This window comes from Natator depressus, chromosome 15 (genome assembly GCF_965152275.1).
Source record: "Natator depressus isolate rNatDep1 chromosome 15, rNatDep2.hap1, whole genome shotgun sequence".
Classification (NCBI taxonomy): domain Eukaryota; kingdom Metazoa; phylum Chordata; order Testudines; family Cheloniidae; genus Natator; species Natator depressus.
The window spans coordinates 13,762,843-13,834,593 of record NC_134248.1 but is presented as its reverse complement, the minus strand read 5'-3'; the positions used below and the strand labels follow the sequence as shown (position 1 = coordinate 13,834,593).

The 71,751-nt window shown below is 50.1% G+C and overlaps 1 protein-coding gene across 1 annotated transcript; it reads right to left on the bottom strand.

The window, feature by feature from the left end:
* Positions 1 to 40,382: 40,382 nt before the first annotated feature.
* Positions 40,383 to 44,507, bottom strand: LOC141999176 (vacuolar protein sorting-associated protein 29-like). The gene is made up of 4 exons (XM_074972324.1): positions 44,396 to 44,507; positions 43,327 to 43,518; positions 41,652 to 41,887; positions 40,383 to 40,900 (listed from the first exon to the last, which is right to left on the bottom strand). The coding sequence occupies exons 1-4, from the start codon at positions 44,396 to 44,398 to the stop codon at positions 40,783 to 40,785; spliced, it is 549 nt and encodes a 182-aa protein (XP_074828425.1). The 5' UTR covers positions 44,399 to 44,507; the 3' UTR covers positions 40,383 to 40,782.
* Positions 44,508 to 71,751: the final 27,244 nt, after the last annotated feature.

Genomic DNA, 71,751 nt, shown 5'->3' with positions numbered 1-71,751 from the left:
CGAGCCTAGGCTGAGCTGCTGCATCCGCCCTGGCGCTGCAGTCACTGTGTGCGGTGCTGAGACTTCTGGGGCACGTCCCCTGGGCCTTTGCGCTGCTCTGTTCCCTCTTTCCCAGTGCATTGTGGGAGAATTTGTCTGTCCTTTCTGGGCACAGGGGTGGACGTGGTGTGAACACGGCAAAGCATTCAGGGAAACCCCTCCCGGCTGGGCCCAGACAGAGAGGGTCAAGTGGCGTTGGGAGACACACAGGAGAGGGTGGGAAAGGAGCCTGGGAAATCGTTGCAGACCTAGATTGAGGGCAGCAGGGAGTCGGCTCGGAGACAGGTGTCGGAGCTGGAGCTAGTGTCACTGGCAAAACCAAATGGGGGATGGGAGACAGGTCTGGATGTGTCGGCTGCAGCAGAACTGGGCAGGAGCAGGTCAGCCCGGACACAAAGCCCCGGTGGGATCCACTGGGTTAGAGGGGGCTGGTGATGGAGTTAAAAGAGAGGAGTAATGGGGTCGGAGTCTCAGGAAGAGGACACCAGTTCTGTATCTGCACTTTGCATCGACTCAAGGTGAGTCACGTCGGAGTCAGGGTGGCCAAAGCAGAGGATGTCACAGGAATCAGGGCGACAGCGGATCAGGGCCAGGTCCCATATTTTAGCCACTGCCCCATGTCTCATGTACCATGTGTTGGTTAAGAACAGGAGGAGATTCCATGTTTCCAAAATGAAACTGGCTCTTCACTCAGAGAACTGGTTACAGAGACGCTGCAGCTGCTGCTGACATTCCAATCATGTGCACACAGACTGGCCTCCCGGTGCCTCATCCAAACTCTTCCTCCTGCAGCCTGAGCCCCCTGCCACCAGCTTCCCTGCAGGTTGCTCCAAGACAGGCAGGAATTGTCTCATTGTTTCTATGCTGCAGAGGAAGAGGTGGCGAGATGTGATGAGGCTGAATGAGCAGAGGAGCAGGGGTGGTGGTGGGGAGGCAGGAGACCAAGATGACCCCCACATGGTCACTGGCACTGGAGAAGGAAGGAAATGGAGAGGGCTGAAGAGTTACAATGAGAAGTTTGGGCTTGGCTGTGCATAGCTGGAGCTGGCAATGAGCCGCCTGAGCCAAGAGTCAGAGACAGCCACGTGCATGGTGCTGGCTGGAGGGGGACGAGTCACGCATGGGGAGGGAGATTTGTGAGTCCCGAGCACAGAAATGATGTGTGAGGCAATGGAGGGGGGGTCGCAAACCCAGGGAATAGGGAACAGGGGAGGGGGAAGAGGCAGGAACAAGGCCAGAGCCCTGTGGAGTCCCCCAGACAAAGGGAAGGGGGGAGGAGACAATTGCTGAGGGAGCAGAGAGAAATGGGAGGAGAACTAGTCCTCTGTGTCTACACTAATGTTCCTCGGGAAATCTCCTGCCGTTACACCCCACGGGTGCGAGATAGTAATGGGAGCCCTAGTGTAGACAGTGTTTTACCCCCGTGTCACCTAACCCTGCTCAGAGCAGGGGACAGAGCTGTGGGGGAGGGCAGTCGTGTCAGGCCAGGCTAGAGGACGGGGGTCAGGGAGGAGGGGGAGCTTTGGGACACAGCCACCAACACTCCTGCTTTGGCTAGGACAGCCCCAGCCTCTCCCGCAGCAGGACACTGACTCCGCAGCCAGCAGATGAACTTTTCTATTGAGGTTCTTATGCCGCACCCATCCCTGCGGTACCTGAGCACCGAGACTGGCCCACGGGGAACTAGACATGGCCACGGGCCTGTGGCTTGCTGGACTGCAGGGGCCGGGAGGAGCAGGGCCATGGAGGCACTAATGAACTTCTGGAGGGGACCGAGGAAGCTGCCAAGCAGCTGGGATGGGGCCAGGGAGGAGGTTCTAGGGAGGAGGGATTTTGATATCATCTATTATCTGATACACCCTGTGTCTGGACACTTCATCCAGCCCCGGCAACTGGAATGGACGAAGGGATTTCCTACGTTCCCTCTAACTTCCAGGCCTTTCAGGGTGTTGTCCAGCTCGTGGGATAACACGGGGGAACTATGTTCGGGGAGACGTGTCTCTTTACCCAAGGAGTTTGTGGCCGTCTGCTCCCCGTGGGAACCAGGCAGTGGTGGGTCTGTAACCCGGGGATCTAGAAAGCTGGAAAAGCTGCTCCTTGTAGAGACCAGGCAGCTGCCATCTCCCCCAGACAGAGTGACTGGGGAGTGGGTGGAGCAGCGCCCCCCTGCTGACAGATAGAGGCTGAAATTCCTTAGAAGGAGCCATCAGGGTCCCGTGTCCTGCAGGTAGAAACCAAACTGAGCAGCCAGTGCAGAGCCCAGGCTGGAGGAGAAGAGAGGGGAAGAGACGGGAGGTTTTTGTCTCAGTTCCCTGTCTGCCCAGATCACTGTGATACCTACTACCACTGCTACCCGTATATATGAAACAGTAATAGTCAGCCTCATCCTCTGCCTGGACACTGGTGATGGTCAGGGCAGCATTGTTACCGGATATGGACCCCGAGAACCGGGCAGGGATCCCGGAGGGTCGGCTGTTAGTGCTGTATATAAGCAGCTTCGGAGCAGAGCCAGGTTTCTGCTGGTACCAGGCTGGATAGTTGCTGGTGGTGACGGCTCCAGTGCTCAGGCTGCAGGACAGAGTGACAGCCCCTCCTGGGACCACCGACATCGAGGGCTCCTGAGTCACCACGGGCTGCGAACTGACCCCTGAAATCAACATTACAAACACACTCAGCACTAGGACTCTGGATCCTCACAGACAAACCTCCTCCCCTGCAAGTGTCCTTCATATTTTGGTCACTAAATGAAACAATTCCCTCACCTGAGCAGTACGTGAGCAGCGCAAGGAGCAGAGGGGCCCAGGCCATGGTGGGAATCCAGACGAGCTCGGCTTCCTGAGGCAAACGGGTCTCTGATGGAACCCTCCAAAATCTCTCTTAAACCCCCAGCGCTGTAGAGCGGCCCCTTCATGCAAATCTGCTCCCTCTACATTGGCTGCGGGTTTTTTAATCCTGAGTTTTAACAAATACAAAGACACTCACATTTCAAATTTAACTTCCAGTTTTGGCTTCATTTTAAATAAGATTTTTTTGTTAAAAAAATAGTACCTCCCTATAAATTTGTATATTTTCAACTATTATTACAGTATATAATTGAAACAGATTTTGCTAGTATCCTTTATTATAACAGGTCCTTACTTTAACATACTCCTTAAATAATATTTAACACAACCAGATGGTGCCAAATTCTGACAGACTGACAAGTTCTCTCTAACTGCCCGTGAAGGGAGGTAGACCTGGGAGAAATGTTTATTTTTAGTTTTGGGGAATCACAGTTTGACGAGCTGCGCATGTAGCAGAGTAAATCTGGTCACTACTTTAACCAATTAATTTCTTAGTCCGTAGGCAGCAGTTGCAACTATCTGCACAGATGCAAACGTAAATATCACATGGTGCCAAACACTCTGTAGTGACTGTTATATGGGTTACCCCAGGGATTGAACAGGAGCACTGTGGAGCTGAAGCAGGAGCCAAAGGACTAAGGGGCAGTTTTTTAAAGGTGCCTACTTACGTCTTTAGGAGTCTAAATCCCTTTACAAATCAGGTCCTAAGTCCTGTGCTTGGTATCTATGCTGTGTTCTGGACAGATGGGGAAGCGTGATCCCCACTGAATGGAGGGTGATGCTACAACACGTCCCCTGTGGCCTCTTGTCCCTGGCTTTTCTAGCTTCTCCCCTGTCCTCCTTGCTCCTCACAGTGAGAGAGAAACAAACTTGGATCATTCCCGCCGAGTCAGACTCACTGGGACAAACCCAGCGGGCGGGCGGAAGGGGATGTCAGTTCCATGTGGGTACTGCTGGGGTTGCTCAGCTCTGCATTTGGCCTTTACTCTGTGAACGGCCGTTACGGGGCTGCTGGGAGGAGTCGTTAGCGTCACTTTAGCGCAGCACGTCTGACGTGTGGAGAACAATGGACAAGCTTTGCATTGCTGGGCACACAGATATTTTCTCTCAAAGGCACGTTGAGAGGGGTCACTGCCGCCACCACTGCCGTGCAGCCGGGTCAGCTTCCCCCACGCTGCCCCTAGAGCTTGGACATGCACCCTGGAAACACCCCCAGAACTAACTCATTTCCCTCCTTCCACCCTTCTTCCAGCTCAATTTTGCCATGATGCCTGCAAACAAATTGGCAGCAGTGAGGCTTTGGGTGTGCTGGGTCCCTTCCCATCCCGCTGCCAGGATTCTCTCATTCCTGCCTTCTGCCACCCACAGCCCAGTCTGTCGCCCCCTGTTGTCCCTTGTCTCGTACTGAGATTGTTTGCTCCTTAGCAGGGACTGTCTTTGCGTTCTGTGTTTGTACAGCGCCCAGCACAACGGAGACCTCAGCCATGACCTGTCCTCCCAGGGGCTACAGTAATACAGACACGTAACAATCACAGTGATGCAGCCACCTCTGAAGGACATTCCTGGGCAACATTTTGCAGAGGTGTTCAGCATTAAATGGAATGTCTGTTAAATTACATGGAATGAAAAAAACACTTTGGAAAGAAATACCCAGCAATTCCGTTGAGAAGTGGTTCGTGAATCTACAAAGTAAATCAGTACATTTGGGTGCCTCGGACCTCCTGTCTCTCCTCCTCCCCCACCACTCAATCTGAATGAGGGGTCTGAAAGGACGCAGCTGTTCAAACGCCACAGTCTGTGCACCAGACTCTTAAGGAACAAATGTGTATTGAACAGTTACTTTATTCTGGGATAAACAGTTCATGATACAAGTGCAGGGAGACAGCGCCTCCCGGTGCCCAGTCATAACTGAATCATTGATTTCTCTTCAATCTCTGGAGTTTAAGGAGAGATTCATTCCAGGTCCCAGCTACACACAGCCCAGTTTGCCATTTGTGATTGGGGCTGCATGTTATTGTGTCCCTCCAACTCACCTCCTGGACTCTACCTAATAAGATGTAGGCTAACAGACCCCAAACACAATAACTGACAGGGACAATCTCGAAAGGGACGAGTCCAGTTGCTGATTTGCTCAGATTTGTATCAGGTCTCTATCAAGCCAACCTGGCATTTTTTCTATAAGTTGCCATGGGTGTGGATTCCTTGTTTCCCCAGCCCCTCACCAGCAGTGGGATGTTGATTGTAGCCTCCCCCGGCTAGGGAAGAGAGAGACCCTTAATTTGTTAACAGTTAGGGGTGGAAGGTCCCGGGACGGTTGGGGTTTGTTCTGAATTCAGTGCTGCAGGCTGCCGGCTGGGAGAACAAAACCCAGGGCGATGAGTCCCCTGAGCAGCCACGGGGCCCAGAGGAAGGGAGGGCGGTTCCATGGCGGACGGGCGGGTGGTTTGTGAAGTGTGACGCACGGGGGCTGGGAGGAGTGTGACACTGGAGGTGGATTTCAGGGCAGTTCTTGGGACCCACCAGGTGCTAGAATCTACAAGACCTAGTAGCTGATGCTCGGCGCCTGTCTCTGTGCCGTGGTCCACCTGGCTCCCATCTACTGTCCCAGGAAAAAGGTTGGTGTCTCACAGTGCTCCAGCCACCCCAGCAGGGGGCGACAATTACACGCTATTTCCCGACAGAGAGTGACCAGCAGGACCTGCTCCTCAGCCATCAGACTCCTCTGGGTTCGCTCTGGGTGACAGGGGAGTTCCCTTTTCATGGCCATTTCACTTACACCAGTGGTGGTGTTATTAGAGTCACCAGATGGGCCTGTCTCAGCGAGTGGTACAAGTTCTCTTGAACGGACTGTGAGATCTTGGCACGGTCCTTTTGTAGCAGCTGATCAAATACCAGAAACAATCTGTAAACTTCTTAGTCTCCCTAGAGCAAGACAGAAGAGCTCAGCATTACTACACAGAGAGACATTTTATAAGAGATATACATGGGCAAGGATTACGTCACCCACCCCTGCAGTGCAGCCACCTCTGCAGAACATTCCTGGGCAACTTTTGGTTGCACAAACTGACATTAAATGTACGTGTTAAAAAAATCTTTATAATTCAGTGTCCAGCAGCTACACCAGACTGGTTATTTATAAATCTACAACCTAACTCAGTGCATCTGGGTTCTTTCAATGTTCTATCTCACCCCGACCCCGCCCAATCTGTCTGCACCAGGGATTGGAAAGGAAGCAGCTGTTTGAACACCACAGTCTGGTGCACACACAGGTGAAGATAAATATGTATCAGTTACTTAATTCCCGCGTAGAGAGTTCACAGTGCAAATGCCAGGAGACGTCGCCCTCTGGTGCCCAGTCGTAACTGATCCCCGTCACTGAGCTGCAGAAGAGTAGATGGGGAAAATCCAAGTACCTCCCAAATCTCATTTGTATTTTCTTTCCATCTCTGGAGTTTAAGGAGCGATTCACTGTCGTTCCCAGTTACAGACAGCTCAGTTTGTCTTATGAATGAGGCTCTGTGTTAATATGTCCCTTTAACTCCCCTCCTGTGCTCCTATTTCACATGTAGAGAGAGCCGGGACTTGGGAAGACCCGGTGACTTGTCACATATGCGGACAGCAGGACTGAGGAGAGAAAGTGTGTGGGTGGGGGGTAGGGTGGGAGTGTCTTTACTCCCACCATGTTGATCTCAATGTGGTTTGTGTGTGTTGTGTAGCTTGATCAGTTTGCAGGCTTGGCCTCTCCCCCGGGGCTGTTTTTATCAGGCCCAGGGGCTGTTCTTTTCCTGCCCTGGCTTTGTTTGTGTGAAACACCTGAGCTCTAGGACCTAACACCCCGCTGTTCGGGCTCTGAATCTCGCTGGATTGGCACTGAAGAGTGAACTAGCATTGAAGGGACCGGACTCCCTCCTCTCAGGGCATCTACTTGGGAATGAGACGATGAGTGTTTTCTTTGGGATTATAACTGAATCTAGGTACCACAGTGAGGCTCCATAATCCTCGTCCCATGGACAATGAATGGCAAAATGCCCATTGGGTCAAGGGACCCAAGATTTGGCCTTAAATGTGCAGACCCTGATAATCCTTCGTCGTGCCCCTCACTGACGACTGGAAGGTGCCTACTTAAAGCCCAGCACATCTGCGCAGAGGAGCCTCACACCCAGACACACACAGACTGGAGCCATGCACAGGACGGGCTGCTGGAACACAAGGGTTTGGTCGAAGTTCTCCACCTGGCTGCATCACTGTGCAGCATCAGCAGCCCCACTCTATGTGCCACAGTAATAATCGGCCTCATCATCTGCTTGGACATCGGTGAGGGTTTGATGGTTGTATTAGCCGCATCTTTGGAACCGGAGAAGCGACTGGGGACCGCAGAACCCTGGTGCTTGGCAGCATTGGATTTGTACCACAGAAGATATTTTGGAGTATTTCCAATTTTCTGCTGGTGCCAGGTGGCATGTGTAATCATGTATCCACTGCGGATGGTGCAGGAGAGTTGAACTGTGTTTCCTAGGGACATGGACATCGAGGGCGGCTGCGTTAGTGTAAACTGGGAGAGTGATCCTGGGAACAAATAGAAAATTCTTTATTAACATATTTCTTCAGGAATATGGAGAAAGTCAGAGACAGGTGAAATTTAAATTAAAGCAGGGAACAAAAACCCTGTCCTCACCTGAGCAGCAAGTGAGCAGCGGGAGGAGCAGAGTGGCCCAGGCCATGGTGGATCCAGATGCGCTCGGCTTCCTGAGGCAAATGGGTCTCTGGCTGGAACTCTCCGATTCTCTCTTAAACCCAGGGGTGAGAGTAAGTCTAGGGACGTACCGGTACGGGGCTGGGGTGGGGCCGGCTCTGGCCCCCGGAAGGGGTGGGGCCTCGGTCATAAGGGGCGGGGCTGGGGGAGGTCAGAGCCAGCCCCGGCCCACCCTGTACCGGCAAGTGCCTCCTTCTCCCTCCACGGGGTAACAGCCGCAGCCAGGGGCTCTGGCAGCAGTTTAAAGGGCCCAAGGCGGTAACGGCGGCCGAGCCCTGGCCCCTTTAAATTGTCCCCGGAGCCGCGCTGTCGCTTTCCCAGGGCTCCGGCAGCAGGGCTCCGGGGACGGGGCTCCGGCCGCCACTACCGCCCCGTGCCCTTTAAATCGTCCCCGGAGCCTGCCGGAGCCCTAGGGAAGGGCCCAGGGCTCGGCCGCCGCTAGCGCCCCAGGCCCTTTAAATCACCGCCCCAGCCCTGCCACCGCTACCCCAGGGCTCCGGCAGCCGGGGTCTGACAGCAATTTAAAGGGCCAGGGGCTCCAGCCGCTGCTCGGAGCCGCAGCCCTTTAAATTGCACCTGCAGAAGCCGATCCACCCTGGTACAGCGCACCGGCTCTTGCCGGTACGCTGCACCGGGACGTACCGGCTTACTTTCACCTCTGCTTAAACCCCCAGAGGTGGAGATCGGCCCCTGCATGCAAGTCTGCTCCCTGGCTGCTGCTGGCACCTCCCTCGCGCTATGCAAGGGGCAGAGGCACAGGGAGACCCTCTGTATAAATCACCCTCTGTCCAGAAGCAGGGGAGGACTGAGGGCAGCGGGGAGTCAGCTCGGACACAGGTGTCGGAGCTGGGGCTAGTTTCACTGGCAAAACCAAAGTGGGGATGGGAGACAGGTCTAGACGTGTCGGCTGCAGCAGACCTGGGCAGGAGCAGGTCAGCCCAGACACAAAGCCCCCGTGGGAGCCACTGGGTCAGAGGGGCTGGTGATGGCGTTAGAAGAGAGGAGTGATGGGGTTGTAGTCTCAGGAAGTGGAGACGAGTTCAGTATCTGCACTTTGCATCGACTCAAGGTGAGTGACGTCGGAGTCAGGGTGGCCAAAGCAGAGGATGTCACAGGAATCAGGGCGACAGCGGATCAGGGCCAGGTCCCATGTACCGTGTGTTGGGTAAGAACAGGAGGGGACTTCATGTTTCCAAAATTAAACTGGCTCTTCACTCACAGAACTCTTTACAGAGACGCTGCAGCTGCTGCTGACATTCCAATCATGTGCACACAGACTGGCCTTCCGGTGCCTCCTCCAAACTCTTCCTCCTGCAGCCTGAGCTCCCCCCTCCAGCTTCCCTGCAGGTTGCTCCAGGACAAGCAGAAAACGTCTGATTGTCTCAATGCTGCAGAGGAAGAGGTGGCGAGATGTGATGAGGTTGAATGAGCGGAGGAGCAGGAGGTGGTGGTGATGGGGGGCAGGAGTCCAAGATGACCCCCACGTGATCGCTGGCATTGGAGAAGGCACGAAATTGAGGGGACTGAAGAGTTACAGTGAGAAGTTTGGGCTTGGCTGTGCGTAGCTGGAGCTGGCAATGAGCCACCGGAGTCAAGAGTTAGAGACAGCCACGTGCATGGTGCTGGCTGGAGGGGAACGAGTCACACGTGGAGAGGGAGATTTGTGAGTCCTGAGTACAGAAATGATATGTGAGGCAATGCGGGGGGGGGGGTCGCAAACCCAGGGAATTGGGTGGGAAGGAAGAGGCAGGGATGAGGCCAGAGCCCTGTGGAGTCCCCCAGAGAGGAGGAGAGGGGAGGAGACATCGCTGAGGTAGCAGAGAGAAATGGGGGGAGATCTAGTCCCCCGTGTCTACACTATTGTTCCTCGGGAAATCTCCTGCCGTTACACCCCCTGCGTACAAGCAGTAATGGGAGCCTGTAATGATGCTGGTTTTGCTGGGACCCAACTGAAAGTGCCAATTCAGGACAAATTGCTTAAAGCAGGGCAGTTGCAGCCCAGGGCTGGGGTTTCTTTGCACACCAAGGCAAACCAAAGCAGCCAAACAGAGAAGACTTCAGTTTTGCCCTCCTGGCTAACCACAATCATACAAGCAATTCCCTTAGACACTCCAGTTTCCCAGTATCACCACCAGTGCCCCTTGTTATGGGGACACATGGTTATGAAAACCAATACCCCGGTAAAAGAAAAAAGGGTTCTCTCGATCCCAAAGGACCAAGCCCCAGACCCAGGTCAATGTACAAATCAGATCTTACCCACCAATCACACTGTTGCCAATCCTTTCGACTCTAAAATCTAAAGGTTTATTCACAAAAGGAAAAAGAGATAGATGAGAGCAAGAGTTGGTTAAATGGAACCAATGACATACAGTAATGGTCAAGTTCTTGCTTCAGGCTTGTCGCAGTGATGGCACCAACTGCAGGTTCAAATCAAGTCTCTGGAGAACGTCCCCAGCTGGGGTGGGTCACTCAGTCCTTTGTTCAAAGCTTCAGTGTAGCAAAGTCCCTCCAGCGGAATGAAGCAGGATTGAAGACAGGATGGATGTGAGACATCAGCCTTTTATAGTCTTTTCCTGGTGTAAGAACCCCGCTTTGTTCTTACTGGGGAAAATTACAGCAAAATGGACTTTGGAGTCACATGGGCAAGTCCCTGCGTACTTTGCTGAGTCACAAGGCGTATCTGTCTTCTCTCAATGGGTCAGTTGTAGATCTGATGGTCCTTAATGGGCCATCAAGCAGGCTAGGCAGAGCTGACACCAACTTGTCTGGGGTGTCACCCAGAAGCACAGCATAAGTTTGAAATACAGACAGTATAGAGCCAATATTTATAACTTTAACTACAAAAATGATACACACGTATAGACAGCATAATCCTAACCAGCAAACCATAACCTCCCCCTAGACCCCTTACAGGACAACCTTTATACAATATTTGCTGCAAATATATAAGCGTGGTTGCAACAGTGATCTATACAGTTACAGATTATGTCAATAACGTCACAGAGCCCGAGTGTAGACAGTGTATTACCCCCATGGTACGTAAGCCTGCTCAGAGCAGGGGGCAGGGCAGTGGGGGAGGGCAGTCGTGTCAGGCCAGGCTCTAGAGAACGGGGGTCAGGGAGGAAGGGGAGCTTTGGGACAAAGCCACCAACACTCCTGCTTTGGCTAGGACAGCCCCGGCCTCTCCCGCAGCAGGACACTGACTCTGAGGCCAGCAGATGAACTTTTCTATTGAGGTTCTTATGCCGCACCCATCCCTGCGGTACCTGAGCCCCGAGACTGGCCCACAGGGAACTAGACATGGCCACGGGCCTGTGGCTTCCTGGACTGCAGGGGCCGGGAGGAGCAGGGCCATGCAGGCGCTAATGAACTTCTGGAGGGGACCGAGGAAGCTGCCAAGCAGCTGGGATGGGGCCAGGGAGGAGGTCCTAGGGAGGAGGGATTTTGATATCATCTATTATCTGATACACCCTGTGTCTGGACTCTTCATCCAGCCCTGGCAACTGGAACGGACGAAGGGATCGGAGAGGTCTTTCCTACGTTTCCTCTAACTTCCAGGCCATTCAGGGTGTTGTCCAGCTCGTGGGATAACACGGGGGAACTATGTTCGGGGAGACGTGTCTCTTTACCCAAGGAGCTTGTGGCCGTCTGCTCCCCGTGGGAACCAGGCAGTGGTGGGTCTGTAACCCGGGGATCTAGAAAGCTGGAAAAGTTGCTCCTTGTAAAGAGACGGAGTTGAAAGCATAAGAGGTGCTGCTATCTCCCCAAGAGAGAGTGACTGGGGAGTGGGTGGAGCAGCGCCCCCTTCTGACAGCAAGTGGCTGAAATTCCAAAGAAGAAGCCATCAGGGTCTCATGTATTGAAGAGAGGAAGCAAACTGTGCAGACAGTGCAGAGCCCAGGCTGGAGGGGATGAAGAGAGGGGAGGTTTTTGTCTCAGTTCTCCATCTGGCTGGATCACTGTGATTCGTACTACTAGCCCACACAGCACAGTAATAGTCAGCCTCGTCCTCTGCCTGGACACCGGTGATGGTCAGGGCAGCCTTGTTACCGGATATGGACCCTGAAAACCGGGCAGGGATCCCGGAGGGTCGGCTGTTAGTGCTGTATATAAGCAGCTTCGGAGCAGAGCCAGGTTTCTGCTGGTACCAGGAGGGATAGTTGCTGCTGGTGACGGCTCCAGTGCTCAGGCTGCAGGACAGAGTGACAGCCCCTCCTGGGGCCACCGACATCGAGGGCTCCTGAGTCACCACGGGCTGCGAACTGACCCCTGAAATCAACAATACAAACACATTCAGCACAAGGACTCTGGATCCTCACAAACAAACCTCCTCCCCTGCAAGTGTCCTTCATATTTTGGTCACTAAATGAAACAATCCCCTCACCGGAGCAGTAAGTGAGCAGCGCGAGGAGCAGAGGGGCCCAGGCCATGGTGGATCCAGATGAGCTCGGCTTCCTGAGGCAAACGGGTCTCTGATGGGACCCTCCAAAACCTCTTTTAAACCCCCAGCGCTGTAGAGCGGCCCCTTCATGCAAATCTGCTCCCTGTACATTGGCTGCGGGTTTTTTAATCCTGAGTTTTAACAAATACAAAGACGCTCACATTTCAAATTTAACTTCCAGTTTTGGCTTCATTTTAAATAAGATTTATAGGGAAAAAAATGTACCTCCCTATAAATTTGTATATTTTCAACTATTATTACAGGATCAAATTGAAACAGATTTTGGTAGTATCACTGATTATAATGGGTCCTTACTTTAACATACTCCTTAAATAATGTTTAACACAACCAGGTGGTGCTATCTCACAGACTGACAAGTTCTCTCTAACTGCCTGTGCAGGGAGCTAGATCTGGGAGAAATGTTTGTTTTTAGTGGTGGGGAATCACAGTTTGACGAGCTGCGCATGTAGCAGAGTAAATCTGGTCACTACTTTGTCTCTCTGACCAATTAATTTCTTAGTCCGTAGGCAGCAGTTGCTACTATCTGCACAGATGCAAACGTAAATATCACATGGTGCCAAACACTCTGTAGTGACTGTTATATGGGTTACCCCAGGGATTGAACAGGAGCACTGTGGAGCTGAAGCAGGAGCCTCTATATCCTGAGCCAAAGGACTAAGGGGCAGTTTTTTTAAGGTGCCTACTTACGTCTTTAGGACTCTAAATCCCTTTACAAATCAGGTCCTAAGTCTTCTGCTTGGTATCTGCACTATGTTCTGGACAGACGGGGAAGCGTGATCCCCACTGAATGGAGGGTGATGCTACAACACGTCCCTGTGGCCTCTTGTCCCTGGCTTTTCTAGCTTCTCCCCTGTCTTCCTTCCTCCTCACAGTGAGAGAGAAACAAACTTGGATCATTCCTGCCGAGTCAGACTCACTGGGACAAACCCAGCAGGCGGGTGGAAGGGGATGTCAGTTCCATGTGGGTACAGCTGGGGGTGCTCAGCTCTGAATTTGGCTTTACTCTGTGAACGGCCGTTACGGGGCTGCTGGGAGGAGTCGTTAGCGTCACGTTAGCGCAGCACGTCTGACGTGTGGAGAACAATGGACGAGCTTTGCATCGCTGGGCACACAGATATTTTCTATCACATGCACATGGGGAGGGGTCACTGCCCCCACCACTGCCGTGCAGCCAGGCCAGCTTCCCCCACGCTGCCCCTAAAGCGTGGACGCACCCCCTGGAAACACCCCCAGAACTAACTCATTCCCCTCCTTCCACCCTCCTTCCAGCTCTTCTTCACCATGATGCCTGCAAACAAATTGCCAGCAGTGAGGCCGTGGGTGTGCTGGGTCCCTTCCCATCCCGCTGCCAGGATTCTCTCATTGCTGCCTTCTGCCACCCACAGCCCAGTCTGTCGCCCCCTGTTGTTCCTTGTCTCATACTGAGATTGTTCGCTCCTTAGCAGGGACTGTCTTTATGTTCTTTGTTTGTACAGCGCCCAACACAACGGAGACCTGGGCCATGACCTGTCCTCCCAGGGGCTACAGTAATACAGACAAGTAACAATCACAGTGATGCAGCCACCTCTGAAGGACATTCCTGGGCAACATTTTGCAGAGGTGTTCAGCATTAAATGGAATGTCTGTTAAATTACATGGAATGAAAAACACACTTTGGAAAGAAATACCCAGCAATTCCGTTGAGAAGTGGTTCATGAATCTACAAAGTAAATCAGTACATTTGGGTGCCTCGGACCTCCTGTCTCGCAGCCTCCCCCACCACTTGGTCTGAATGAGGGGTCTGAAAGGACGCAGCTGTTCAAACGCCTTGGTCTGTGCACCAGACTCTTAAGGAACAAATGTGTATTGAACAGTTACTTTATTCTGGGATAAACAGTTCATGATACAAGTGCAGGGAGACAGCGCCTCCCGGTGCCCAGTCAGAACTGAATCATGTCACCCCTCTGCAGAACAGTAGTTGGGGAAAATCCAGGTGCATCTCAAATCACATTTTGTTCTCTCCAGGCTCTGGTGCCCAGAGTTATACCTGCACGACATCGCCTGGGGAAATCCAGCTGCTTCTCACATCCCATTGATTTCTCTTCAATCTCTGGAGTTTAAGGAGAGAATCATTCCAGGTCCCAGCTACACACAGCCCAGTTTGCCATTTGTGATTGGGGCTGCGTGTTATTGTGTCCCTACAACTCACCTCCTGGACTCTACATAATATTATGTCGGCTAACAGACCCCAAACACAATAACTGACAGGGACAATCTCGAAAGGAACGAGTCCAGTTACTGATTTGCTCAGGTTTCTATCAGGTCTCTATCAAGCCAGCCTGGCATTTTTTCTATAAGTTGCCAGGGGTGTGGATTCCTTGTTTCCCCAGCCCCTCAGCAGCAGTGGGACATTGATTGTAGCCTCCCCCAGTTAGGGAAGAGAGAGAACCTTAATTTGTTAACAGTTAGGGGTGGAAGGTCCCGGGACGGTTGGGGTTTGTTCTGAATTCAGTGCTGCAGGCTGCCGGCTGGGAGAACAAAACCCAGGGCGATGAGTCTGCTGAGCACAAGCGGGGCCCAGCGGAAGGGAGGGAGGTTCCATGGCGGACGGGCGGGTGGTTTGTGAAGTGTGACGCACGGGGGCTGGGAGGAGTGTGACACTGGAGGTGGATTTCAGGGCAGTTCTTGGGACCCACCAGGTGCTAGAATCTACAAGACCTAGTAGCTGATGCTCGGCGCCTGTCTCTGTGCCGTGGTCCACCTGGCTCCCATCTACTGTCCCAGGAAAAAGGTTGGTGTCTCACAGTGCTCCAGCCACCCCAGCAGGGGGCGACAATTACACGCTATTTCCCGACAGAGACTGACCAGCAGAACCTGCTCCTCAGCCATCAGACTCCTTTGGGTTCGCTCTGGGTGACAGGGGAGTTCCCTTTTCACGACCATTTCACTTACACCAGTGGTGGTGTTATTAGAGTCACCAGATGGGCCTGTCTCAGCGAGTGGTACAAGTTCTGATGAACTGACTGTGAGATCTTGGTATGGTCCTTTTTTAGCAGCTGATCGTATACCAGAAGCAATCTGTTCCCTTCTTAGTCTCCCTAGAGCAAGACAGAAGAGCTCAGCATTGCTACACAGAGAGACATTTTATAAGAGATATACATGGGCAAGGATTACGTCACCCACCCTGCAGTGCAGCCACCTCTGCAGAACATTCCTGGGCAACTTTTGGTTGCACAAACTGACATTAAACGTACGTGTTAAAAAAATCTTTATAATTCAGTGTCCAGCAGCTACACCAGACTGGTTATTTATAAATCTACAACCTAACTCAATGCATCTGGTTCTTTCAATGTTCTATCTCACCCCGACCCCGCCCAATCTGTCTGCACCAGGGATTGGAAAGGAAGCAGCTTTTTGAACACCACAGTCCGGTGCACACACAGGTGAAGATAAATATGTATCACTTACTTAATTCCAGTGTAGACAGTTCACAGTGCAAATGCCGGGAGACGTCGCCCTCTGGTGCCCAGTCACTGAGCTGCAGAAGAGTAGAGGGGAAAATCCAAGTACCTCCCAAATCTGATTTGTATTTTCTTTTCGTCTCTGGAGTTTAAGGAGCGATTCACTGTCATTCCCAGCTCAGACAGCTCAGTTTGTCTTATGAATGAGGCTCTGTGTTTATACGTCCCTTCAACTCCCCTCCTGTGCTGCTATTTCACATGCAGAGGAGCCCGGACTTGGGAAGACCTGGTGACTTGTCACATACGTGGACAGCAGGACTGGGGAGTGCAAGTGCTGGGGGGGTCTTTACAACTCCGTTGCTCTCAATGTGGCTTCTGTGTGTTTTGCAGCGTGATCAGTTTGCAGGCTCGGCCTTAGGTCATGGGGCTGTTCTTATCAGGGCCAGGGGCTGTTCTTTTCCTGCCCTGACTTAGTTTGTGTGAAACTAAGTTAGGTCCTGGGCTCTGGGACCTAACACCCAGGTGTTCAGACTCTGAATCTCGCTGGGTTGGCACTGAAGTGTGAGCTGGTAATTAAGGGACGGGACTCACTCCTCTGACAGCATGTACTTCGGAACGGGACACTGGAGTGTTTTCTTTGGGGTTATTACCTCGATCTGGGTAGCACAGTGAGGTTCCATAAAGTGACTCATCCTCATCCCATGGACAATAAATGGCAACATTCCCATTGGGTCAAGAACCCAAGATTTGGCCTTAAATGTCCAGACCCTGATAATCCTTCGTAGTGCCCCTCACTGATGACTGGAATGTGCCTAGTTAAACCCCAACACATCAGCAAGGAAGATCGTTGCACCCAGACACACATACATTGGAGTCATGAGCCATACAGGCTGATCGAACGCAAGGGTTTTGTCTAAGTTTCCCATCTGGTCGCATCCCTGTGCAGCATCCCACTCCGTGTGCCACAGTAATAATCAGCCTCATTGTCCTCTTGGACATCAATGACGGTTTGGTTGATGGTTGTATTAGCCACACCTTTAGACCCAGAGAAGCGACAGGGGACCCCAGTGCCCTGGTGCTTGGCGACATTGGATTTGTACCACAGAAGATATTTTGGAGTATTTCCAATTTTCGGCTGGTGCCAGGTGGCATGTGTAATCAGATACCCACTGCTGAGGGTGCAGGAGAGTTGAACAGTGCAGCTAGTTCCCGCTCAAGTCGCTGCCAACAATCCTTTTTGTACCAGGTCTGGTCTTGGCCGAATCAGTACTCGCTTTGGTTTTGCAGCCTCCTCTATCATTGTCTATCATGAGGCTTTCACCTGCCCCAGCGCTTGGTTTGCAGCCTGTAACTGTGTTTCCAGGGCCTGTAGTTGACTTAGCATCTCTTCCTCAACTCTCTGGAGCCACTGCCCCGGGCTGTCCAGACCACACACCTCAGAATTCCCCTGGGCCCCTGGCCCAAGAGCCCGTGTCCAAGTGAGGATCGTCCTATGGTCAGCTCGTCCAAACAGTACCCGTCTTGTAACAGGGCTGGGACACGAGGCCAATCTCTGCCGACAATTACAGGCCAGGGGAGGTCTCTTACTAGGCTGACCCTCAGCTTGTTCATCTCAGCTTATATTTCTATGTCTTGTTCCATTGCTGGGTACACTCCTGTTTCACTATGTGCATACGAAATGTGCACCAGCAACTGGCAATCTAGTCTGACAGATGGGAGTCTGCGCCCGCGAACTAGCACCTGTCCACACCAGGAGTCGATCAGTCCTCTCATTTCATGGCCAGCCGTGTTAGCAGTGGAGTGTGCCCCCTACTGAGGGACCATCCCAAGCCACAGACCTGGCTGTGGTAGTAATGCAAATACCCGCACTCCATGAGTGGACATTCCTTTCTTAGCTGACCTGTTTGGCCACACTGGAAACATACCACTGTGTTCTCCTGATTGATTCCTGGGTTTGTCCCATGATAACTCAGGTGCTGCTACCTCCTCCGGTCTGTTAGGTACCAGATTGTCTCAGAATTTGTCTCCCCAGATGTCCCCCTCACCATGCTATGGTCGGGGTCTCTGTCACCTTGCTTCCCTCAGAACAGTCCCCTTGAGCTAAACCTTTGGTCGGGTGGTTCAGCCTTATCAGCTTCCATGTAGGCCTCCACCCTCGCCACGGCCTCATCAGTAGAAGTTGGTCAAAACCTCCAGACCCAACTTTGGGCTCCAGTAGGCAAGACCCATAGGAATGGTTCTAAGATTACAAGGTCCACCGCCTTTGTGACGGGTTTCCCCCCAGGTACCACCTAGAACTGGGGTGCAGCTAAGCCCTCTGTCTCACCAGTCTAGGTACCCTTTCACACTGTCACAGTGTGATCAGCTGCAAAGCCCTCCAAGCTTGCACTCACACCAGCCTCCACAGGCAGGGACCACACACAGGTGTATTCATGAATATCCTGGCCAGCCACTGCATGAACCAGCACAGAGCGGCTCCAGCCAAAATACCCTCAGCTCCGCAGCCTAAGACCCCAGAGCTGTCAAAAACCCGACCAGTATGAATTTATTACAATTACCCAGTTCGCCCCTCCCTCCATGTGAATAGGAATATGCACAAAACCTTTAACTGAGCTGAAATTTTTCCCAAACACTTCCCTCAAACCACACTGTTTTAGAAGTAAAATATAAAATAGATGTATTAACTACAATAGATACATTTTAAGTGATTACAAGTGATAGCAAACCAACCAAAGTAGATTATCTAGCAAATAAACAAAATCCCAATCTAAGTTTTATCGACCAGATAGGATTTGTATCAAGCAGTGTCTCACTGATAATATAAACAGTCCCTCAGGTTTCCTTCTTCCCTGCATGGGACCCCCCTTCCCCATTTCAATCTTTGTTCCTAAGGTGTTTCCAGGTGCTTTGTTGTGGGAAGAGAGAGTCCAGTCATGATGTCACTTCCCCTTTTTATATCTTCTTCCAACTTGCTGGAAATTTCTTTTGCTGTGACCTGGGTCAAACAGTCCCCCTTGTATAGTTGTGATGTCTCCGAGAGGTTTCTCTTGTACCCAGTTCCTTCAGTAAACCTTGTGAGTGTGCATATTTCCTCAATAGGCCATCAATATTGTTTGGCCTCCTTAGTGTTGTACCTGAAAGGCTGCCTGTGGGTGTTCCCAGCCTCACAACATGTTTCAGTAGCACATACACAGCAAAACTTCATAACTTCACATACAATGATAGCTGTGGGGGCAACTTTCTATTTGCAGAAAACCAAACACCCTTACCCCACCCACTGACTGGCCCCGTCTCTAAGGGCCTGCCCCCAGCTAACTCCATCCCCCATCCCGCCATCACTCACTCTCACCCACCGTCATTCACTCGCTCATTTTTGGGCTGGGGCAGGGGCTTGTGTTGTGAGAGGGGGGTGAGAGCTCCGGCTGGGGGTGTGGGCTCAGGGGTGGGGCTGGGGTTTGGAGTACAGGAGGGGGCTCAGGGCTGGGGCAGGGGCATGGGAGGGGGTATGGGGAGTGGGCTCCGGATGGCAATTACCTCAGGCAGCTCCTGGGAAGCAGGGACATCTCCCTCTGGCTCCTAGACAGAGGGGCAACCACGTGGCTCTGTGTGCTGCCCATGCCTGCAGGCACTGCCCCCTCAACTCACATTGGCCAATGGGAGCTGTTGAGCTGGTGCTGGGGGCGGGAGCAGCACACAGAGTCCCTCTGGCCATCCCTCTGCCCAGAAGCTGCATGGAGCCAGGTAGGTAGCCTGCCTACGCTGCCAACTGGACATTTAATGGCTCGATCAGTGGTGCTGACCAGAGCCACCATGGTCCCTGTTCGACTGGGCGTTCCTGTCGAAAACCGGTCTCCTCGCAACCCTATTGATAGCACATAAAACTTAACAGGATATTCATGTTCAACAGATTAAGACGTTTAGAATGATGCCTCACTTGGCATACTTTATACAAAACACATGATAATTATATCACCATGGTGAATGTGGGGGTGCCAGGGTGTTGCTTTGGGGCACAGAGAGTCACAGCCTTGTCTAAAGAGTTTGTGTCAGGTTCCAGCCATCGTGTTACCAGAGCTCAGAAATATTGTGCTGGCCAGTGGCTTGCTGGATGGCAGGGGCCAGGAGGAGCAGGGCCATGCAGGCACTAATGAACTTCTGGAGGGGACCGGGGAAACTGCAAAGCAGCTGGGATGGGGCCAGAGAGGAGGTTCTAGGGAGGAGGGATTCTGATATCATCTATTATCTACTACACCCTGTATCTGGACACTTCATCCAGCACTTTCAACTGCAGTTGACTAAGGGATCTGATCGGTCTTTCTTATGTTTCCCCTAACTTGCAGGTCATTCAGGGTGTTGTCCAGTTGGTGGGGTAACACAGGAAAACTCTGTTAGGGGAGATGTGTCTCTTTACCCAAGGAGCATGTGGCCGTCTGCTCCCAGTTGGAACCAGGCTGTGATGGGTCTGTAACCCAGGGATCTATAAGACAGGAAAACTGCTCCCTTTGCACAGACCCAGCAAAGAACATGAGTGGCGGCCATCTCCCCCAGACAGAGTGAGTGGGGAGTGGGTGGAGCAGCACCCCCTGCTGACAGTAAGAGGCTGAAATTCCTAAGAAGGAGCAATCAGGGTCTCATGTACTGCAGGTAGAAACCAAACTGTGCAGCCAGTGCAGAGCCCAGGCTGGAGGAGATGATGGGGGGAAGAGAGGGGAGGTTTTTGTCTCAGTTCCCCATTTGGCTGGATCACTGTGATTCGTGCTACCAGTCCATACAATACAGTAATAGTCAGCCTCATCCTCTGCCTGGACACCAGTGATGGTCAGGGCAGCGTTGTTACCGGATATGGACCCCGAGAACCGGGCAGGGATCCCGGAGGGTCTGCTATTGGTGTTGTATATAAGTTTCCGAGGAACAGTGCCAGGTTTCTGCTGGAACCAGGCTGGATAGTTGCTGGTGGTGATGGCTCCAGTGCTCAGGCTGCAGGACAGAGTGACAGCCCCTCCTGGGGCCACCGACATCGAGGGCTCCTGAGTCACCACGGGCTGTGAACTGACCCCTGAAATCAACATTACAAACACACTCAGTACAATGACTCCGGATCCTCACAGACAAACCTCCTCCCCTGCAAGTGTCCTTCATATTTTTGTCACTGAAGCAAACAATCCCCTCACCTGAGCAGTAAGTGAGCAGCGCGAGGAGCAGAAGGGCCCAAGCCATGGTGGGGAATCCAGATGAGCTTGGCTTCCTGAGGCAAACGGGTCTCTGGCTGGGACCCTCCAATTCTCTCTTAAACGCCCAGAGCCCGACAGTGGCCCCTTCATGCAAATCCGCTCCCTGTTCATTGGCTGCAGGTTCTCTGAAAATCTAACTCCTGACTTTTAAGAAGTACAGAGATGTTCACACATCAAATTTAGCCTCAAATTTCGGCTTTTTTTTTAATAAGATTTTTTATTTAAAAAAAAAGTAATTCCCCATCAAATTTTACATTCAAATTGAAACCAGTTTTTGCTAGTATTATGTATTATAAGGGGTCCTTACTTTAACCTACTCCTCGAATAACATTTAACACAAGCAGACGATGCCAAATTCTGGCAGACTGACAAGTTCTCTCTAACTGCCTGTGTGGGGAGCTGGATCGAGGAGAAATGTTTATTTTTAGTGGTGTGGAATCACTGTTTGACAAGCTGCGCATGTAGCAGAGTAAATCCGGTCTCTTCTTTGTCTTTCTGACCAATTAATTTCTTAGTTGCAGCTGCTGCCTACAGACTATCTGCATGGATCCAAACATAAATATCACATGGTGCCAAACACTCTGTAATGACCGTCAGCTAGGTTATCCCCAGAATGGAACAGAAGAATTCCAGAGCTGAAGCAGGAGCCTCTATATCCTGAGCCAAAGGACTAAGGGGCAGATTTTTAAAGGTGCCGAGCTACATCTTTATGCACCTAAATCCCATTACAAACCAGGTCCTAAGTCCTCTGCTTGGTATCTGCATTATGTTCTGGACAGATGGGGACGTGTGATCCACACTGAATGGAGGGTGATGCTACACCACTACCGTGTGGCCTCTTGTCCCTGGCTTTTCTAGCTACTCCCCTGTCCCCCTTGCCCCTCACAGTGAGAGAGAAACAAACTTGGATCATTCCTGCCGAGTCAGACTCACTGGGACAAATCCAGCGGGCGGGCGGAAGGGGATGTCAGTTCCATGTGGGTACAGCTGGGGGTGCTCAGCTCTGAATTTGGCTTTACTCTGTGAACGGCCGTTACGGGGCTGCTGGGAGGAGTCGTTAGCGTCACGTTAGCGCAGCACGTCTGACGTGTGGAGAACAATGGACGAGCTTTGCATCGCTGGGCACACAGATATTTTCTATCACATGCACATGGGGAGGGGTCACTGCCCCCACCACTGCCGTGCAGCCGGGCCAGCTTCCCCCACGCTGCCCCTAAAGCGTGGACTCGCACCCTGGAAACACCCGCAGAACTAACTCATTCCCCTCCTTCCACCCTCCTTCCAGCTCTTCTTTGCCATGATGCCTACAAACAAATTGGTAGCAGTGAGGCCGTGGGTGTGCTGGGTCCCTTCCCATCCCGCTGCCAGGATTCTCTCATTGCTGCCTTCTGCCACCCACAGCCCAGTCTGTCGCCCCCTGTTGTCCCTTGTCTCATACTGAGATTGTTCCCTCCTTAGCCAGGACCGTCTTTGTGTTCTGTGTTTGTACAGCGCCCAGCACAACGGAGACCTGGGCCATGACCTGTCCTCCCAGGGGCTACAGTAATACAGACAAGTAACAATCACAGTAATGCAGCCACCTCTGAAGGACATTCCTGGGCAACATTTTGCAGAGGTGTTCAGCATTAAATGGAATGTCTGTTAAATTACATGGAATGAAAAACATACTTTGGAAAGAAATACCCAGCAATTCCATTGAGAAGTAGTTCATAATTCTGCAACCTAAATCAGTACATTTGGGTGCCTCGAACTTCCTGTCTCTTCCTCCCCCACCACTCGGTGTGAATGAGGGATCTGAGAGGACACAGCTGTTCAAACATCACAGTCTGTGCATCAGACTCTTGAAGACAAATGTGTGTTATATCCTTACTTTATTCCCCAGAAACTATTCAGAACACAAGTGCAGCGTGACAGCGCCCCCTGGTGCCCAGTCAGAACTGAACCACATGCAGAAGCATAGATGGGGAAAATCCAGGTGTATCTCAAATCCCATTTTATCCCCTCCAGTCTCTGGAGTTTAAGGAGAGATTCATTCCAGTTCCCAGCTCCATGCAGCCCAGCTTTGGCCTTATGAATGTGGCTGCCTTCAGCCTCCCTGTGAGTTCTAATATTTTACATCAAGGGACTTCAAAGGCCCTGGCACCCCCTGTAACTCATCAGACAAATACAAGGCTGGGTCTGGAAGGGGAAGGGGATGTGCAGAGGAAGGTTCTTTCTACTCAGTGGGTCTCGGTGAGGCTTTGGTCTCCGTTAACACAGGCTCACACCTGGCTCATGCTTTCCTAACATGGCCTGGATCTTGTTATTTCAAAAAGAAACTGAACCACGTTTCCTTCATGTGTGAAAGGCTCTTCTCAGCCCCAGACACCACTTGCTGGCCTTCCTCTGCCTTTGATATTTATAAGGGGCTTTTTCCCATGGGATCTAAGGCAATCTGAACTCTGGCCTGTATGGTTCATACCCCCACACTTAGGAGCTCTGTATTGGCTGAGGGATGAAGTTAACCCCCTGGTGCCTTGTTTAATTTGCTCATTCAACAGGCTCACCCTTTCCTAATGGGCCAACTCTTCACATTCTGATGGACTGGTTGTGTCCAGACTTGTCCGGGTTTATGTGTGTATATAAATCCAGTCGTTACACTGAGAAGTGGTTCATAAATCTACAACATAAGTCAATACATCTGCGTTCCGTCAACCCTCTGTCTCATCCCTCCCCCAGACAGTGTGTCTGCAGGAGGGGTTTGAACAGATGCAGCTCTCTGAACACCACAGCCTGCTGCACACACCCTTGAAGGTAAATGTGTATTACACACTGACTGTATTTCACTACCAACAGTTCACAAGTGCAGGGAGACAGCACTCTCTTGTGTCCGGAGTCATAGCTGCACCATGTTGCTACACTGCCCTACAGCACCTGGGGAAAATCCAGCTGCTTCTCACATCCTACTGAATTCTCTCCAATCTCTGGAGTTTGAGAGATTCATTACAGGGCCCAGATACACACAGCCCAGTTTGCCATTTGTGAGTGTGGCGGTGTGCTATTTTGTCCCTACAACTCACCTCCTGGGCCAATATTTACAGGTAGGAATAGCTAGGACTTGGGAACCCCTGTGATTCCTCAGATACACGTACAACAGGACTGGGGCGAGTGGTGAGGTCTTTACGAATCAGTTACTCTCAGTGAGGATTCTGTGTTTTGTTTCACCAGGTCACTTTGCAGGCTCAGCCTTTCCTACCAGGGCTGTTTGTATAGTGGCCAGGTCCGTCCCTTTCCTACCCTGACTCTGCCTGTGTGTGAAACGCCTGAATTCTGGGATCTAACACCCAGCTGTGCAGGCTCTGAGTTTCACTGGGTTTTCACTGAAGAATGAGCTGGTATTTAATAGACTCAAACTATCTCCTCTCACAGCATGTATCTGGGAACTGGATTTAGGAATGTTTCCTTTAGGATTATAACTGAATCTCATTGCTGCAGGAACACTGCATTGCAGGGCTCAAATCCTGGTCCCATTGAAAGAAATGATAAAACCACTGTTCAGTTCAGTGGGACAAAGACTTATGTATTATAGATACTCATGGATATTATGCTTTAAAGCCTGTGGTGTTTAAACCAGATATGGCAGGAGCAGTTGATAAATAGGGTTTCTCCAAAGGAAAGAGGCCAACACCTCAAACCAGGTGTGGCCAGATTCAAGGGTCTATCCATTTGTATCAAACCTCTATCAGATTTGCAGGAGGAGACACTTTGCATTGTAAAAGTCACTAGTGGTAGGGTGTGGGGGAGGCAACATGCAGCCTACACCAGATGGCGCGGTGTCCATACCCAGCAGGGAACAGGAACTTTATCTGGGATATATGTCAGAAGGATACATTCAAAGGTTTATTGGACAATACAGAGAGGGGAAGCAAATGCCTCAGTTATCCTTCCCCTGAGGAGACAAGGAAAACCAGCGCCTTGGCTCCATTGGGATCCTAGCTGAGAGCTAGCCAGCTATTGCTTGGGAAGGGAAGACTGGTGAGGAAATTACTTTGAACGAAGACAGGGGCTTATTAAGTGAGGTCTAAGCCATGAGAAAGTATTTTTACATTTGTTTGTAACCCTTTTTGCCTTTATTCCTTCTACTTTGCATTTGTTTAATAAACTTGGTTACTTTTACTATAAAACAATTCAGGGCTGCATTTGAAGGGAAGAGTGTATTTATCCCAGTTAAATTAATAAGCTGGGATGTACTGACTCTTTAAAAGAGCACCAAACTTGATATCTTCTGTGAACGTACAGTGGCAGGAGCTCTGCATTGCAGAGAAAGATCTCTGAGGAGGTCCGGGGCTGCCATTCACTGTCTGTTATCTGCTGGATGAGGTTTGGGCTGGGAGAGCCGTGAGGAGTTTGCTGGTGAGGAAGACAGACTGGGGTGGCAGGTAGATGCACAGTCTAATCTCCAGCAGAGCTCGCTCTTGGCTAACACAGTGGCTTACAGCTCTGGGTGTCCCCAGCAGCCTGTTACACAGGGTTCGTGAGTATGAGAAGGAAAAGTTACTCCGCTGTTATATCCTGGTGAGAGCCCAATAAACACAGAGATTCTTCTTCAGTGAAACTGAAAAGAACTGTCTGACTAGCTCAAAAAAAGCCCAGTCTCCTTGCTGTCAAAGGCCTTCTCCCCCTTCCAGACTAGCCATGCACAGTGGGGGTATTTCAGCTTCTGCTTGTCTTGCCTTAGAAGCTATTTGTCAGACTCCAGCCCTTGCACAGAAAAGTGCAGCAGGAATTCCACACCCTAGTGCTGAGGCACCACCTAGCACCTGGGCTCCCAGGGAAGTTCTTGGGAAACTTTCATTTGCTCCTCCTTTAGAATCCCTGTCAAATACAGTAGCCCCAGGGCCACAATTCTCTCCTTTACCCCCCCCCCCCCCCCGGGAACCTGTCATCAGGCCAGGCTACTCCCCAAACTCCAAAGCAGGGCTGCCACACCCAGCCCTTGGCAAGGAGGGTTATTTTCCATAGCAGAAGTTAGCAAACAAACAGTCTTTTAACTCATCCTTTAGCCTAGGGCCACCCCTCCCAGGGTCTCTGGCTCTCTTGTTCCGAGCAGCTTCCTCATTTCAGTCAGTTCTGCTCCCTTCCAGGAGCAGCCGCCCCAGGGCTGCTTCTCTGAGCCCTTGCCCCAGGGGCCCACCACAGGCACTAGCTCTTCTCCACAGTGACTTTCCCTCCCCCCAGCACAGCCTGGCTCAGCTCATTACCCGTTATCAGCCCTTAATAGGCCCAGCTGTAGCCCAGCCATCTAACTGGCTGGGTTGGCCCCACCTGCTCTGCTCCAGGGCGCTGGGCTGAGTCTACCCACAGGGACCAGCTACCCTGGACAGAGCCCGAATGAAGTCTCCTGAGAGAAGAATTTGGCCTGGCTGGTAGTTGTTTCAGTGGAGGATGGTGACTGATTGCCCTGACGGAGGAATGTAGCTGGAGCCCTGGAGTGTCTCTTTCCCCTCACACAAATAGATGCTCAATGTGTGTGGGGAGCTCCTGGATCTGGAGAGAAGCCCCTGGAGCTGAGCAGGAGGCATCCCGGGTTTCCATTATAATTATTATGATGCCATGTATTAATAAGGCCTTCCACTGTTTGACTGGGGGCCTTTTACAAAGGTTGGCGTGACACCAAATAGCAACTTCCCTACAACGAAGAGCATATACTTCATGACCCCCCCTTAGCACCTGATCCAATTGCCCCGAGGGGACCAGAAAAGAGGAACAGTCTATACTCCTGGGGCCTGACTTTCCAAAAGCTGAAACTTGAACTCGGCCTGCATTTTTGCCCTTGTATTTGTGCACCTGCTTTGCATGCGTAATTCCCAACGCTGCACACACACATCCCTGCTATGGAAGGAGATGGATAGTCAGGCCCCAGTCTAGTCATTTGTGTGCACAGATACCGATTCATGTACAACTGCAGTGACTGTGTGGACAAGCGCACCCAACAAACACACATAAGAGCAGAGACTATGTTGTGCTCCAGACTGGTCCAATTCCACCAGGTGCAGAGCACTCTCCATTCCTGATGCCTGCAGTGGGAGCTGAGAGTGCTGTGCACCTCCCACGAGCTGGTCAGCCCCCAGCAGGATCAGGGCCTCAGTGTCCAGGCTCAGACTTATTCCTGGAGGACCTAATTGCAGAGTCAAAGTCCCACCCCAGACAATGTCCAGCCCCCACTGAGCAGAAGCACCCCCAGCCCATTGCAGGGGCCATGGCGATGGAGCAATGAGAGTAAAACAACTAATTTGGGAAATATGTTTAAAGCATGAGGACCTGAGAAATACATTGCACATTTAAACTGGAGAGAGAGGGGAGTTTAATTCTCTTTGTTTTCTTGCAGAGAATTAGGCCCATTTTTCATTATGGGATTCACACCTTGGATGTTAAAAATCTTCTCTGTACTGGGCACATACCCCTCTCCCAATGACTAACTGCACTGGAGAATTGCCAGTGATCTCACTAACAGTATTACACAAACAGCACTGCTGGGCGGGGTAGGATATGCACGTGCGAGTGCTCTCTGTGCATGACGAGCAAGCGAATACCTTCATGGTCAAACCTGCCATGCATGCAGGAGCAAAACTTCCTCCTCTGCACATTCGCCTGCTTCTGTTCGTAGAAGATGCACAGAGAGCACCGAACCGCCCTGCACTGATCTAATTCCATCACACACCAGGGACCTGCTCATCAGTACCAGCCACACACAGTATAATGGGCAGACATTGCCTCCTAGAGCCCAGAACCAAAAAGGACATACCTTATTAGACGCAGTGTTGCTGTCGCCATGTTGGACCCAGGCTATTAGAGAGTCAAGGTGGGCGAGGTAATATCTTTTATTGGACCAACTTCTGTAGGGGAGGGAGACAAGCTTTTGAGCTTACACAGGACTGAAGAAGAGGTATGTGTGGCTTAAAAGCTCGTCTCTTGTTATATTATCGCTGGATGTTTTTCTAAAAGATTGGCTCTAGGAATTAGTGTGGGGAAGTTCTATGGCCTGAGTTCTACAGGAGCCCATACGAGATGGTTCCTTCTGGACTTAGAATCTACGAGCCTTGGCTTTGCCTCTGTTGCCTCTTTGCCAGTGGGAGGGACAATAAATTGAGCTCACGTCCCCACCTGAGTAATTATTATTACTATTGTTTATCATCTGAATTGGTGCCCTAGTCAGAGCCCAGGCCCCAATTGTCCTAGGCACTGTACAAATACAGGACGAAAAGACACACACACACGCCGCCCCAAAGAGCATACAGACTAGTTTGAGTACAGCCACTGAGCAATCCCTGTGAAAAATCCTAGCCACTCGGGACTTGTGCTTCCCTCCTCTCTGCATTGCAGTGACCTGGCATTATCAATAGGAGAATTAGGGGATTGCAGCCCTGGTGCAGCCCTCCCCTTGTTCCTGCTCCCGCCACGGAATCAGGATCCCAGTTGCACGGGCAATTCAGATTGCTGGTAAAGGTTCTTTGGAAATCAAAACCACAAGCTCACTTAGCCCTCTTTGCTGTGACCAAATTAATCTCTGCACTCCCACCACCATTTCAAATGGCCAACGCTGACCCCTCCCAGCATGCCCCCTACATGGCATTGATTTCACCGGTGATGTGATCACTGCTCCTGACCGGCTAAGGATGGCACACACAGCCTGTTAGATTTCTGACCTGGTCTCCCCCACCCCGGGCCACTTGTTTGTCTCATCCCACCTGCTGTGTGTTGGCTTTTAGACCGCAAGCTTTTTGGAGCACGGGCTGTCATTTACTCTCTGTTCATGCAACACCTGGCCCAATGGAGCCCCAAGCTGCTTGGCCACGAGGCCACAGTATAGAAGTTAAATGATAATTAGTACCCAGCCTGACTGCACTGTGGCAGGGAGTCACTGAAGTGTATTAGCTCCTGACCATGCACACTGATTGCACGGAGTGACAGACCCCAGGGGTTTTGCCGGAACTTGGTGTCACAATAAACTGAGCATTCCTCAGTGCGGGCAGGGCATGCTGAGGAATCCGGCTTTCCGCTGGGTTTTTCCAACGCCATCCCCTCCCTGAGCTGCTTGAGGGAGTGGAAAGATGCAGCTGGCTGAGTGATGTGGTCTGTACAGAAACCTCATACATATGTGTGTGTGACAATTCCCAGCACTGGACAGGAGAGCAAAGCCCACCAATGATGGGATTAACCCCTGGGCCATGAATTGTGTCCCAAAGCCTGTGCTAGTTAGAACAGTTTGGCTATGCCGGCTGCTATTCAGTGCCTGGCAGGGAGACTGAGCACCACCCATTGCGGGAATGAAGCTTCGCAGAGTGCATGGAGCCCTCCGTGTCACTAGGACGTCATTTATTCTTGATAAGAATGAGCCTCAGGAAAGGACATTCTGCAATTGTATATATTCAGAATAAACCACCAAGTGAAGATAGCTGTTTGCTCTTATCCAGTTCACTGGAGCACCTTTCTCCTAGCGCTTTATCTTGATGCTAGAATAAACCAGCTTTGTTGCAACATCCATTGCAATAGCTGTGATAGACAGGGCCAGCCAGTCACTCCTGGCTGAAGGAATTTTGAGAATACAGCTTAATATGCCTCTGTGATGAGGTGAAACCCCCTCAGGGGCTGGAAAGGGATTAATAGTCAATGAATTATGGCACAGGTGCAACAGATGTACCTAATTAGTTACTTCTCTGCCAGAGGGCTGGGGGTGCACCAGGTAATAACTTATGGGACACCAGGGCCTGATAGAAAGGAGAGAGAGCAGTCTGGAGCCACCGAGGGCAAAGGGGCTTCAGCACAGGGGCCTGAGCCAGAGTCCACAGGAGAGCAGCGACCTCAGGGAGGCAGCCTGAGGGGCCAGCGCTCTACACCAGAGCTGGGCGAGACGAGAAAGGAGATTGGAGGGCTGATCGCTGAGACTTTGGGACAGGCACTGGAGACAAAGATGTCTGCAACATTGGGCCCTGACACATGGGGGCACTCACGAGACACGGGGCACCATTTCCAGCACCAAGCTTGAAAAATAACCAGGGATCGCTAAATCTTCCAGGACAGGGAGGAGCTTAGGAAAATGACAAGCACAGTCTAGATCAGCGGCTCTCAAACTGCGGTGCCTGGAATGCTCACTGGTGGTGAGAGGAGCGCTGGCTGGCCACATGGTGCTGACTCCTCCTCCTGATTTCTAGGTGTTAAATTGCATCAAAATTGCTATAAATACATTCAGTTCTTTTGCATTTCCATGTCAACCATCATCATGTGGTTGCCACAGGGACACTATTGATCACAAATCGGAGGGGAGGTGATCATCACAATCATGAATGGGAGGCAAAATATCCCACAAGACAATCTCTCCATTCAGATGTGGTCCCCCCGTGACAAAGTTGGAGAACCTTTGTCTAGATTACAGCAAACAAGGAGCCCTCAGAACTGAAGTGTGAAACCTGCAGGACACAAAGAATGCTCTGGGAATGGACTTCTGTATTCTGGCTTGCAGTTCTTGCTGGAATGCCTCCCATGCCCCTAACAGCCTCATTTGACAATATACATCCCTCAAGCCGCCTTTGAAAAGGCATCTGCCAGTATATTTCTGCAGTGTCACAAGCTTCACAGCTGGCAGCCAAAAGTTTCCAGATGTTCTTAGATTTATCAGTGATTTCAACCAATTAAATGATTATGGCAAGCCGGTGATGAGACTAACAGTGTGTGTAACGCAGTGTGATTAAAATGATGGGTGCAAAATAGCATGGCTGGGAAATAGGAGAACAGCACTTAAGAACAACACTTTTTACTGTTCCAGCCAGACCTCACAAAAGTCCTTCCCAGACATAATGATTCCAGGGTTCACCCTCTGTTAAACACCTACCATCACCTACTATCACGATGTCAATCTTTGCCAGCCACTGGCCTGCTCTGATTCACACAGTTGCTCCTCACTTCATCAAAATGTCTACAACTGGGTAATGGACAAGAGCTTTTCAAAGACATTTCTCCCACATGGAACCTTTTCTTGGATTCACTTCTGGGAGTCGCAGGGGGTGGTCTCTTCGCCAGCTCCGGTCACAGGTTCACTTCAACCCAATCTCTGAGTTATTGATAACGATGCACATTAATTCGAGCTTGTAATTTCAGCTTTGTGACTCCCATCAACCACTCCCATTCAGCAGAGCCGGACGATTCATTCATGACAAATTTTGCTTCCTATTTAGCTCCTTGTTCTGGCTGAGAACGGTTCAAGGCACCGGTTTTTTTGAATGTTTCCGTTCATCAAAATTTTGCTGAATAATCTGAATGAATCATTTTGAAAATATCTCTTTGGAGGAATAGTTTGACTCCGCCTCCCTCTTAGACCAAACTCCCTATCCAGTGGACTCACAACAGGATGCACGATGAAGAAGGGCAGTGGAGGTTTTTGTCTCAGTTCCCCATATGACTTTATCATGGTGGGACACTCCCCCACTGCCATACCACATGGCACAATAATAATCAGCCTCATCCTCTGCTTGGATATTGGTGATGGTTAAATAACCAACATTGCCAGAGCAGGAACCAGTGAACCGGTCTGGGATCCCATCACCTCTGCTGCTGGTTCCGGACAGCACAAAGCGAGGGGCTTGGCCAGATCTCTGTTGGTACCAATACAGATTGTAACTGCTAAGGCTGTACCCACTGCTCATGGCACATGACAGTTTGGTTGTTTGTCCTGGCGACACAGACTCTGAGGAGGGCTGAGTCAGCACCGGCTGTGAACTGGAACCTAAACAAGAATAAAAACAGGATTATATAAATGACGAGTATCCCCACATCCCATTATCTGTTACGAAGTCTCATGGTAGGGATGTTCAAAGGACGGCAAGAAATTTGGCTGCACAAGCCAAGATTAATCCCCAGGAATGTTTTGAAAATCTCAGACCACTGATCTGCTGCTTTTACATTTCAACAGCAGAAATGGTCCAAAAAACCATTTGATTGGTCTGAATTTACAACAAAATAATCACAGTCCTTGGTCAAAGTTTTGGGACAAGTCAACCCTCCCTGCTGACCTGAGCAGTAAGTGAGCAGCGTGAGGAGCAGAGGGGCCCAGGCCATGGTGGGGAATCCAGACGAGCTCGGCTTCCTGAGGTAAACAGGGTCTGTGGCCGAGACCCTCCGATTCTCTCTTAAACCCCCAGCGCTGGAGAATGGCCCCTTCATGCAAATCTGCCCCCTGCACACTGGCTGCAGTCCCCCTGAGAAACGCAAAAACTCTTAAATGGGAGCTCAGCTCTCGGGGGCACTCAAACCCAGAGAGGACAGAAAGGGGAATCATTTGTTTTTCCTGATGGAAACCTGCGGAAGTATCCTAGCTACCACACAGGAAAGGGCAGCATGAATTCTGCTGTACTGGGGAGAATAAATAACTTCCCTGCACAGGACTTTCTTGTGGCGCTAGGAAGGTTTCATGTCTTCCTCTCCTGTAGTCCCTAGACTATGCAGTCTCCTTACAATATAAGGCTATAATATACAGCTGCAGCTGGAAGCAGTGGCTAAATTCAGCACTTGATTACCCACATGGAAGGCCACTGAACCATGGCTGTAAGCAAGAGCAGAATTTGGACCATTGTTACCAGTTTGAAGTGGACGACATGCACTAATCCAGGCAATAAACAAGCCCTTTAAAGGGCCCCTGCTTTTTATAATGAGAGGCTAAATGGTTGGGGTTTGGAAGCCTGCGGACAGTGGGAAGTGTGGACAGAGAGATGCATCTTCTGTTGTACTCCACATGGGCCTGATTCAGCAAGGCACTGCCTGCCCTTCACTTCCAGGGCCTGCAGTGGGAGCTGCGAGCTTTGGCACCTCCCAGGAGCTGCTCAGCCGCCTGCAGGATCAGGCGCTCACTGGCCAGGTTCAGATGTGTTCCTGGCAGAACCAAATTCCAGAGGCACAGTTCCATCCCTGCCAATGCCCTGACCCCAGGGAGCTGACGTGCTCCGGTCGATGGCAGGGGTGGTGGTGAGGGGAACACAACATAGAAAGCACAACTTTAGAAAATATGTAAAGAATGAGAACCTGAAAAATAGGCTGCACACTCAGACTGGACACAAGGAGAAGTTTAATTCTCTCAGGGCCCCTGGGGTGAATTAGGCTCATTTTTCATTATGGGTTTCACACCCTGGATCCTAACTACCCTTTCTAAGCTGGGAAAGTGTTTATACCCCTCCCCATCAGCTAACTGCATTGGAGAATTGCTAGAGATTTCACTAACAGTGTCCTATGCACATCACTATTGGGCAAGGAAAGATCTCGGGGTGTGTATATTCTCTGTGCATAATGCACAGAGTGGCCTGGAGCTAATGAACCTTATCAAAGCTACCACGTGCACAGGAGACAAATGCCTTGCTCTGCACGATTGCCTCCTTCCGTGCATCCCAGAAATTCAGAGCCGTAACAAGGATCCCTGGCGTGGCGGCAATATACCGGACGACTTGATTTTCTGTCTCCCGTGCCAGAATCTTGGTCCAGGTGGCAAGGTCAATACCTGGCCACATGACAAAGGTCGGTATTTACTGATCCCAGTGGGTGTTCTTCCACGTTCCTAATAATAATAGTAATAACCACAGATCAATGCTCTCCGCTGTCTGAGCTTTGCATCACAGGCCCCTTGTTCTCATAGCAATTGCTTCTGCAGTGGCCCGTTCAGTCACTGAGGTGGATTTTTCGTAGCATTGCCCGCCTCATGCTGTGTGAGATCACGTCATGCTGTCATACAGATTCACACCATCCACAGCAACGTCATCTCAACAGGCCCAATATGATTTTATGTTTTCCTGTTGGCCATTGAGCAACACTGGCTCCAATGTTAACATGCCTAGGGATTTCTATAAGGCTTCCCGGTTTGGGGCTCTTTCCATGGGTACAGTTGCCTCGGGTCCAGCTGAACTGGGTATGCATCCATCATAACTGATCTCATTCAGTGCACTCTGGCATTTGTTTGTGTTTGATTGAAAATTTATTTCTTTGGCTTGCTACCTAACATTGCACAGCCTCCCATTATGGTGCTGATTACTTTCTGTCGTGCTGGCACACATACTCAGAATGCCTGCTACACACCATACAGGGCGCTGACACCTGCCCCAGGAAGTTAAAACCAGAACAAGTCACACGGTGTAGGTTACAGTTCATTGTATACGGCTGGCGTTTCCAAAGGAGCCTAAGTAGGGCAGCTCGAAAACTTTCTATTGATGGAAAATGGGGTTTTCAAATAAACAAAACTTTTCACAGGCAGTGTCTTCTTTCCTCAAAACAACGATGATTATTTTGGTTGGAAAAAAGAAAATTTGCGGCTGAAACTGGAAATTTGGGGGGATTTTGACAAAAAGTTGAAATGGTCAGTGGAAAAAATTCCATGTTCTGACCAGCTGTAAGTCTAAAGAAGTTAGGATTCCAAGTCATGGAGAATTTCAGTGGGGTTGGGTGGCAAACTCCCTTAGACAGCTTTGAATATCCCGGCCTAAACGTTGACATTTGGGTGGGGAGGCAGGGTAAAGGGGGGCAGGAGAAAGGCTGTGAACTGATATTCATTAATTTGCAAACTAACCATTTGCATGGAACCTGATGAGAGATCTGGGAAGTGGGGTTGTGGGAACTGACAGATTACTCCTCTTTGTCATTGATGGGCCTCTGGGACCCAGGTGGTTTGCGAGATCCAGAGTCTTCACATAGAAAGGAACAAACATCCAGGGGCAATATCAAACCAGGAAAATCAAAGCAGAGAAGATGCCATGAACTATATTGGCGGAACTGACACCACAAAGATATTAATTCTCCATTGGAGAGGTGAACGAGACCTCATGTGTGTAATTCATAACTTGCCTTTCCCGGTTACTGAACACTGAGTGGGGAGAGCTGTCCACAAAACCCTTCAGAGCAAGTGCAGGGAGGAAACAGGCAACAGCTGTTTGTCCTTCTGCAGAGGGTGGAGGGGGAGCAGGAAGAGAAGTTCCCTGTTAAATAGCGAGGAGGAAGTGGAATTCTCAGTGAACAATCAGCTGATCTGTTGGAAGCAGAAACCCAGGTGTAACTGGGATATTGGGATAAATTATGTACAGCTACTAATATAACCCCTTCCTCCACTTCAGCTCAATTCTTTGCTGGAGTACAGGGCAGAGCTCTGTCTTTGCATGACTTTCAGAAAGCCCTATGCAGAGTCAAACCTCGGGTCAGACTATTTAAACTTTGATTTATTAACTCTCATCTAATTGAGTTCTGCCTTGTTTCTATAGCTGAATAACTGAGATAGAATCCCAATTTAAAGTAACTAGCTCAGAACTAAGCATGGCTTCCACACAATCTGTAGTCTCTTGGATAACAAAAGCTCCCCTCTAGCACTCCCTCTGGGTTCATGGTGGACCACACCTGATTTCTATGAAGGGCTTCCCTAATACTTAGAGACTGGCGTAACACGCATGTACAGCCAAAATGTTACAGATTCTGAGACCCATCCCTTGAGGCAGTTATATGCAATCTCCCATCATCCAGCCACATACGACAGGAACTCCGACCAGCTCATATATAAACACACAGAGAGATACATGCTACTTTGCTTCTCCGTCTCCAATTGGCTCTACCGTGTTGAGACATTTAGAACTGTCACTCAGTGATGGGCCACCCATAGCTATTGACTATGCGCAGTAACTACCAACACCCTCTTTTCTGTATTCTTTTTTCTGGGCACTTACAGTGTGTCACCTGCTCTGCTCTTGTGCACAAACACAGCTGATTCCAGCAAATCCCTTCCCCCGCCCACCACTGTTCTCCTTTTCTTTGGGCTTACAGCATAAAGGCTTATGAGTAACCCAAGCCATGTATGGTGCGCAGTTCCCAGCAGAGCACAGGCTGAGTGTAGGGAGGATTTGGTCTCAGTTCCCCTCTGACTGTATCACTGTGGGTTACCCATAGCTGCTACCACTACTGTGATGTACACCACAGTAATAAGTGGCCTCATCCTCTGGCTGGACCTTGGTGATGGTTAAATAGCGAACGGCTTCGGAGCTGGAAACAGTGAATCGATCTGGGACACTATCTCCTTTGGTGCTAGCATTGTATCAAAGAAACGGAGGGACCTGGCCATCCCTTTGTTGGTACCGGGAGATGACATAGCCACCGTGCTGACTACTCAGAGTGCGAGAGAGTTTCACAGCATTGCCTGGGGACACTGAATCTGAAGGCGGCTGGGTCAGCGTGGGCTGCAAGCTGGCCCTCGAAGCAAGGAGGACAGGAACTAATCTATCACAATTAACCCTCTATTTTGGCTGCATACTGAAATAGAATCAAGGAGAAAGAAACTGAAAACAAATGAAAACAAATGAGAGTTATAAAGGAAGTAATCAAAGCAGATTGTGTGTAAACCCACCCCACCATTACACCTAAGCAGTAAGTGAGCAGTGTGAGGAGCAGAGGGGCCCAGGCCATGGTGGGAATCCAGATGCGCTCGGCTTCCTGAGGCAAACGGGTCTCTGGCTGGAACCCTCCGATTCTCTCTTAAATCCCCAGAGCTGGAGAATCTGTTCATGCAAATCTGTTCGCTATTCAGTGGCTGCAGTAGCATTTCACAGCCTCCATTCCCCCCTTCCCTCCCCCCAATGCAGCTGCAGTTAAATGGAAGCTCTCTTTATTGAGGGATTCAAACCCAGTGGGACAGAAAGGGGAAGTCATTCACTTTTCCTGATAGAAACCTGCAGGGATACCGTGGCCATTACACAGAAAAGGGCAGCATGATTTCTACTCTCTAATATTGGGGTGACTAAATTTCCTAGCTTCACACAAAAGTTCCTTGCAGGGAAGGTCTTGGTAAACTTTCATTTCTTCCCCTCCTATAGCCACTATAATGTACAGCTAAGCAGAGTGGCAAAATCCTGCCCTTAATAACACCCAGGCAACCCCACTGATGTCAAGTGGGAACAGAATTTGACTCTGTTCATAATTTTTCCTTTGGAGGATATTGACTTATCAGCATGACAGATGAACTCAGCTAAAATAGCGTCACTCTCCCCTTATATATATAAATGCTCATAGTGTCCAGGGACATCCTAATTCAGGAAAGAACCCATGACAGATGAGCAGGATCCAGGTTTCCATTATCCTTATTACTGCCTTTATTGATAAGACACTGCACTGTGTATCTGAGTGTCCCTTACACTGCCTGAAATTGTACCAAACGTCAGCTTCCCCCAATATTGAACTTCTACTTCATTATCATCCTCAGCAACTGACCCAACTCCCTGAGGCCTAGTCGATCTGGGGAATGACTTTCAGGAATTTGAGCCCTGAAGTCTGCTTTCATTTTTGCCTGTGCATTTTGTGCACTTTTCTTTACGTGTGTAATAACCACAGTTGTGCACTCACCAAATGTTTGTTGTGTATGCAGTGGGTTAGGCACTCAACTCGTCATCTCTGTGTGTAGATACCCAATTTGCATACAGAATAGCAGTAACTCTGTACACAAAAGTAGGCCCAGAAAAATGCAGTACTCTAGAGTGGCCCAGTTCCACCATTCCTGGTGACTGCCGTTGGAGTGGAGGGGGCTGTGCTCTCCAGAAGCCACCCAGGCCTGGCAGGATCAGCACCTGAGTGGCCAGGCTTAGATGTGCTTCTGGCAGGCTCTTATTTTGGCATCAAAGTTCTGCCACTAACAACTCCTGCTCCCAGAGAGCAGATGCGCCCCAGCTGACGCAGGGGTCTGGGTGAGGAAAATGTGATAGGGAAAGAAAACAATTGGGAAATATAAAGTGTAAAGAAAGAGGGCCTGAGAAATCAGCTGCATGTTTGAACTGGAGAAAGAGGGGAGTTTAATTCCCTCAGGGCCCCTGGGATGTATTAGGCTCCTTTTTCATTATGTGATACACACTCTGAATTCTAAACATCCTCTCTGTGCTGAGAAAATACTGACCCCAGTAGCTGCCCTGGAAAATTGCCAGTGATCTCACCATTCCACACACACACGCAGAGCCAGGGAAAGATATTTGTGTCTGCCAAGTGCACAGGAGCAAAAATTCCTCTGCGCATTCTCCAGCTTCATTTCACACTAGAAATGCAGAATGCACAAGAGTCACCCTGTATTAATCTAATTCAATCACGATGAGAAACTTGCTCATTATGAACTCCAGCTCAGACAAAGCGTAATGGGTTGATATCAAACAACAGGAAACACTTTACAAGTTACAGTCGGGAGGGAAGAGAGGACAGGTAAAAAGAGGGGTTAACTGGTATTCGTTTATCTTCAAACTAATTGCCTTCCTTTTTGCCTGTAACATTGCAGAGAACTCCCCAGCCAGCTTCAAAGAAAACTACAAATGAATCTGTCTCCCTTATATCAAATTCTGCCCCACCTCCATATATAAATCCTTTAGAAGGCTTTGTTTTCATCATACAACAAGAGTCTGGAATAACTGGCATTTGTAACAATGAATCGTTTTTTTAACAGGCTCAGATACAAGAAAACAGGAATCGAATAGTGGAGCATTGTCCTCTGGCACTAGTGACTCCTCTGCCCATCTCATATTGATAACACTTGGCACATATTTATCGTTATTTACTCGTTCAAAGCACCGTAGAAGTGGTAGGTAATTACTTGTCCCAACCCTCCTCCAGGGTGCTTAGGGAAGTATTATTCTCCCACATAGCACAGGGAGTGAATTGACTGGCCAATTACACACAGTGTAATTGACAAATCCAGGATCAGAACTGCAGGCCCTGTTGCCTCCCAGCCCCATGCTCATTCCTCCAGATCACACAGCCCTAGCCTAAGGGGTGGTGTTGATGGGTCCCAGAGAAAGCCATCCCCAGCTCTCTTTGCCTACGGAAAGTGACCCGATGCCCTGGAGGAAGGAGGAGAATAAGAGAATAATTTGGACCTGGGAGGAAAAGCAGAGAAATTATTAGACCCTCTCAGTGGAGCTGAGAAAGAAGTTGCACCTTTAAACTGAGGTGTGAAGAAAATGCATAATTCCTTCGGTGTCTCTGGTGTGAATTAGGTTCATATCTCATGCTCAGCTCACTTGAGTCTAGAAATCCTCACTGGGTGGGATTAACTGACTTCCAGTTCCACTTATCCCACCACAGAAAAACCAAAAAAGCTTTTAGAGCCAACTTTATGTGAAGTGTCCACTGGGCACTGCTTTCCCTGTAACAACAACCCTATTACAGGCTAGCACAGCAGCTCTCAAAATGGGGTCTATGCCTAGAGCTCCTAGGTGCTATGGTAATACAGACAATAAATCACTACAATGGATTTGGGAGAGATGGGAGATAAAGGTGTCCTATACCAGAGAATGAATCAGAACAGGCAGCCTTCTGCAGAGCAAAGAGCAGGGATTTGAGAAGAGAGTGTGGACCTAGTGGTTTCAGATTAATATAATAGCAGATCTATTTTCTCTACAGGTGCAGGAGAAGAGGGTCAACCATGCAAACTCTGTTCAAATTAATCTTCAAGAAAAAGAAACATGAACAATACCAACAGCACTTAATGCAAAGATACTTCAGCAGTCTGTGGTTTGCTGCATCTCATTTCACTTACTGGGCATCACAAATGCTATCAACAACAAGGCACAGGGGAAAACATTACGCAAAGGACAAGGAGGCAGTGATTAAAGTAACTTCTTCTCTTTGGCTCTGGTATTAAATGACACAGCATCACTCACTGAGGCCACACATAGCAGCACATACTACTGCCGCTCCTGCACTCTTCATTCTTACCCATTGCTCATCAGCATGGCCCGTTGGCTAGAAAACAGCTTTGTCACACTAGCCATCAGGAAAAAGAGGGATTTCGCTCTGCTTAGACAACGTGAGGATTCTCTGGTCAGATCATTTGGACGCAGATAAAGCAGAGAACCACTGTGAAACAGTGAGATGACCAAGTACCTCCAAACTTTGGTGGTCATTCAGTACAAGATTTCACAAGCTTCCCCTAGGTGTTCAGAGAAGATGGCCTATAGATCTCTGCGGTCAAGTCGAACATGTTTATGGACGATTTCCGGGGATGCCTTTGCAGCTTTTTCTCTGCACAGCAGGGTAGGGGAGGGGCAGTGTCCATGCTAAAAGCTCTATGGTAGCAGAGACTAGACACGCAGTGCAGGGAAGGAATGGACTTCAGTGCCTTGCACAGACTGGAATAGTGCTAGCCGGGACATTCAACCCTTACAAGAGGAATTACAGAGGGAGAAAGATGGAAAAAATTCTTTGTTTGGCTTATGGGAGCAGGGGAGAAGCAACAGGAAGCTTCCTCTTTACAGAACTGACTTGCCCTATATTGCTAACGCAAGGGCATAAATCAGACTATTAGCTGCAGTTTAGCTTGGGTAGGAAGCTGTTCAGCAACCATCTTCTAATACAGGAAAAGTCGTGGCCTTTTACTTTAACCATGGGGTCTGTACCTTATTCATCTGCTCTGGCCACGTCACATGTTACACAGTCACCTCTATTAGAAAGGCAGGTTGAATACATGCTATTTAAAAAAATTAAGAGTACTTAATGGCACCAGTGGTCTTTAAGCACTTTGAGAAGTTATGCTCTAATTCCAGCCCAACGCATTTCCTTATAAAATATATATTCATGGCAGGCAAATTACGCAAATAGAGGAGATAAGTGTTTATTTAAATATTAAGGGTTAGAATAATTTATGTAACAAGTTTGGTCTCAAACGACTACAATCTAGTCATGCATGTGAGATCAGTCCGTCTTAACAGCTGCGGTAACACTGGATATTTACAAGCTTAGCCATTTTATACATAGAAGATAGTTCAGTGTGTGACACGTGTGCTTGGAAATTATGTACTGTAAACTAATTACGCTTTTATGGTTTACAATAAGTTTACAAGCAGCAGTTAGTGAAAACTGATAGTGTTAGTGTGTAAACTGTCCAATAAAGTGTTGCACTAAAGTCTGTGGATCATGACTGTTTAGTTAGTTGATTTGACAGGAAAAGAGAACGAGAAATGGGAAAAAAAGCACCAGTGGACATGGACGTTTTGCTTTAGGGCTTTTTGTATTCAATTCTTTCTACTTTCACATCATCTCCAATGAGCTGATACACATAAGTCACAACGGTGGATGCCTGGATATCCATCAGTACAAACGAAGGAATGATGTTTCTGGAAAGAAAAATCATTTTGGTTCATGTATCTGACAATTAGAGAAGCAACAGCATTGCAGTTAGATTTTAACAGACCTTCACTTTGACAAAGCATGAACTGTCCCAAGGAATCGGATTTAGAAATTGCATTGCGAGAATGGTCTACTGCAGAAGAGTGGGAAATACAACACTTGGAGAAACTGCAGCTACAATTCATCCCAGGCAGAGGGATTTTGAAGTTACACTAGAATAATCCTTGAAATCAACAGCAAAACTTTTTTGGGAATTTCAGTGCAGTGACATTATGTTAGCATAGAACCCTCCCCAAAATATCTTTCCCACTGAAGCTGCCCCATCTCTGGCATATATCACTAAACGGGAATGTCAGAAAAATCAGACCACCGTTGTCTCTATTCCATTTGATATAGACTAATACAAGGCTTTAGTTTTTCAGAACTTTCCAGTCCTAGGATTCAAAGGGAATAGACAACAACAAACATGTGTAAATGCTGAGCAGCTATTTTCAGCATTTCCTTCACTAGACCTAAGCCATCCTTGAGAAATGATTCAAGAATGCAATACATATATTAAGCTTTCTAAAGAGAAGAGGTAAAGTATTGTTCTGGTATCTAAAGCCTCTTGTAACCACAAACAGTTAAGATAGACACCTAAGTATCATCGTCATGGGCGCACCAGAACTATACATATATAAAATAAATGCTCAGATATTATGGGTGCAGTATAAAGATCCCCAAACTTATTTAACTCACATCTCCAAGGCATTATAGGCTCCCGTGGCCGATCCTGGATTGATGTAGAACTTGTTTTCATGTTCAAATGCCTCAAATTTATGTGTATGCCCTGAAATCAGAATGTCCACATCCAACTGCCTTTGCAGCAGTGCCAGGCTGGCCGTGTCACCCCACGGAATAACCTGATGGCCATGGATCAGACCAATTTTAAACTGCCCAACAGTTACAACTTTCTGTTCTGGGTAATTCAGGTTCTAAAAATAAACATACAGCGCAGGTTATATATACTCCTTCACCAGGAGAAAGTCCATTTGCATTTATTCATTCCGAGCAAATGACTGAGTAATGCCTTTACGGGCAACTACGTTCTTCTCAGCTTCATCATGCAGAATCCACTCAACATTGGCTCCATATCCAGGCAGGAGTCAACTGCATTCTTTTGCAAGGAACAGACTGGAAGTTGGTGGGAATGGGCTAAACTTACAGAAACACTTAACATGGTATTACCCTACTGTTCCAAAATAGTGTTAAATACAGATAGGCTTGGCAGAATTCAATATTTATAATTTTGGTGGATATCAATGTTTATTTTTACAGTAGCAGGAAGTTTTGGGGCGGAGGAGTCAGACAATTATTTAATGACAGTGTATGTGGAAATTCCAGAAGCTTTATACCAGATAAAACACAAGCTTCCAACATTACATCAACATATACAAAATAAATATCTTGAAAATCAAACTCTAATAAGTTCTCAAGCAGCATTTCTCTTATTTTGCCTAGCTGTAAATTTTGATCATCATCGATGGAAATATTTTTTGCTTATTTTGTGTATATGGTGAAATTGATGTTTAACATTTACCGACAAAAATCTAAACTTTCCAAGCTTAATGATACTTAAGGCTACGACTATGTCACGGAGTCCGTGACTTCCATTGACTCAGTGACATTTTCCGTCCTGGGGCTGGAGCTCCCAACCACCGGGACCCAGCACAGCTCCCAGCCCAGCCCCCAGCCGCCAAAGGACCCTGCAGCAGCCCAGCCCCAGGGGCAGGGGGACCGCGGAGCTCCCACCCACCGCATCAGTGGGGGACCCAGGAGCCCCAGCAGCAGTGGGTGCTGAACCCGCCTACCCCTTTGTCAGGGATATTTTTAGTGAAAGTCAGGGACAGGTCATGGGGAAATAAACAAAAATTCACGACAGCCCGTGACCTGTCCCCCACTTTTACTAAAAATATCCGTGACAAAAACTTAGCCTGAATCATAGCGTTACAAAAAAAAAAAAAAAAAAAAAAAAATCACAGAATCTCTGCAAAAGCAGCAAATGAGATCAGAGGGTCTTCAATCTGGCAATAGTGAGGGAAAACAGAGCCAGAAGACTAGCTATTTTTACACAGATATGACTCAAATACAATGATATGAACTGCATTACACAAACATGCACAAATCCAAGAGGTGGCTTTAGTCTTGTTGTGTATGGGTGGGGTGGGGGGTGAGAGAAACTAAACTTTTAAAAGTCATTGATCTCATAATCACATAGTACTCTGTTTCTTGTCCCCAGCATGTTACTCAATGCAAGAATGACTAACGCCATCTTAATGACACTGAAGTGAAGCGGTTTAGAGAAAGTCATTCAAATGTTACACCTGCATGCTAGACACACACACAGAGACACTGTTTAGAGAGAGGTCGTTACCTCATCAAAGTCCCCTCGGACAACGTGAACATCCCCAGCCAGAGTCTTGAGGTAGTCATAGCTCTCCTTGGTGCAGAGGTTTCCAGTGCAGAGGATGTGCTGGATCTTGCCTGGGACCAGCAGTTTTTTGAATTTAGCTGGCAGGCTGTTGCATCGATGTGGGATGTGAAGGTCTCCTAATACTAACACCAGCTTATTTGAGGTCAGGGATCATGAAAAGTATTTAAAATTACTACATCAACAAAAAAGGAGTGAGAGACATTCAACAGCTGTTTGTCCTGTTTTTACTGACTGTCCATTAGTAAGAAGATTCCAGGAGGGATTAAAAACAAAATTCATTTCTACTCAGGTTGATCTGACCATTTGACAAAAAGTCTCCAAACACATAAGCCACTGACAGCAGTTTGAAGATTACTGAAGCACAAGAGGCCGCTCCAGCATACAAAATAGTGCAGCTAGAAATCCTGCAGCTTCTCAAACTCAGATTCTGCAGCAGGGCCACTATTGTACTTGCATTTGTGCAGCTGCCAATGAGGAATGCAGGCTATCACTGCAGGATATTTATTTACATGTTTACAGCGAATGAGAAGTAGGTAATAAGAGCCAGGAGAAGAAAACACTTCAGCCCCCCCACCGCCTCACACAGCCCAGCCCAGCCCCCCAGCCCCGCTCACACAGCCCAGCTCAGAGGCCCCCGCCCGGCTCACACAGCCCAGCCCAGCCCAGCCCACCCCCACCCCGGCTCACACTGCCCAGCCCCCCCCGGCTCACACAGCCCAGCCCAGCCCAGCCCAGCCCCCAACCCCCGGCTCACACAGCCCAACCGGCTCACACAGCCCAGCCCAGCCCCCCCCGGCTCACACAGCCCAGCCCAGCCCCCCCCGGCTCGGCCCGACCCGACCCAGCCCAGCCCCCCCCGGCTCACACGACTAGCCCAGCCCAGCCCAGCCCCTGCTGGGCCACCGCCCGGGGCCGGTTCTGGCTGCGAGCCCCCGGCGCCGCCTCTCCAGCTGCGCCCCCCGCCCCGGGCCACTTCAGAGACAGCGCAGCCGGGCCCCGCCCCGCTCACCATCCTGCCCCCAGCTCCGCTCGAGTCGCCGCTTCCGGGGGAGCCAGCGCGCAGAGAAAGAGAGTGACCCGCCCAGCCAATCACAGGGCACAGCGTGAGACACGTGACACCACGGTCCCACGGAGGGCGGAAACAAGCCTATTAGCCTGGGGCGTCTGCACATGCGCGTTGGGGAAAGTGAAGCCCGGGCGGTGCTGCCCTTTGCCTGCAGGAGAACAGCCTGGGCTCGAGGCTGATTTCTTTGGGAGACGTTGCCATGGCGATGCGGGGTGTGGGGCTGGCTTCACCTTCCCCCAGGGGTTGGTCAGACCCAAAGCCCTGCACCTGGGCCTGTGACTGTAACCATGCCATGGAAAGGGGTCTGCCAGCAAGTGCTTCCCCTTGCCAGAGGCTGGGGCCGGGAAGGGTGGGGGAGTCGGAGTCCAGTTCTTTCTGTTTCTGTCCAGGGCCTTTGACAAAACACAAACCCAGGCCACCGCTGCCGTCCAGATCGCAGGCTCCTGCTCAGATTCAGGCACTGAGCATCCAACGGGATATTTCACACTATCCAGCATCTCCTGGTGTTGATGTTCATGGACCAAATCAACATTCGTTCTCCAAAAAGAAACAAAAACAGAGTTTCCCGTTCTGTTTTCCCTTTCTGAAAGTGGAATGATCTCAGGAGCTCGGCGCCACCAGCCTGCACAGAGCACAGCATGGGTCAGAGGAAGGGCGTTTTTTGTCTCAGTTCCTCATGTGTCTGAATCACTGTGACTCCCTGCAGAACAGTAATAATCAGCCTCATCGTCAGCTTGGACCCCAGAGATGGTTAGAGTGGCAGCATTGGCAGAGCTGTCAATGGCACCGGAGAATCGACTTGGAATCCCTGAGGGCCGCTTGCTATCCTCATATATAATCAGTACCGGAGCTCGGCCAGGGCTCTGTTGGTACCAGGAATTCCAGCTACCGCTGATGCTGCCGCTGCTCCTGGCACAGGAGATCGTAACCGTTTGCCCAGGAGACACTGATACGGAGGGCGGCTGAGTCAGCACAAACTGGGCCAAGGATCCTGAAACAAAATCAGTAGCAAAGAGAATGTTGTGAGATGAGCCGTTTCCCCCATTTATTGGAATAAGAGAAAGAGAAGAGCTAAAGGTGATGACAACTGTTATTAGCAAAACCCTCCACCTACCAGTGCAGTAAGTGAGCAGCGTGAGGAGCAGAGGGGCCCAGGCCATGGTGAGGAATCCAGAGGAGCTCGTCTTCCTGAGGCAAATGGGTCTTTGGCTGGGACTCTCCAGTTCGCTTTTAAACCCCCAGAGCTGGAGAACCGCCCCTTCATGCAAATCTGCCCCCTGCTCACTGGCTGCTGATGTCTGCACCTCCCTGCCCCTGAGTCAGATAAAGGATGGATCATCCTTGTAAGTGAGTTGAGCTCAATGAAGGGGAAACACTAGTTTATTGACTTCCCTGCTCTCAGTGCTTAATTCATAATGAACGAGATGCCAAGGCTCAAGCAATGAGGTACTGGGGCTCAAGCAATTTTTTTACATTCATAATTGATGCAGCAAGCCCAGAGTGGCCAGAGCCGGGGGCTATGAACTGCAAGCCTAGAAGTGATGGGGCTCAGCCCTGGCACAAATTAAGCACTGCCTGCTCTTACTTTTCAGAGAGCTTTCCTCTTCCCCGTCCCACCACTGACCACTGCAAAATGAAGCCTGATACACACAACTAGGGTATAAAATCCTTACACCATTTACAGACTTCAGGGAAGTTCACGCCCAGGTTTTAGTTCAGGTCCATCTCTCCATCAAGTCCTGAATTCCTCTGTGTCAGTTAAGTTTTTAATACTGGTTTTCTGCTACTTTCTGGAGAATTAGATGGATGCAAACTGAAGTTTATTCTGTATTTATTCCCAGAAAATCCCCCAGAAAATCTCTTCTAGAAGTCATGAAGCAGAGTCTCCATAATATCCTCCCATTCCTTTCTGTAGGTGGAAAAATCCTGAACTCCTAGACATACCTGAACTCCTACTACCTTCAGTGACCATTGTGCATACTGAGAAATGACGGGACCCTTTTAATCTATTAAGCCTTTGTCATCAAATGAACCCAGACTGGCCCTTGTTCACATGTCCTGCTGCTGGACAGAGCAGGATTTAAGCAGTTTCCATCCCACATCCAAGCTTCCCTGAGCAGTGAAAAGAAAACCAGCAACCTGGGACTTTCCCATCTCCAGGACCAGAAGCATGGACTGTGAGGCTCTAGCCTCAGTGAGCTGATGTACATTCACTGGAACAACAAAGCCCTGAAGATGGAAATAGCAAAGAGTCACAGGGGTCTGCTCTTTCCATTGATGCACCTATTGCGGGACCTCAGTCCCCAGGGAGGTCATCTGCACAGCTGGGCAGCAGCATTCACAGCCCACCTTCAGTTACTAAATAAAGCAGATAATGATCTCAGCTTGCGTCTCTGCAACTCTGTAAACTGCTATTTCTCCTCATTTGAAATACGCTAGATAATACCTAGATGGGCGGCATGGACCGTGAGGGTAGACATCATGTCTACATTGGATGGTACGGGACACGTACCATGGTTTGTGTAAAGAGAAAAGGAGGACTTGTGGCACCTTAGAGACGAACAAATTTATTTGAGCATAAGCTTTTGTGAGCTACAGCTCACTTCATTGGATGCATGCAGTGGAAAATACAGTAGGGGGATTTTATATACACAGAGAACATGAAACAATGGGTGTTACCGTATACACTGTAACGAGAGTGATCAGGTAAGGTGAGCTATTACCAGCAGGAGAGAAAAAAGCCTTTTGTAGTGATAATCAAGGTGGGCCATTTCCAGCAGTTGACAAGAACGTGTGAGGAACAGTGGCGGGGGGGAATAAACCTGGGGAAATTGTTTTACTTTGTGTAATGACACATCCACTCCCGGTCTTTATTCAAGCCTAATTTAATGGTGTCCAGTTTGCAAATTAATTCCAATTCAGCAGTCTCTCATTGGAGTCTGTTTTTGAAGTTTTTTTGTTGTAATATTGCCACTTTTAGGTCTGTAATTGAGTGACCAGAGAGATTGAAGTGTTCTCCGACTGGTTTTTGAATGTTATAATTTTTGACATCTGATTTGTGTCCATTTATTCTTTTACGCAGAGACTGTCCAGTTTGACCAATGTACATGGCAGAGGGGCATTGCTGGCACATGATGCCATATATCACATTGGTAGATGTGCAGGTGAACGAGCCTCTGAGAGAATGGCTGATGTGATTAGGTCCTATGATGGTATCCCCTGAATAGATATGTGGACACAATTGGCAACGGGCTTTGTTGCAAGGATAGCTTCCTGGGTTAGTGTTTTTGCTGTGTGGTGTGTGGTTGCTGGTGAGTATTTGCTTCAGGTTGGGGGGCTGTCTGTAAGCAAGGACTGGCCTGACTCCCAAGGTCTGTGAGAGTGATGGGTCGTCCTTCAGGATAGGTTGTAGATCCTTGATGAGGCGCTGGAGAGGTTTTAGTTTAGTTTTAGCCCAGTGGTCAAGCCATGTCAGCCTGGTGCTCACAAGGAGACAAAAAGTCCTCCAGCATTTAATATAACTTCTTTTTGCATTTCACACTGATGTGGCTATAAAAGTGTGGTACAAATGGGCCATTCCATACAGTATCTGGCTTGGGGTGAATAATCAGTTACAGGGAAATCTCCCTGCAGGGTTCGTGGGTTGTGCTAGACATTGTCTGTCCCAAGGAGCCTTGATCACTTGATGATTACCTGTTCTGTTGATTCCCTCTAAAGCACCTGGCATTGACCACTGTCAGAAAACAGGACACTGGGCTTGATGGACCACAGGTCTGACCCCGTATGGCCGTTCTTATGCTCTAAAGGACCCCAGGGGGGACCAGGACTCTGCCAGCCAGTGCCCACCCCTGAGGGCTGTTGTCTAAGGGGACAGGAAAGCGGAGGAGGAGAGAAAGGGATAGAGAGTGAAGAAGATGAAGCTGCCCCCAGAAATGGAGTTCCAACTAGTTGCTCCTGATCCTTATTTCTTCTCTTTCCTTTTCCCTTTTCTCTCTGTCCGTCTGCTTGTTCTAATTGTGCCAGTCAGCTGGGATGAGGCTGGGTTACTCTAATTCCACTGTAACATTATCACACACTTGTGCTTTCACCCTCCCTGCCCCAGCCAGGGAACTGAGGCTTAGCAGGAACGTCAGCCAGCCGTGTCCAGAGTCAACCCAGAGCCACTGCACGCTCCACCCTGCTATCCGGCGAGAGGGGAGCCGACCGTAGTGAACTAACCACCACAGCGACCAGACACAAGGGGATTTCTGCAGCTCTAGTGACCTCTTCCGGCCAAGCGACAGATCTGGGACCTGGGCAAATACTTTGCCTTTGCCCGAGATACCTCCCAGGGAGGAGTTACAGGCTTAGCCCAGAGCACAGCGCCTGTGCTCCCCAGGCTCTGTCAGTGGCCGTGGAGCAGAGCTCCTTAGGAATCTGCTGTAAGAGGGAGGCCCTTCCCCCCGTTAACATTATTGGTTATGACCTGCCTTGGGTAGCACCTGGGAGCTCTGCCATGGACCAGGACCACATTGTGCCAGGCACTGTACAAACCCAGAACAACAAGACAGTCCCTGCCCCAGAGAGCTCACAGTCTACGTAGAAGATGAGAGACACCAGGTGGAGAGACAGACAGACAGGCTGACAGACAGACGGACTGATGAGGGAGCACAAGGAAACAATGAGACAGTAATTGTCTCCCAGTAACACAGCAATGCCCCAGCGGTGGGCTTTCCCCCAGTCTGCTGGGGAGGGGCTGTGATGCTGTATGGAATATGCAGAATGCTCTCTGATGGTATTGATACCAATATTATAAAATTGCAATAAATCTGACCAGATATGCCGTGTAAGGTATCTGTGAAAATGTTATAATTTGCCAAGTATGATAATCTGGTTTTTAGGTTTGTATCACCTTTCTATTGTGAGTTCTAGATACGTAGGGTATATCTGTATTTCCAAACTTGTGTTGTGTTTCTGGGTGACGCCCCCAGACAGTTTGGCATCAGCACTGCCTAGCCTGTTCGATGGCCCATCAAGTATCATCAGCTGTACCATGAACCTCCTGAAAGCAGCCAGGGGATACACCTTATCAGTCAGCAAGACATGTTGGGGCATGCCATGCCATGTGCTGTAAAGCTGTGTTTGGGGACACAGGAAGTACCAGCCACATGGCAAAAGAATAGAAAAGGCAGCTGCCGCATCTCCATTTTGTCTTCATTCTTACTTCTTACCTCTGGAGTAACTTCTCTACACACTGAAGCTCTCAACAAAGGACTGACCGACCCATCCAAGCTGTGGATGAGTTCCAGAGGGAAGTTCAAGCCAGAAAACTCACCTGTACTGCTAAGAATGTGATATATGGACTTTGAAGTCTCTGTATGTATGTGTTTGCTTTACCATTCAGCAACTCTCTTCTTGTTCTTTTTTCTTTATATTAAACCTTTAGTTTAGACACTAAAGGATTGGCAGGCAGCATAGTATTTTGGGTAAGATCCAAACTCCTATTGATCTGGTAACGTGGCTGACCCTTTAGGGTCAGAAGAACATTTTGTATATGTGAGCAGAGTTTTTAAATAACTTCTCACTGTACTAGGCCTAGGTGTTGATTGGGAGCCAGAGAACTGGAATGCAATAAAACGGGCTGTGTGATTTCTTTTTCAGCTTCTTGATAACGGGTGTGTGGGGGATCAGGAACACAGTTTGTGACTGATTGGTGAGTCTAACTTCAGTGTTAACCACCACTTTTGGGAGTATCTGCTCTCCCTTTTACAGCCTGCCCTCACCTTGGTATTTTCAGTGAGGGCTGCCCCAGGCACACCAGGTCACAGGAGGGGCTGGAGGGGAAGCATAAGGGGTTTGTGCTTGTACCTTTTAATGGCTGGATGGGATCTTGGGGGTCACACGGGCAGATCACTAGGATTTTCATTATTTGGTGTTTCATTTTAGGGCTGAGGGTTTTGCAGGCACTTGGACAGGGGGGCGAGAACCAACTGATCACAGCAACAGGCATTGCGGTTGTGATTGCCAGCTCTGTAAATCGCCCTAGCCCCCAAGCAGCCAGTGGAGCTACACAGATGGACACCAACAGACAATTCAGAATATATCTGGAGCCTTTCAAACTAATCTCCCACTCAGTCTGTAGGCCCCCAAAGGGCAGCCCCAGTTCTCCCCGGCTGTATTGCTGTGTTATGGGGAAGTTTGTGAGCAGAGACACTGGCACCCAGTCTGTGCCCATAACGTTAGCTTTGCCCCTGTGACCCCCAGTGCAAAGATTAAGAGCTCCCAGCAGGGCACAGGCTGGAGAGGGAGGTTTTTGTATCACTTCCCCATCTGACAGTGTCACTGTGATGAGCACTCCCAGTCCACACAGAGCAGTAATAATCAGCATCATCCTCTGCTAGGGCCCCCGTGACGGTCAAGGACATGGTGTTACCCGATCTGGCGCCAGTGAAACGCGCTGGGATCCCCGAGGGCCTGGTACTCGTGCTGTGCATGATCAGCCGAGGAACATTCCCCAGTCTCTGTTGAACCCAGCTCGGGTAGTTGCCATCAGTGATGGCCCCACTGCTCAGGCTGCAAGAGAGCGTCACGGTCCCTCCAGGAGACACTAATTCAGATGCCCTCAGTGACTGGAGCTGCTGGGAACTGAAACCTGACACATGAGAAACAAGCTGATCAGAACTCCCCCTAGCACGGAGCACATCACAGATTTTTAGCACTACAGATAATAAATTCTTAGTTTGTTTCATCCAGCAGATAACCCCCCAACCTCTCACCAATGCAGTAAGTGAGCAGCGTGAGGAGCAGAGGGGCCGAAGCCATGGTGGGGGATCCAGATGAACTTGGCTAGCTGAGGCAAACGGGTGCCTGGCTGGGACCCTCCGATTCTCTCTTAAAGCGCCAGAGCTGGAGAACGGCCCCTTCATGCAAATCGGCTTCTTGCTCAATGGCTCCTGTCTCTTCAGTTCTGTCAAAAAGGGGCAGAGACAACCCAAGAGAGAGGCAGAGCAGCCCTGCTCTGTGCCTCACTGATAACTCTGTGCTCTCTGGTCACTCCAGATGCAATAGGACGGAGCATGGGATTTCAGGATTTCAGGATTTCAACTCTCTTCCCCAGAGGTGAAAGACAATATGTCGGATTATGATGATGTGTAAAACAACAGCACCCAGAGGCCCTACTCACCCACCCTCAGGTTTTTGGCTCCCTAGTCGTCAATGTTCTTGAATGGAGACCCACCTCTCTCCCCCTCCTGACCAAGATATTTCCAGGCTGAACAGTTCCCTGCCTTCACTGTGCTATTCCCAGCAAAAGATAGTCTGCCTCTCCAGGCCTGCTTGCTTTCTCCTCAGAGACTAATTACGTTGCAATTGCCCATACTTCTGATTTACCACACGGTTCTTCCTAAGCAAACCTATTTAATTCTTAAGGAAAAAGCATGCCAGAGAAAACATGAAAAATAATAAAAGAACCTACACGCCTGCTAGTCAGCTTACAGGAGCTCCCTGCCAGCCCAACCTCCACGAGAGCTCTGGGCCGTGCCAGTCCTTCCGACCCTTCCTTAAGGACCGGGGCCCTCCCTGGACTGGAAGTCCTGTCCACTTCCTAGATCAGAAAAAAGGCCCTGAGTCCACTTAAAGTCAGGCTATTTATTTACAAGTCCTTTCTTTGTCAGCTGGTTCCCGAAGAACCCACTTTGGGTCTCTGAAATGTCCTAACAGAACAGGTGACCAGCAGACGAAAGGTTCAAGATTCAGAGGCTGCGTCCCTAAAGGGGGGTTGCAAGCACCTCCTCCCCACGACTTCCTAGGAATTCCACTTCACACGTCTCGTCCCAGAAGATTAGTCCTGCCTGCTACATTGTCCAGCTTGGTCGTGTGAAGGTCACAGTACCTCCCAGATAATGTGTTAAGCCTGTCTTCCTCCGAACCAAGTTCCAAACCATCCCGCAATGGTCCATAGACATTTGCATTTTTAATACAATGGGCTTTTAAAATACTTAAACTTGATTCAATAAGTTTCGTCCAGGATATTGCTGGAAATTGCCACGGTCACAGCCGTACTGACCCATCAGCGCAGGGCTGGGGGAAGCCACAGGGATTCGCAACACTGAGTGAATGAACAGGCCCCAAGTTCTATTTCTGTCTCTGGCATTGGCTCATTCTAGGACACTGGATAAGTCACTTCGCCCCTCTGCCTTTTTTCTTCCTGCTGCAGAATGAGGGCAATAAAACCCACCTGTCTCCTAGGGGTGTGGTGAGAATTCATCAGTCACTGTTTGCAAAGTGCTCTGAAGCTGTACAGTGCTCTAGGAACACTAGCTACTTGGTAATACTGATTCCTGTCTAGCCCATTGTTCCGTCATGTTTCCCCTGCTCTTGGATAGTGGCTTCCCCACTAATGAATGTGGGATTGTGTGGTTCTAAGTCAGAGTCCTGCCCTGTGCTCTGTGGAGCACTTGCTCATGTCCTGCAGAGAACTGGCTGGTCACAGGTGCTGGTTCCTCCCCTACCGTCCAGCGGCTAAACTGTATTAAAAGAGACTAACAATACGTGCCATCCTTTCCCATTGCTGGCACCCATGTAAACACCATGCAGTGGTGTTGCCAGAGGGAACTCATGAGATTGCCAATGAAAGTCACCGTGGTCCACGTGACTGAATGGGCAGCAGGTATCCCTGAGACCGGCTCTCTTTTAACACATGGTTCAGCCCATGAAAATAACCTTCTTCTGGGGTGTCCCTCAGAGGCTTGTTACCCAAGAGAGAAGCAGTGTGTAGTGGATGGAGCTGTTCTAAGCTCATTAGCTGGCAGGCCTAGAGTGCATGGAAACCTCTGTGAGGATGAGAGAGGGGTTGCTGCTGGAATAACTCATCTACAATTCTAAGGAAAAGGAGTTTATTAAACTTTCCGTCATTGGCTGGAGGGAAAGCTGAATCCGGCCATTCCTGTAGCCATGACTTCCAACTATTCTCCCAGAGCTTCAGGACTTGGCTGCCTCAGTTCTGAGAGTGGAAAGACTTTCATTCAGCAGATGCAACTAATGAAAATATCTGCAGACGGCCCATGTGGATTCCTTTCCTCTAGCCCTGCATGCAGCCAGTCACAGACACATTTATCCCAGGGGATTCTCCATCACAGTTGACCCCTCTTTCTCTTCACAGGTCTGCTGTGCCCACTGTCTCTGGGAAATAACTGGCTCGGCAGGCTTACTGCTGACAAGGACCTGGTGGTTTTAGTCCATCACAAATTGAGTATGTGCCAACATGACGCAATTATAAAAAAGGCAAATATCCTTCTGGGGTGAATTAACAGGAGTGTTGTATTGAAGACACAGGAGAGAATTGTTCAGCTCCATTTGGCACTTGTATCCAGTGTTGGGCACCTCACTTTAAGAAAGATGTAAACATACCGGAGAAGAGCAACACAAATGTTAAAAGCTGGAGAAACAAACCGATGAGGCAAGGTAAATAAAATGGGCACGAGAAAAGATGACTATGGTGGGAACCCTGATAACAGCCTTCAAATATGTTAAGGGGTGTGAAAAAGAGGATGGTGATTAATTGTTCTCCGTGTCCATTCACGGTAGGACAAGGAGTGAACGGCTTAATCTGCAGCAGGGGAGATTTAAATGAGATATTAAGAACTGGAGACTCTTCAGCTGGGCCGGAGGCATGTTCAGAGAGCAGGGTGCTGCCAGGCCCTGCGTCTGCACAGCAGAGGGGACTGATGCCCTGCGCTCTCTGTTCCAGTCGCACCCTGGGCACAGCTCTGGGCAGCTCAGGGAAGGAGCCATCTCGGGAGGGATCGCTCATGGTCCATCTCACGATCTGAGCATGGATGGTGGGGGAAGAAGGGGGGCCTTGGGACCCAAGAACCTTATAACTCTGATGACTGGTGTCTTTCCCTGCTGCGACTGTTGTTCCTGCTGCTGATACCCTCTGCTCCAAAGACCTGATCCACGGAAATCAAGGGGAGTCTTTCCAGTGACCTCCACAGGCTCTAGGCGCCGGTCCCAAGAGCAGAGCTCCTGCCAAGCTCACAGCTTCTCTGTGCATCACCACAGGGTAGCCCATTTCTGCTACGTCAGGGGGAGCGACTGACTGTCACCGGCACGGAGGGCTGGAGTTACGAGTCACCCCTCTGCACAGCCACATTAATAAAACTGAGCCCTCCTAATCCTCAGCTACCCTGTCTGTAGCTCCTCCTTCCACTGTGCTCACGTAGGTCCTCAGTGCATGCTCATGGCCATGGCCTGCGTCACACACGCTTGAGTGAACCCCTGTTCCCTGGTGCTGATCCAGGGTGTTCTCGATGCTGGGCTCTAGTCGGGATCTGCTCTGGGACAGCGTCCTGCTGCAGTCACACCAAATTTTCATTCCACAGGCTACGAGCTCCAGACGCTTAGCTCTGAGGGTTGGTTCGAATCTGCAGTGCTGATGGCATTCGCAGTTCAACACCTGGGTTAAATCCTTGAAGGGATGGGTTGGGTTGGGGTGCCCAGTACAGGTTTGAATGTTCATAGAACAATGCAGCGTCTTTCTCTCCCATGACCATTTGCAGGTCTCTCAGGAGTGAGGCAGAGCTAAGAAGCCCTCTCCCGTTAGCTGGGGTAGTGTTAGGGCGAATTGGCCAGGCTGTGATCTCATTGCAGTGTAAATCAGGAAGAGCTCCACGGAAGCCCTTTGTGAATTTGCTCACCAGTGCGAAAGACAGGGCTGCCAAGTGTCACACACCTCACTTGTCTGTCAGCCTTTGGCAGCCCTGCCACGCCCGCCCGTCGACCAGAATCTCACACGCCTGGCTGGGCTGTGGCCAGGAGTTCTCTTGTGGCCACCAGAGACCATTATTGTGCGTGGCACCTCAGAGAGGCAACGGCAGCTGCTAAGGGCAGATGACTCACAAGGGGTGTCTCTACGGGTATCTGAGAAGGAGTTGAAGGGGGACTAGAGAAGGGGGCAGGAACTGAGAAGGGACGGAATAGGGGACTGGAACTGAAAAGGAATGGGGGGTAAATGAGGGAAGCCAGTGCAGGGATGGGAAAATGGGGGAGGCTGTCTCATAACCCATATACCTCCAGCTGTCACTGCCTCGTTAACTCTACAGGAAGTCATCCCCCCAGATCAGAGTGAGACATGCACAGTAAACCCTGGCCTGCAGCTGCTATGCAGCGAAAAGGAAGGCTTCGTTCAACAGGGGAGTTTTCGTCTCAGTTCCCCATCTGACTGTGTCACTGTGAGGAGCACTCCCAGTCCACACAGCACAGTAATAATCAGCCTCATCCTCGGCCTGGGCTCCAGTGATGGTTAACGACGCCCTGTTACCGTATGTCTCACCAGAGAAACGCTCGGGGATCCCAGAGGCTCTGCTCCTAGACTCATAGATCAGTAACCGAGGGGCCTTCCCCGATCTCTGCTGATACCAGGATGGGTAGTTTTTACTAATGAACTCCACCCCTTGCAGCGTGCAGTGCAGCTCGGCCGTCTCCCCCGGTTTCACTGCCATGGTGGAGCTTGTCTGAGTCAGCGCACTCTGGGAACTCCAACCTGGAGAGAGCGACAGAAACCAACCAATCACAACCTGCCTCTCTTGTCTGAGAAATGTTCTTCCCAAATCAGAGAGCGAGTCCCAGGGATTTCAACCTAAAGTCCAGTTAGTGATCAGCCCCTGGTCTTGGGATCCATTCAGAGAAACCCCACCCTCCACCCTTACCAACGCAGTAAGTGAGCAGCGTGAGGAGCAGAGGGGCCCAGGCCATGGTGGGAATCCAGATGAGCTTGGGTTCCTGAGCCAAACGGGTCTGTGGCTGCAACCCTCCGATTCTCTCTTAAACCCCCAGAGCTGGAGAACGGCCCCTTCATGCAAATCCGCTCCCTGCTCATTGGCCGGAGAGCATGTTCTAGAGAAGAAGAAAAAAAATTCAAAAGAAGTTGAGGATCAAGAGTCAGCAGAGGAACAAGGCAGCATGAAGAATGAAGAAGAGGAGAAATCTAAGGAAGAGAAGGAAGAAGACCCCTGAATTCCTAATATTTGTCCAGCCACGTACAAGTAACTGATTATGGTAGTGCTCCTCGTTGTACCATTGAAAGTCCTAATGCAACCAGGATTTGAATCCAGGTCTCCAGAACGCCCATTAGCACAGTAAGCCATTGTGTGCTACAGCTCAGTGATTTCATAAGAAGTCTGACGGCTACGGCTCTCTGCAGCGCAATCCAGCCCCGTTTGTCTTCTCAGCAATACAAGAAGTTTGCATTGCTCTTTAAAACCTTTCAGACTGATATTTAGTTATTCACTAAGGAAGTGCAGGTGTTTGGTATCCATTTCAGGGAGTGTAGGATCCTTCAGTGTAAAGTACTTTCTGCTTTAAATTTTTACAGCACCTGCCCTATGGCCACAAAGACACTGCAAAGATGGCTGGAAGGGATGGAAGTTTTCCCAGTGAATCAGTGCGTTCATGTTTGTTTAATCAGACATGGGTGCGAGTTCTGGTGTTGCTGAGGATTCCTTCCTGTAATTTGGCCTTCACGGGGTCTGCATGTGCCTCTCCCACTCCCCTTCTCAGCAGGGTAGAGGACAAAGAGCTCTGGGGCTCCCTGGGCACATGTACATGGCACCACAATGGGCAGGGGGTGGGTTGGAGGACAACGGAAAATAGAGAGGGGGGAGAATCGGTTGGGGGTGTAGAACACACATCGCTCAGCATCCAGGACAGGCGGCTCCTGCCTGACCCCTTCCGCAAGTGCATTACAAGGAGTGTCTCTGGCATGAACAGGCCCCTGCAGCCCACTCGCTCCCTCGCTCCTGTTATGGAAAACCCCTAGTTGCTGGGCACAACCTGAGCAAACAGCCCACGTGCAGGGAGGGCATGGACCCTTCTCCACCCCCACCTACCACGGAAGGGCAGAACTGCTCCATAATCCCCTGTCTAGCTATTGCACCTCCCCTGCCTGGGGCAGTTGAATGTGGATCTCCATAGCCACGGAACCAACGGCTTCAGCCCCTACCTCAAACTCCCCCTGCATGTTGGCATGGAGGAGCCCAGGCAGGGCCCATGGGGGAATGGGGAATGCATCTGGGCAGTGTCCCTGTCTCCTGCCACCTCCACATGGCAGGACCTCTCAGGCTCTGCTGCCTGACCAGTTTCCGCAGCTGTCTGGGGTACTGGGGGAAGAATTTGCCCCTAAATGAGTAAAAGCCAAGTTCAAACTGGGACCAGGCCACCGAGGGTCACAAAGCCAGCCCCAACCAGAGAGAACTCAGAGAGGAGTTGCGGGATCAGTCACTGCCTGGCCTCCTTCATGATGGAAGAATGGACCTCAAGAGTGACCGGGACTCTCCCAACCTGTGCCCCCCCCCCCCGCCCGCCCTTCTGGCTGCTGTCAAGGGCGATGGCCAAGCAGAGGCGAAGGAAGATTGGTACGGTGCACACAGAAGCTCAAGCTGCCCCAGATGGAGTTTCTAGCTCCTGTTCCTTATTTCTTCTCTTTCCTTTTCTGTTTCTCTTTCCCCTCTGTCCGTCTGTCCGTCTGCTTGTGGCAACTAGCTGGAATGATGCTGGGTAACTGTAACTCCACTGTAATATTATCACATGCCTCTGGTTCCAGTCTCCCTCCCCCAGGACGGGAACCGCGGGCTTGGCAGAGCCGTCAGCTGTGTTCAGAGTCAACCGAAAGCCACTGAACTCTGCGCTGTTCTGTGGACTGAGAGTCATAGGTGCTGGAACTAGGAGGCCTGGGGGGGCTGCCGCATCACCTGGCTTGAAGTGGTTTCCATTCTATGCAGGGTTTACAGTTTGGTTCAATGGCTCTCAGCACCGCCACTATAAATATTGTTTCAGCGCCCCTGCTGAGAGGGGAGCCGGGCCTGGCAAACTAACCACCAGAACCGCCAGACACCCGGGGATTTCTGCAGCTCTAGTGACCTCTTCTGGCCAAATGACAGGTCCGTGACCTAGGCAAAACCTTTTCCTTTGCCTGAGATTCCTCCCAGGGGGACGTTACGGGCTCAGCCCAGAGCACAGGGGCTGCGCTCCCGGGGCTCTGTCAGTGGCCGTGTGGAAGAGCTATGCAGGAAATGCAGTAAAAGAGCGACTCTTCACGCCATGAACATTATTATTGATTACCTGCATTGCGGTAGCATCTTAGACCTCTGGCATGAACAGGACCCCATTGTGCCAGGCCCTGTACAAACCCAGAACAACATGGCGGACCCTGACCCAAAGAACGCACGCTCAGTGCAGCAGACAAGAGATGGCAGGTGGAAACACACAGACAGGTGGCCACGCCAGGGGAGCACAAGGAAACAAGGAAGCAATAATCCTTGTCTACACACATTTCCATTCTCCAACAGAGAGTTGTCGCCCCCACTGTGAAGATGGGAGCCTCTCTGACAGGAGAATCGTCTCCCAGCAATGCTGTGAAGCCCCAGCCACAGGGTTTTTCCCAGGCTTCTGGGGAGGGGGTTGGGGGGCTGGAGGGGCAGGAGGAGGGGTCATGCTGGTGCTTGTCTATGGATGGATGGGATCAGAGTCTCAGGGGTTACCTGGGCAATTGATTGTGTATTTCATTCATTATCACTATAATTTAGGGCTGAGAGTTTAGCTTTTGTAGGTGCAATACAATAGGGGGGAAAGAATCAACTAAATTATAAAACATTCACAGCACTGGGCACTCTGGGTCCGTTCTCAGCTGGATAAAGCACCCTCGTTCCAGTGATACCAGGGCAGCTACACGTCTACACCTGGGAATTCAGCCCAGATGTTTTTAACCTTTCAGACAGATGTCCCACTTTGATAGTTAGTCCCAGAAGGGAGGCCCCAGTTCCCGGACTGTGTTTGTGTGTCATGGAGATGTTTGTAAGGAGAGAAACTGCCGCCCACTCAGTGCCCAGAACACTTCTCTTTGCCACTACGACCCGCAGTGCACAGAAGAAGGGCCCAATCCGGTGTCCGTGCAGTCAAGGGAATGGCTCACAGTGACTGCGCTGGGTGTAGGCTGGAGCTGGGTGTGAGTAAATCTCTTTCTCCTCTTCATCTACGTTTCCGATACCCTCTCGGGTTCTGAGCCAGGAGCAGCGACACTGACGTGCCCAGCAAGCTTTGCCCTGTTCTAGCAGGAGCAGACCCATGGTCAGTGTAAGAGGCACCAGTCGTCCCCCTGCGCAGTGTATCCGGAGAGCAGGGAGAGAGTTGTCCCTGTCCAGAGGGGGAGGAGCTGGATTTCACAGGGAGCGATGCTCAGCTCTCTGATAGACCTCACTCATACCCTGGGCTCTGCAGCCAGCACAGCTCCCACGGGGCATAGGTGGGGAGGGAGGTTTTTGTATCACTTCCCCATCTGACAGTGTCACTGTGTTGAGCACTCCCAGTCCACACAGCACAGTAATAATCAGCATCATCCTCCACCAGGGCCCCCGTGAGGGTCAAGGACATGGTGTTACCCGATCTGGAGCCAGTGAAACGCTCTGGGATCCCCGAGGGTCTGGTATTCGTGCTGTACATGATCAGCCGAGGAACATTCGCCAGTCTCTGTTGAACCCAGCTCGGGTAGTTGCCATCAGTGATGGTCCCACTGCTCAGGCTGCAGGAGAGGGTCACGGTCCCTCCAGGAGACACTAACTCGGACGCCTTCAGCGACTGGAGCTGCTGGGAACTGAAACCTGACACATGAGAAACAAGCTGATCAGAACTCCCCCTAGCACGGAGCAGAACCGCCATTCTCAGCGCTGCCTGCAGAGAGAGCAGCGCGACAGCTGGATATATATTCTTATTTTGCTTCATTCACCGGATTTACCCCCCCTTACCAATGCAGTAAGTGAGCAGCATGAGGAGCAGAGGGGCCAAGGCCATGGTGGATCCAGACGAGCTTGGCTTCCTGTGGCAAACGGGTCTCTGGCTGGAACCCACCGATTCGCTCTTAAACCCCCAGCGCTGGAGAACGGCCCCTTCATGCAAATCTACGGCTCACTCCAAGGCTCCTGCCTCTCCAGTCCGAGCTCTGTCATAAAGGGGCAGAGCCAACCCAAGGGAGGTTGTTCCAACGGGCTAAGCGCACAGAGCAGGCAGAGTCCCGCTCTCTGCTCTCCGGATAACCCTGTGCTCTCTGATCACTCTGGCTGCAGAAAGACACATCGTGGGGATGTTCAGAACCTGCTTCTCCCACTGCAATCCTGTCCTCTCGGGCCTCTGTTGTTCTCGCCACAAACCTCTGCCCAGTTTTACCAGCAACTCTTTGCTCTTCCAGTCCTGAGCCTCTGTTGTGTCAACATTTCCAGTCATTTGTACCGGGCATAACCGGGGACACTGGTGGAACCACCAAATGGATTTTCACTTTGACATCGGTCACACTTTGAACTCCGTTCTCCAGAGGTCAATGAAATTATGCCAGATTATTCTAATGCGTGTTACAGTGAAACCCAGAGACCTAGACAGGACCATGGTTCCATTGTGCCAGGTGCTTTACAGACCCCTGTCTTCGGCTCTCTTTGCCATCAAGTTTTATCTAGTGGCATGAACAAATCCCCAAATTGATTATTGCACGGTCTGGAGGAGTAAGCACAGGTTTGGGAGCCAGGAACTCTTGGGACCAGATTATCCCATCAGTGACGGGGACACAGGTCCCAGACACACCAAAGGGAGTTCCAAACCTGCATGGTCCCAAGTCCATGGTGGATCTAAGTACTGGAAAAACCACCGACTTTGGGGATTGTCTGCCCCAGTCTTTGCAGTTTACCCTAATTGAGTAACCTCAGTGTGGCTCCTGTGGGACGCCGGTCACAAGGGGTTTATTAAACTTCTGATCACTGGGTAGAGGAGAGGCTGAATCTGTCCATTCCTGTCATCTTGACTTCCACATATTGTCCCAGAGCTTCAGGGCTTGCTTAGGGCTCCTCAGTTTTGGGAGTGAAGACACTTTCATCCCGCAGATGCAACACATAAAAATATCTGCGAAGATGGCCCCATGTGGATTCTATCCTCTAGCCCAGCAAGCAGCCAGTCATGGGGCCTTTCTTACTTAGGATTCTCCATCACCACTGATTCCTCTGTCCCTTCACAGTCTGCGGTGCCAACTCTCTCTAGGGAATAATGGGCTAGGCAGTAGTGCTGCTGAGAAGGATCTGGGGGTTTTAGTGGATCACAAATTGAATATCAGCCATTGTGAAAGAGGCAAATATTCTGGGGTGAATTAACAAGAGTGTCGTATGTAAGACACATTTGCCAGCCTGTCACAACCTATGGGGCATTTTTCTCTGTTCCTCATCCAATCTCGTCATTGGGTTCAGCACCCCCACTCCAGCAGCACAGTAATAACCAGCATCATCCTCTGCTAGGGCCCCAGCGATGGTCAAGGACACTGTGTTACCAGACATGGAAGCAGTGAAACGCTCTGGGACACCAGCAGCTCTGGCAGCGAGCAGCATGAGGAGCAGAGGGGCCCAGGCCATGGTGGGGAATCCAGATGAGCTTGGCTACCTGAGGTAAACGGGTCTGTGACTGGAACCCTCCAATTCTCTCTCAAAGCCCCAGAGCTTTCCTGATCACTGCCAGGTACCACGCCCCACTCTTCCTCTTCCCTCTTGACAAGGCTCCCAAACACCCTAGGAAGCCTCTGTCCCATGCGCCACGTGCTGGGAGCTCTAGAAGCCCTCCTGGTGCCTTGTCGAGGTGGTAGGAAGGCAGAAGGTTTCCAGCTTTTCCCTGTTAGCATGGAGCACCAGAAGGCCCTGCAGGAAGATGGATGTTCCTTTGACAGTTGCTTTCCTTCCCCTCTTTCCAGGAGCAGCTTTTTTCTGGCAGTGAACAAGTGAACTCAATCGCAATAGCAGTGACCTTCCCCTGCCCTGCTTTGCCAAGGGTTTGTGACGGAACTAGAGAATCGTCTGAGCCATACAAGGGTACAAGCCCCCTTCCCTGGCAGAATCCTTCCTCCTGCTCTGCCTCTGTAACTTCTTTGGCATTTATTTCTTCCATTCTTCCTTCAAACCCTACTGCTGGAGCAGGGCACAGTGCAAGAGGCTGGAGGTTTTCATCTCAGTTCCCCTGGTGGATGTCTCACTGTGATAGGCCTTCTGCTTACTGTCCCATGTATAGCAGTAATAGTCAGCCTCATCCTCTGCCTGCACCCCAGAGATGACGAAATTCCAGAGGTTGTTGGAGGAGTCAGGGGAGACGGTGAATCGCTCTGGGATCCCTCTGACTCTGCCCTGGTCACCGCTGGTGTAATAGTGGTACACAAACCGTGGGCCACTGCCCAACTTCTGCTGGTACCATCGCACCCTGTCATTGCCGATGCTGTACCCACTGCTCAGAGCACAGGAGAGCTTTACCCTAGTTCCTGGAGGTTCTGCCACTGAAAGCGGCTGAGTCACCACGAGCTGGGAGCTGGCGCCTACAACAACAAGACCATGCACACAATTGCCACAAATGTTAGCCTCAGCTCTCATGGGCCTTTACGTCCCAGAGAAGAGCCTTGGGCCAGCAAAGCCTGGTCTAGCGGGGTGTCCTCACCTGTGCACCATGCCCCCAGGAGAACAATCACAGGAGCCCAGAGCATTGTGCAGAGATTTCACGCACCCAGGAGAAGCTCTTCAGTCACCCTGGAACCTGCTCCATGCTCCCGGCTTAAATTTCCCTCAGCAGAACCATCCCGAGCCTTTATGCAAATCTGCACAGCTGTTATTGGCTCTCTGCCTCAGTGGTAGGGCATCATGGGAAAATCAAAGCCCGGAAAACTCCATCCTGCCTACCAGCCATCTGACCCCGATGTAGGAAGCACCTTTGTAGTCAGTGAGGGAGTGGCAACAAGCTCCACTGAGCCATGCCATTGGGGACGGCAATCCCTGGCAGACTCAGCTGCAGGGCCAAGGTTGGGGATTTCCAAGGCTGTCACTCAGGAAAGAGCCTCTCGACAGCGCCAGATTTAAGGGCAGGCAACTGCCTGGGGTGCCGACTTTGGGGAGCGTCGGCCTAGGGGAGCTGGTTTTGTTGTTAGAAACAAAGGAGAAAATAGAATGTTTGAAGTAAAACGTTTCAGGAGTGCCGTATGTGGATTCATTTTTCACTGACCTCCTAGCATATTCTGGATCTTTGTAGAATCTCGTGGAACCTTCCAGACTTTCTGAGAGCTAACAGTGTTGTCAGCCATGTCCTCACGGGTATATAAGGGTCAGGGCATCACCAGTCAGTCACTGAGATATAAGAACAAAGTGAGGTGAAGTTGGAGCCCAACTGTGACATTGTGAACCTTGTTTTCTTTTGTAATTGTGAAAGCGTACTTGTGTTTTAATACCTGAAGAGTGTAAGTAGTGACTAAACAAGGACATATTCAAGACATCTCTTTCGAACCCATTTGCTTTTTTATAGCACCAATAAATACAGATTTAGAGATCCTAGCGTTCAAATTTATCGTCTTTTATGACAGGGATAAATCATGCACGCTAATCATGCATCAAAGTCGTAAAATGGGCTACAAATGCAATAAAAATACAGGAATCAAAACTTTAACAAATGGGGAGATGGGGGCACTGAAGACTCCTCGCTGGGGGCGCCATTTGGTCCACGACCGGCCCTGCCTCCAGATAGTCTAGCGAGATCTACAATTATCTCAAGTTCTAGGGCCCTAAGGCCTTCAAATTCCCAAAGCCCTTCCCTTGGGACGCAAGTTACAGAGGGGTGTGTTGCTAATGCTATTGGGCGGTCTTATAATGCCACCTGCTGGTCTGTATAGAGTCTCTCAGGGCTTAAATCCTGTGAGGTCCTGACTGCCTCTCAATTGACCTCAGTCAAACCCCAACTCTTTTGTCTCTAAACAGCCCCGCTGCTCTCAGCCTCACCGACTTCCCGACATGCTTCCTGTTCTTGCTTCGGTCACAGCTCAGAGGCCCGGCACTCTGCAGAGACCTGATTTGTACTGAAAAGTGTCGTTTCACAGGTTTGGAAAGTGTGATCCTTTGTATGGATGGGTCCCCGTTAGACGGTCCCACACTTTAGGGCCCAGGCACATAGGGAAAATCCACAGCAATGATCCCTCTGGTCATGCTCCGCAGCATCCCATCCACGCAAGCTCCATGACTCCAGATACCATGTGCCCTGCGTGGCAATTAAAGGGCAAAACCGGAAATCCAATCTCTTAATGCTCACACTGGTTTGGTATTGTAGGGTTGCTGGGGAAGGACGGCTTTCTAAAAGGAATGTTTTAAAGAATATTGAGGATTATTCTGAAAAGCAAACGCAAAGCCTTCAATGATCTTTACAAAGAGGCATGAGAAATAAGCGGCAGAGCCCACTGGCCTCCCAGCCTCGGCATTGTCTCAAAGGAACAAAGACCAAGTTAGAACTTTGCTGCTCAGCTGGAGGGAAGTTGCACCTGGGAAAAGGACTCCAGTGGCAGCAGCTTTAGGTCCCCTTGTCGGTACTGGCTTTGCTTTACAAATGTGGAGTACGTGGAGCTTGGGCGCCCCCTGGGCCCGATCCAGGGAAGTGCTGAGCACATGCAGCTCTGTTGGAAGTCAGTGGGAGTTGGGAGCCCCCAGCACCAGAGAGGTGGGCTCACTCTATTTCCAGGAGGACAACTCCATGCAAATAGGAACATCAGCACTAGCGTCTGTGAGGGCGCTGTAGGAGAAGGAAGGTGAGTTTACCCTTGTCTGTGTCACTCAAGAGACCACGACTGGAACAGTGTGTCCAGGTCTGGGGTCTGCAATTTTAAAAGGCCCTTGACAAGGTAGAGAGGGTTCAGAGAAGAGCAACGTGAATATTTCAAGACCTGGCAAACACTAATCGTCGGCTGAGTGACTTTATCTCTCACTATTTAGTCTGTCAAAGAGAAGGTTAAGAGGTGACTTGATCAGATGCTCAGGGCTGTTTAATCTAGCAGACCAAGGCAGAACAAGATCCAATGTCTGGGAGCTGCAGTTAGAAAAATACAAACTGGAAATGAAATGCACAGTAGTTAAGAACTGGAGCAGATGACAAAGGGCTGTGGCACATGAAACCTGAGCAGGGTCTTTCTAAAAGAGATGGGTGAGTTCCACCAGATGTTTTGGGCGTGAGGCGTGAGGAATTACTGCGTGAAGTTCTGTGTTCTCTCTCACACTGGAAGTCAGGCTGGATGATCACAATGGTCCCTTCTAGGCTGCAACTCCGCAGAACTATGATCCGGAACTAGAAGTGTAATAACGGTACCAGCCATTAGCCAGAAGAGCTCTTCAAAAAACAGCTTTGGCTGGTCCCATATCACAGTATAATGCCTACTGTGGAATGGTTCCCACTGGTATCCTAGGGGCTGTGATCTCTAGTGCCCTGGTTTGATTTCCTTACTGTCTTTAACACAGTCTCTGCATCAGGCCAGTGATGTTGTGTGAGTAAAGCCCACAGCTTTGTAAGGCAATGAGGACTGACAGGAATTGGAGATCACATTTAGCCAGGAGCCAATCCACCGGGCCATCTCATAGGAACAAGAGACACGCAGATGGGCTCCAGGCACTGTGTCACTATGGGTGAGAGGGGGTTTTGTTCCTCTTCTCTATGCATCTGTATCACTGTGTACTGGTTAGTTCTGTCATCCCAGTCTGAGCAGTAGTAATCAGCATCGTCCTCCCCTTGAGCCCTGCTGATAGTTAAAAAGCAGGTGTTCCTGGAAGTGTCTTTAGAGGCAGTGAACCGGTCAGGGACACCAGAGCCTTTATGCTGGGTAGAGTCATCCTTGTAAGTCAGCAGGTATCTTGGTTTCTCCCCTTGCTTCTGCTGGTACCAGCGTATGTAGGCATTGCTGATGCTGTATCCTCTGCTCAGAACACATGCGAGTTGGGCCGTTTCTCCTGGAGTCACTGACATAGTGAGTGGCTGAGTCAAAGTTAACTGGCAGCTGGAGCCTGAAACAACACAGAACCACAGGTCACCAAAGGGTCTATAAATGTGGGTGTGCCATGCACCAGGCACACTTCCTGACCTAATTTCTGAGATCAAGCATGCACTTATATTTACCTGCCCAACAGGCTACCAGAACGAGCAGTGTGGTGACCCAAGCCATCCTAGGAACCACACATCCAGCCAGAGCGGTCTCTGAATTCAGTGGTGCCTTCTCCGCTTGCTTCTTAAACCCTGTGATGTGAGCAGACATCCTGAATGCAAATCTGGACGACTCTGATAGGCTCCAAGTAATCCTCAGCTCACTGGCACCCACCCCACAGGCAGCCGGGGACAGTCGGTGCGTTGCTGGGCTAGGAGTAAGTGGTGACGGCCTCAGGTATTTTTATCCCATGAGGACACCCTTGAAAAATGTTTCCATCAGATTCCCCACAGCTGTTCAATTGGTTTGTTGCACTGTACAGTGGGAGGGGAGGACAACGGATTCCCCTGACCCTGTATCACTGGAGTCGCTGCTGAAGGCAGGACACCGGCCCAGTGGGGCGGATAATCTGTTCCAGCGTGGAAGGGTCGTTCCCTGACAGAGTTTATTTGTGGCTCTGGTCTCCAGTGGGTTCTCTGCATTATCCCCCACAAGTGCAGAAGCTCAGCACCTTGCACTGCATGGGACGGAGAAGGGGCGGTTGTGAAGGAGCTCGGGAAAGCCATGATCTGCCTCTGTCTAATGGTCTGTACAGAGCAGAGAATGATAAACTGGCAATCAAGAAGCTGCACCGGGTGCTGTTCAGCTTATCCAGCAAGGAAATATTATCCTTGCTGGATAAGCTGAACAGCCATCACTCATGGAAATATTTTTGGTTGTTTTTTGTGTAAGCTGTGAAATCGATATTTACAACTAAAAATCGAATCCTTCCAAACCTACTTATTTGGTGCAGTGTCTTGTGTTTATGAAATTTCTAACCCCTGCTTTCATCACTTTTCTGACTCGCACAGAGACAATCCTTTTAGTGCGTGAACCTTTCAGTGTTGCTAACCGCGAGTGTTCAAAAATCAGGACTCAGACATTAAAAATCCCGACATTGTCTTAAAAATCAGGGGATTTTTCAACAAAATAAATGTGGGGTGCTTTTTATTTGCCTTGTGGTTCCTGCGCCTTCAGGGTTCCCATTTGCTAGATTTTCTCCACAACCACAAGGGCAAGAAAGTTATTTAAAAAATAAAAGCTGAGATTCTCCTGTGATCAGCTGTCTCCAGAAGCTCGGGCTTCAAGGAAAACCCCAAACATGACCAGATTTACAATAAAATCATGAGTTGGTGACAACACTGATCTCGTTGCTTTTTGTGGCGGTTTCACTCCTTTGTTTCTATTTCATCTCTACAATGTGTCCGGTAAGTTTTCTTTTATCGAAGTCCTAAACACAGCAGTGCTTCCGATAAGAACCACTTCAGCTATGGGACATGATCACATACTTTGACTAATCCTACCGCATTCCTAAGGACAGTCTGAAAAAAAACCTCATTAAACTGTTTCTATGTTATTTATTGTTAACGTGGGGCTCATCTCACTGAATCTGGAAAATAAGCAATGACACTAGATCAATGAACTAATCATTCAGCCCGAGGTTTATGCGCCTCCATCCCAGAACATGACAATATGCATCCTGCAATTTGACTTGAAACCAGGAGTAAGCCAACTGCAAGGGCGTGGAGTCTACGGTGTATGCAAGGAGAACAGCGCCTACTCCCATGGGCTTCCCATACAGTAAGGAAGTTAACACCTGGAGTAACCTGGTCTGCTAAGTTTGCCATTAGAGTGGGGATGGAGGTGGCAGTAAATTAGGTGACTGACCACTGATGCCATTCTGCTTGCCCTCTGCTCTGAGGCTGTTGCAGCAAAGCTCCTTTAGCTCAGCAGATCGTTTTACCTTCTCTCTCCCCTCCGTTCACCTCCAGGAGAAGAGAGTGCTGGGCTTGGACATAGATTTGTTTTTAACACACCCCTATGGAATGGATGGTGTGAACCCATTTATCTTAAACAGAAGGTGCTAAACCCCAGGAAAACACTGGGATCAGCTGAATGGAAGAGGTCACTGTTCTGAATTCTCTTCTCATTACTTTCTTAGCAGGCTGCTGCCTCACCTGGCTGACACTGAGCGGTGGAGATGGAAATCTAGACAAGCCCTTTGCTGCTGAGACTAAGATCAGGTCTGTGCAGTTCGGGAGCAAATCCTCAGATTTCTGAGCTGGCTACTCTGGATTTATAGTTTTGGGGAGAATTTCTGCCCAGGGGAGGTTCCCTTCTTCTGATAATTGCACAAACAGGGACGCTGCTGTCTTGAAACAATAGAATAGATGTGGATTCTTTTTAAGAAAATGGGTAAGAAAATCAACTGTGTGTGTGTGTGTAAAGTTGTAGCCTGACCAACTGCTTTACACTGCACAGACTCACTCCCAGTAACACACTAATCCCTGCGTGGAGAACACTCTGTTAATCCTTCTCACACATCCTGGCGCTCTGCAGGGCAGCGACTCACATGGAATTGGGCTAACTCCTCAGCATCTAAAGAGTTCAGCCTGATGTCACCGAGCACTTGGAACGAGACAGCCTGTTTCTTTATTGTTTTGCTGGCTGTTCACCACTGATTTTGCTTTATCCTTTTGCAAGCCAATTTTTTTGTTGTTGCCCTGCTGCTGGTTTCCTTCAAGCGAAGGAAGAGCAGAGAAGATGAAATGCCATGTAATAGGGAGACACCGTCCTCCTGCGGGAAAGTTATTGGTGAAGAAGCCAAAATACCAACTTACAAATAAAACACAGAGTTGGAGAGCACCTTCTAGCAGCTGGGACTAGACCAGAACCAGAGTAAACTCATCATCTTGAAATATTTCACTCATTGTGGTGTCTGAATGTTCCTGTCTGTGAATTTACAAACCTACTAACTCAGTTATCTACTGTACTCTTCTGTGGGTTTAGTAACTGACCTTTACATATGACTATTTCAGCACTTTTACCTTATCGTGTAGCTTTTTAAAATCAACTACACAAGCCTTCCGTGCCGTATAATGGATCATCTCATACACACCTGACAGGTCAGGTAAGCCAAGCTCTGGCACAGGGAACAGCCTCACCTCTGAGATCAGAGAGCTAGCCCCACTAAACCAAGCCAGAGGGCTCTATACTGGTCTAGCTCTCCTTCATCCCAGAATGCACAGGGCCCTAACTCAGCCTAACCCTCATAACAGAGTGACTCTCCCCTGCTCCCCCTTCTTATAGCGCCTGGTTTCCCCAGTAATGAGCAATTAGCTCCAGCTGAATCCAGGCCCTGTCTGGGCTCCCCAGCAATCACTGCAGTGAAGCCAGACACCTGCTGAAGATTCCCTGCTGAGGGAGAGGGTTTTAACTCTCCCCAGGTATGGCCAGCTCTTCCCCCCCACAAGCCTCTTCTGATTGGATACAAGTCAATAGCTGAAGGGCAGATTGGATACAGGTCAATAGCTATGAAGACTGTCAGTGCACAGACAGGGTGGTTTGGGCTCACGCTGTCCAAGAGCTCCCTTAGAAGTGACTGGTCCCCACCTCTCACAACAATTGATCCAGCGCTTTGTCGCTGGCTTTCCCCAGTTAAGGACACCTCCAAACCTCACTGAGTGTCAGCTGGCTGCTGTGACGTTTCCACACACACACAAAGCCAAACATGTATTTGGCCGTCTAGATGACTTATTTCAAGGAAAATAGCAAAGAAAGAACAAATGACAAGTCTCCGGGAGAAATCGCACGCACTCAGGAGCGAGCGAGCGTACACATCGCTACCCTCCACAACTGGAACACACAAGGGCTGCTGATGCACCGCTGCCATGGCAACAGCAGGGAGTCCATGTTTAATGGTGCACAGCCCAGAGAACAGACTGATGACGTCTGTGTTCAGTTACACGGCCACATCCATCACATCAGTCTTCTGTGCCTTGCTCTGCTGTAGTGTGTGTCCTTCTGCCCCAGTATGGGCTGCTGCTCCCTCCCCCCAGCCCTCAGCTCACACCAACAGGGCTTGTGGGCCTGACCCGGTGACGTGTGGAACATCCCCAGTTCTCACCGGCTTCAAGTGGGACATGGGAGGCCCTCAGCATCGCACAGGTTCAGGAAATACATTGGTGGACAGGTTTCATTTCCTGGAGTCCCTAAGAGCACTTGGACGTTTATCAGCAGCCCACTTGGCGAGAAGCTGACCGTGGTGTGTGGCCCAACTGTGCGCTGTGGGACCCCTTGTTTGAAGCCCTGGCATGACTGGTTCTCGGCCATAGTGAGGATGCCTGTGCAGATGGGCCAACGGCAGCTGCTAAGGGCAGATGACTCACAAGGGGTGTCTATACGGATATCTGAGAAGGAGTTGAAGGGGGACTAGAGAAGGGGGCAGGAACTGAAAAGGGACGGAATAGGGGACTGGAACTGAAAAGGAATGGGGGGTAAATGAGGGAAGCCAGTGCAGGGATGGGAAAATGGGGGAGGCTGTCTCATAACCCATATACCTCCGGCTGTCACTGACTTGTTAGCTCTACAGGAAGTCATCCCCCCAGATCAGAGTGAGGCATGCACAGTAAACCCTGGCCTGCAGCTGCTATGCAGCGAAAAGGAAGGCTTCGTTCAACAGGGGAGTTTTCGTCTCAGTTCCCCATCTGACTGTGTCACTGTGAGGAGCACTCTCAGTCCACACAGCACAGTAATAATCAGCCTCATCCTCAGCCTGGGCTCCAGTGATGGTTAACGACGCCCTGTTACCATATGTCTCACCAGAGAAACGCTCGGGGATCCCGGAGGCTCTGCTCTTAGACTCATAGATCAGTAACCGAGGGGCCTTCCCCGATCTCTGCTGATACCAGGATGGGTGGTTTTTACTAATGAAATCCACCCCTTGCAGCGTGCAGTGCAGCTCGGCCGTCTCCCCCGGTTTCACTGCCATGGTGGAGCTTGTCTGAGTCAACGCACTCTGGGAACTCCAACCTGGAGAGAGCGACAGAAACCAACCAATCACAACCTGCCTCTCTTGTCTGAGAAATGTTCTTCCCAAATCAGAGAGCGAGTGCCAGGGATTTCAACCCAAAGTCCAGTTAGTGATCAGCTCCTGGTCTTGGGATCCATTCAGAGAAACCCCACCCTCCACCCTTACCAATGCAGTAAGTGAGCAGCGTGAGGAGCAGAGGGGCCCAGGCCATGGTGGGAATCCAGATGAGCTTCGCTTCCTGAGGCAAACAGGTCTGTGGCTGCAACCCTCCGATTCTCTCTTAAACCCCCAGAGCTGGAGAACGGCCCCTTCATGCAAATCCGCTCCCTCCTCATTGGCTGGAGAGCATGTTCTAGAGAAGAAGAAAAAAAATTCAAAAGAAGTTGAGGATCAAGAGTCAGCAGAGGAACAAGGCAGCATGAAGAATGAAGAAGAGGAGAAATCTAAGGAAGAGAAGGAAAAAGA

Excerpts from the sequence above, each read along its gene's own strand:
- LOC141999176 (XM_074972324.1), bottom strand. Across the intron at positions 41,888-43,326 it reads TCCGAGGGGACTTTGATGAG|AACCTGAATTACCCAGAACA; the intron begins GTAACGACCTCT and ends GTTTATTTTTAG. Across the intron at positions 40,901-41,651 it reads GCCTATAATGCCTTGGAGAT|AAACATCATTCCTTCGTTTG; the intron begins GTGAGTTAAATA and ends TTTTCTTTCCAG.